This window comes from Castanea sativa, chromosome 9, assembly GCF_040712315.1.
Source record: "Castanea sativa cultivar Marrone di Chiusa Pesio chromosome 9, ASM4071231v1".
In the NCBI taxonomy this organism is placed as follows: Eukaryota; Viridiplantae; Streptophyta; class Magnoliopsida; order Fagales; family Fagaceae; genus Castanea; species Castanea sativa.
Genome location: NC_134021.1, coordinates 17,882,191 through 17,946,913, shown reverse-complemented (window position 1 = coordinate 17,946,913; position 64,723 = coordinate 17,882,191). Strand labels below are relative to the sequence as shown.

At 33.1% G+C, this 64,723-nt stretch overlaps 2 protein-coding genes and 1 non-coding gene across 3 annotated transcripts; 1 reads left to right on the top strand and 2 right to left on the bottom strand.

Annotated features, from left to right (window-relative positions):
• Nucleotides 1-22,181: 22,181 nt before the first annotated feature.
• On the bottom strand, nt 22,182-34,779 carry LOC142610360 (uncharacterized). Its single transcript, XM_075782163.1, has 6 exons — nt 34,586-34,779; nt 32,775-32,879; nt 31,797-31,939; nt 30,985-31,182; nt 23,089-23,148; nt 22,182-22,579 (listed from the first exon to the last, which is right to left on the bottom strand). The coding sequence occupies exons 2-6, from the start codon at nt 32,872-32,874 to the stop codon at nt 22,427-22,429; spliced, it is 654 nt and encodes a 217-aa protein (XP_075638278.1). The 5' UTR covers nt 32,875-32,879; nt 34,586-34,779; the 3' UTR covers nt 22,182-22,426.
• A 5,294-nt stretch (nt 34,780-40,073) lies between these two features.
• On the top strand, nt 40,074-40,157 carry TRNAL-UAA (transfer RNA leucine (anticodon UAA)). The gene has a single exon. It is a non-coding gene; the product is annotated as a tRNA-Leu (tRNA).
• A 674-nt stretch (nt 40,158-40,831) lies between these two features.
• LOC142611430 (WEB family protein At2g38370) lies at nt 40,832-43,995 on the bottom strand. Its single transcript, XM_075783547.1, has 2 exons — nt 43,659-43,995; nt 40,832-42,553 (listed from the first exon to the last, which is right to left on the bottom strand). Exons 1-2 carry the CDS (start codon nt 43,866-43,868, stop codon nt 41,063-41,065), a joined length of 1,701 nt encoding a protein of 566 aa, XP_075639662.1. The 5' UTR covers nt 43,869-43,995; the 3' UTR covers nt 40,832-41,062.
• Nucleotides 43,996-64,723: the final 20,728 nt, after the last annotated feature.

The following is a 64,723-nucleotide window of genomic DNA, read 5'->3' as shown; positions in this document are numbered from 1 at the left end:
CGGAACGGAACCCCAAAAGTCATGTCTGGGCAAAAAACCTTTCACCTTCTGGTGGTCATCATGACACGCAATGACGACCACAGAACCTGAGGGGCAGCTGATGGGACCAACGAACTCTCTTACTCAGACGACCTCATTAAATACCTTCGTCCACCTAGCCACAAAGTGGACGAGGGAAGGCAAGCCATTAATAAGAAGTTTCAATGCCTTGGACAGTTACCAATTAGTTGTCAAACCGTTGGTAGCTCATCAAAACTTACATTAATAAGCCCTAAGGCATTACAAAAGGAGTACTAAAGCCACAATTAAGGCCCCAACGGCTAGAAACTACGCAGCTATATATACACAATCATCAGAACCAGACAAGGTACATATACACATAACCAAAAATTTGCTAGTATAGTAACTCTGATATTCCGAGTTTTCTTACTTCCTAAAAATTTTCTATACGCTGACTTTATCATTGGAGACTATGTGCAGGCACCACACCGGTGACCACTTAAGGAAGGCTTTTCACCTCACTTGCATGTATAGCAACGAGGTCCCTACTTCATCTGGACGAACCTACATTACTGACGATTTTCGCATCATTAAAAGGTAAACTGCAAAGAAGAGAATAAAATAAGGAAAATGCTAAAACTATATAAACTTTGTTGTAATTAAAAAACTTAAAAACCAAGGTAGCAATAAATATATTTAGTGTCACACCATAATATTATAAAAATATAAATGATAATACCATCATATATTCTACTATAAAAGTTTACAAATTTACAGGTAAATGAATAAGCACAAAGTCTACAAACCTACGTGTCAATGAATAAGCACAATTGGTACATTATCAGCATCCTAATAAATAAATTAAAAAAAAAACCTAAGTATTTATTTTTTGTGGAGCAATGGTAGGAATGGTACAAATTTTACTATATAAATTTTACAAACGGTGTCAACTTTTAAACACAACACAAAAAATTAATTATTATTATTTTGATGCAACACTAATCATTTCTATTGTCACATACCAAGTCATGTAATTCAATGGAATTGCTAGCTCTCATTTATTAGAAGAACTCGGGTTTCAAATCATGTTTTTCCTACTGTAACTATCAAATTTAAAAACTAAAAAAAAATTATTGCCACTTAAGTTTGTAAGTTTTTCGTAGTAACGTGGATAGAACCTTTAGCATTTTCCTTTATTGTGTGTTTTAAAAGTTTACACATCAATTTGAAAAATCTCTATTGTTGGGTTGAGAATATAACCCTAGCATCTGTAGTGTAATTTATGATAGTTATAGCATCACTTGTTTTGTTTTTTATTTAAAATTTGACACATAAATTGTATCCGTAGTAAAATTTATAGTATCCCTAAATAACCTAATCAATATATATTCACTGGCTGAGGGAAAAAGGTCAGAATGGGTTAGAAATTTCATTATCATAAGAAATCCACGTGGTGGTACCGTTACCACACCTTATTTATAAACTGTATACCATTCATTTTTTTTATGACCATTGTCACCACATAAATATATACGTAGCTTTCTGAAGGATGTAGATAGCAAATCCTTCGTATATACCACAAAACCCAAAGAATAGTCTTTATCCATTGCAATCTGCATGTGCTGTGTGCAAGATAATATATGTGCCAACTAAAAGACGTACACGTTTATTTGTCCAACCAAAACTTGTGTGATATCCAAAATTGTGTGCCTCAAAATTGAATGAGGTGCATGTGTTCTAGTACTACCTACCAAAAATTATTGAATAAGGTGTTAATTGTTTTTGTATTTTTTCCCCTCTTTTTTTCTGGGCAAATTTATTTTCATATTCAATTGTATTTGTTTAAAATTTATTTTTGAAACGTATTCAACCAGAGGTGATCTTGTCATTTCAGCCACCACCAAGTATTTTGGGGTTAACGTACCATTCCATCCAAAGACTATCATTATCTAGGTCATACTCACTTATCATGATATTTGTCATGGTATGTGACATGGAAGAGGTGAATATGTTACAACAATATCTAGAAAGATCGAGTACCATTGATATATTATGTCATAGCTTGAATCAACAAGAGAATGCAGGTTGTTCCCATCAAACTTTGCTAATTAGTAAAATTCAAGAAAGTCGTAAATAAGGAAACGTCTCTTAGTAGAGGTAATGCTTTCATCCAGTGCTCTTCTGTACCGGATGATATGTACGAAACCGACATGTATTCATTTTAATACATATAATATTATGGCATTCTATTTAATAAATAGGAACACTGAAGGTAAGTCAAACCTCCTGCAATACGCCAAGAACTCTAAATAAGATAAGACTCTAATAATCCAATCAGATAGACATGTGTATGAGCCATATATTACATATTTGAAACTGTTTAGATTGTGGGGATCTACTTAGAAGTTGAGGAAGTAGAAGAAGTGGCAAACACCTAGCAATTAAAGATATCCATTGAAAATTAAATGAATCTCAAATGTGATCATATTGCTACCCTTCTTATGACTTGTACGTTAAATGATGCCACTATTTTCAACCTTCCTATACGTAAAGAAGTTGGGGTCTATTTAGTATTTACGCATGTTTTGTTGCTATAATTAATTTGAATGTTACATATGAACAGTATTTAAAGGCACCAATTATTAAGATCAATATTGATATGAAGGCACCAATTATTATGAAAAATATTATAATCCATCAATAATCTTGATAATATATTAGAAGACGTCAATTATCATGAAGAATATTTTAAGACACCGATACATGTTAGAAGCAAAAAGTACTATTAATAAATAAATAAATAAATATTCATCATAGATTGACTTATTTTTGGATTCAAGTACGAAGATTAAACATTTATAAAATAAAAATAAGCCATTATTAACATTTTTTATGCCAAATAATTCTAAACTGTAAGCACTTCTACAATATACTTTTGTCATTTTTCTCACTTCTAAAAAGTAAAAACACTTTCTCAGATTAGTTACCAAACATGTATAACAACTTCAAAACATAATTTAATTACTAAAAAGCTTTAAAAAAATTTCAATAACAACCCACCTCATAGCTCCCCAAGTTTTCTAGTGAACATATTACAAATATATCTATGTACTCAGATGACAAGCATGCTAGATTTCAGTGGCGGATTTTTTTAGGAGGGTCAATAAAAAGATAAATCTTAGATAAAAAATGAATCTTGTGGTCTATCATGTTTCTTTATTACAAATTTGTCCATAGTATTAGTAAGAAAATAAAATATAAACTATTAGTTCATTTGACATATAGTTTCATAATACAATGAATATATTAATTATTATTGCTAAGATGAAATCTTGGAAATCATCCATTATTTTCAAATACAATAAACATATTAATTATTATCACTAAGTGAACTTTAATTATTATTGTTCAGAATTCTTTTATCTATTAGTTTGTTTTAACTCTTTACAATTCTTGTATTTAACAATTCAACTCAATTTTGACAACTATTATTCTTTGTAATTGTATTAAGTGTGTTTGGGTCTTGATTATAAGCCAACTTATTACTTCATCTTCTTTTTTTTTTTTCTACTATTTGCGAATCTCATGTGAGTTCCTACTTAATTTATACTTTCAGTAAAAAATCAAGATAAACCGTTCCCAAATAAATACTAAGAAAATTTTGTTGTGTTAACATTTGCTTTTTTCTTTACTCAATCACTATTGGCTTGTCCCATGTGTTTGGTCCTCACTTAACAAATAACAAATTATAAGCAATTTAATTAGATTCAACACAACTAATTTTTATTTTCAAGGTTTTAGATTAGATTGGCTTGTTGTTGGGCTTTTTTTTTTGTTTAAAAATGACAAGATATTGGTAAGAGGATTATATTTAAGGTTATTTTAGTTGTGCTTAATTTAGGGTTAGAGTAATCAAAATTTTAATTGAAAGGGTCAAAACAAATAAAAATTTATATATATATATATATATATATATATATATATGGCCAAGTCGGGGGTTCATTTGAACCCCCTTGGCAATGGCTAGCGCCGCCCATGTGCTAGAATGATTAATTGTAAAAATTGAACTCAAACATTCGTGCTTTTTACAAACCCTTGATTAAAGGGCACGCCATATTTTCTATAAAAAAAAAATAAAATAAAATAACGTGCCTCCGTTTTGACAAAGAAGCAACTGAATGGTACACTGTGCACCAGAATTTTAATCCACATAGTCATATAGCAATTAAATATTAAATTTTAATTTAATAATTCTCAACATTGTGCCAAAACAAATATTGTTTGTTTCTTTATGTTAAACCTATTACTTCTTACTTCTTACTTTTACAATAGTAGTACCAGATAGGTAATAAAACTTAGTGACGAAATGGAACCTATTGTTTAGAGCATTTATATTGGGAATGACATATGTCATATGTAAGGAAAATTTAGAATAAGAGCCCAAAGCTCCTCACACATTCAAATTTGTAAAAACCAACTATTGCAAAAAAAAAAAAATTGCAATAATTGTGCTACAGTGCAATTCTAAAGGTAGAATTGCATTGTAGTTCAATTCTTAAATTGAAAAAAAAAACTAATATTTTATTCAATTACTTTATCAATTCCTCTCTCTCTCACCAGGTTTTTTGGTTTTGGGTTTTTGTTTTTATTTGGGTTTTGGGATATATTATTTTATTGTGTAGAAATATTATTTTGATGTATTGTATTGTAAAATAAAAGTTGGAATATTGAGAGTATTGTAAAATGGTATGTATAATTGATAAAACATATTTTTGGGATGGTAAAATAGGATGAGATATAATTTTGGAATGTGAAGCTTAGTTCCAGATTTCCAGTTGAGATTTTTAAAAGGTGTAGGTCTCTGCATAAAATAAAATAAAACTCAATAAAAAATTTTGGTGTACTTTGCTGAAATGATGGGTTTTGAAAATGGTGGTGTGAGCTTTAGGCGTAGAAACCAGTTAAATAAGGAGAGAAAAAAAAAAAAAAGGAAAATAATAACATTTAATGATTTTTTTTTAACTATTAGATCTTTTAAAAATCTATAGTATAAAAAATATGTAACTTTAAGCCTATCTTTTATATATATATATATATATATATATAATCGAGGAGGAATGAATGGATAATAATTTTTTACATGTATAAGTTTCTGTATTCCCATTTTTTTACTCATACTTTTTCAACAAGCAAATAGTGCAAAGTAGAGGAATTTCTTATCCAGCTGCAACACTACAAAAATCAATTTAATCGTGGACCAGGTTTAAACAAATGGTTGATCAAGGTTTTCCCACAACTGTTTGATGAAAAGTGTAAAGCAACGCATGGCCATTTGTTAACGTGTTGCGTCTGTGCCGTGTCTCGTGAACTAATTGCAACAAGCTAAATCGGTGTGAAAAAGCATAAAATATTTTTACCAGCTCCACCAAAAATTTTAACCACGTGAAATTTGTGACATGTATTGTTCTTTTTGAAAAGAACTAACGTTAACATAAAGGTAATACAATCTGTAAGAGAAATTTCAAGTAGAAGCTTCTTTGTGATTTTGACTTTGTTCTCATGCTTCTGGAATCTTCTTCATAATTTGCATGCGGATCCACTCATCACTCGTAATTAAATACGTCAAGAAGCTATAGTAACGAGTGCACAATTGCCACAGTATATTATGAACGTGAAGATTGTGCTGCGAGATATTAGTTTACTGTACATGTGTGTTCAATTACGCGTAATTGAATCATTGAAGTATTGAACACGTCAAGAATTAAGATATAGATTTCAAATATTGATCAAGATTCTGGGAATAAATAATGTCTGCACTTAGCTAACCCATTGACTCATGTTTAAGGTAAAACAATTAATATACTAATAGTCAAGGACGGAGCTAGGAATTTTATTGAGGGGGGCGAAGTATAAAAACATTTTTTTTTCTTGAAAATTCAAACTAGCATCCATTTAGTATAACAAATGGAAGATGTGAATAATTATTTTTTTTAATAAATTACGAAACAATTATATATCAAAAAGGAATATAGCATTATTTTAAATCTAAAAAATCATCATAACTAAAATAATTATTTCAAACCAAGAATGACAATTTTCAACCATAAATTTATAATTTGGAATAGCTTGAGCAAAGCATCAAACACCACTTCCTTGTACATAAAAAATCTCATTAGGAACTTTAGTAATTGTGTCTGTGTGCATCAACCATTGAACAATGTGTAGTGTGTCATGACTCATGACTCGCTTGGGTGTGGCATTTTTAATCTTACTATCTACTAATTGCTAGACATAACAGTAACCATTCCACTAAACAAAAAGACAAAACATCTTAACTGAATTAATTGTTCAATTGCAACAGAGCAACTCCCAAAACGCATTATACACCACTTTATAACTATTAAAAAAAAAATTCATTTCAAAGTCAAATAAAGTGAAGTAGTAATAATGCCGTTCAGAGAAAGATATTAGACAATAAGAAATTAAACGACACAAAAAGAAGTAGAGAGTAACACAACCAAAAAAAGGGTAAAAACTAGAGTCAGAGCAACTTAGCAGATAGGAGATTGGACACACAGTCTCACTAATGAAGTAGAAACGGCGGCAGTGTCATGAGTGGATCAAAGAGGGCAAAATCACACACACTCTCTCTTTGTTCGACTGGTATTTGTATTATCTTTTTTAGGAAATTTTTTCTTTAAAATTAATAGAGCTGAAATTGAACTGTTGATTTGAAGATCTGATTAATTTAGATCTAATAAAATTATTAAGGGCTTTTTTCTTGTTTATTTGGGCTTTACTTTTTATGTTGTTTGGGCTACTTTTTCTTGAATGTTGTTTGGGTTAATTTTTTTTGGTTAAAGAGGTCAAGGTTATATTTTCAGTGGGTAGAAGGGGGGGGGGGGGCAAGAACAATTTACTTAAGCCCAAATTCAAAAAACTCATAAAATATTATATACTTCTTTTTTGTTTTATAAATTCCAGGGGGGGCCATTGCCCCCCAAGGTCATCAAATAGCTCCGTCCCTGCTAATAGTAATGGAGCAAAACTTAGTTAAGGTATTACAAGTGTAACACATTAGGTTCCTTAATTAAATTCAAATATGTAATTGCATTAGATTGATTGTCGTGTAGATGACATTGTTTGCATTTAATTTGTCAATACAATTATATATTTGAATTTAATAAAAAACCTAATATTAGTGGCGTTTTAACTTTGTTGAATGCCACTATAGGTCATTTTTTAACTTTTTTAAATGATCTATAGTGGCGTTTCACACAAACGCCACTATAGACCCTTTGTCTTACACACACTTACAATGGCGTATGTGAAACGCTACTATAGCCCAATTATAAAAAAAAAAAAAAAAAAAAACTGAGGGACCCATTTAAACGCTGCTATAGGTCCAACACAAAATAAAAAATATATATCAGCACAAAAATTAGTGGTGCACGTATAACCATTCATTAACAATATTCCTTTATAAAGTGGCATACTCTTTTACAAAATGGCATATTCTATTATAAAGAAAAGTAAAATAATTCAAATAGTGGCATGAAAGGAATATGCCACTTTTGAATCATTTTGAAGGGAAGGGCTTGTGTAAATCGGACACGTTAAGATTTGAACACGTGTCTAAGAGTGGGCATATGTCCGCAATTCAACGTATTCAGTGATAACTTTCACTGGACACAAGCCACACCCTATTTTGAAAAGGTTGTATGTATAACCCTTCATCAGAGCCACAAAAACCAAAAAAAAAAAAAGAAGCTAAAGTTTGAATCTTGAAATGACACTCACATGGGTTGTCAGACACATTAACACATAAAAGTAAAAACACACAAAACTAAAATACAAAAGCAGCGTTTGGATACTGCGTTTCAGCATCCAGTGTCTGCCTTTTTTTTTTTTTTTTTTTTTTTTGCTGGACAGCGCCTCTTGCACTGTTCATTGTCTATGAACAGTGCCAAGCGCGTGAACAATAACTTTTTAATTATTTTTTTTATTATTTTCCGTTTTCAGTTTTCAGCAAAATAAGCCGAAATAAGCCGTATCCAAACGGACCCAAGAATGAAAAGAAGCCAAAAAGACATTTGAAGAAGTTAAAAAAAGAAAGACTAGTCTGGGTTGGGCAAGCCAAAGAAGAAGAGAAGAAGGTGGAGCCGTGGAGGAGAATAGCAACAGCAACATGGTGACCACAACTACAATGGAAACGCACAAAAGATGACCACAATTACAATGGATTTGTTCTTTTCTCTTCATCTCCATTTTGATTTTATTTCCCCTATTTTATTTGTGGTGGTGTTAATGTTAGTGGGTTTTGGATTTGAAGATGGTGTTGTAACTAGTTTATTTTGTTCAAATTTGTAAATGGTGTTACTGTTGTGAGATTTGTGAATGAAGAAAGAGTGCTATTGTGTTTGATGCCATTGGTTGTATAGTTGCAAGTAAGTATTTAAAAAAAAATAAAAAATTTAATGACTGTTTTGGTCTATTCCTTTTTTATAATAGTTTTGGTCTCTTCCTTGTTTGCTATCAACTTTGCTTTGTGGGTTTTTGAGATTTTTGATTAATTTTTGTGAATTCTTTGGCTTTTTATTATTGATAGGTATAGAGATCTCAAGTTTGATAATATCTTTGTTAATAGAACCAAGAAAGTAGTGAAAAATTCAAAATCTATTTGATGATTTCTTTTTGCAAGTTGGTCTATGGTGGCTGAATGTCTGGTGTATAGTGTTTGTATTTTGTTTTATTTATGTATTTTGTTTTGTTTTGTATCTTTTACTTTAATTAAATTAAAATTTTAATTTAATTACAATTTAATTCAATTAAAAAAAAACTTTTGATTACCAAAAATTAATTTTTGGTAATCAATTTTTTTTCCTTGGTGGTTTATGGCTATAGTGGCGTTTAAAGAACACGACTATAAGTCTGTCCTATAGTTTTAAAATGCTACTATAGCCTTTTTTTTAAAAATTGGTTTATAATGGCGTTTGTAAAGGCCACTATAGCAAACACTACTATAGCCCAAATGGGCTTATAAAGGCGTTTTTAGTACCTATAGTGGCATTTCACAAACGTCACTATAGGTCCAATTTTTTGTAGTGAATATATTGTACTCAAGGAATATTGTGCAATGTATGGGCTGATTGAATTCATATATTAGCAAAGAAAAGATTAAAAGAATTCACAAATATCATCAAAATTGAATAATAAATGATAAACATAAAAGCACAAATTACTTTTTAGTTATATGACGAAACGTAAAGATCAATTCTTAAAATCATGATAGATTGTTAAAATAATTTCAAATAAATTGTGATTTGTTATGAATTATTTTAAGTTTTACTAATAGAAATTTTATTGAAATAGTAATTTGAACTTCTTAGATATTTGATAATAGAGTTTAACCTAGGATAAGATTAGATTAATAATTTTAATGAATGAGAAAAAAAATTGATGTGAACTTGTGCAATTTTGCATTCTCTTTTTTAAGGAATCAGACACCGTGGCTGCTTCCAGTTCCTTGCTTGTTTCTATAGACGATTTGCAGGCATGAAGTGTGACACATATGTTTGTTGATTCCAGAAATTTCTCAGCATTGGCTAGGATCAAAGGTTCATATTCAAAAACCATCTTCTTGAACTGCTAAAGAATAAAGGAATTAGAAAACAAAATATGATTTAATGGCATAATAAGTTAAACTTTCCTCTCTGATCATATATATCAACTTTCAAAACATGTTACAATTAAATACTAAAACTAAGCAGAAATTAAGCCTGCTTAGAGCACTAACATTGGGGGTGTAAATACCCCCCAGTTGCTATTTTACAACTTAAGCCACCCAAAACCTACTCCTTCCGGGTTTGTAAACTTAAAAAAATTTGCAACCTATGAATAGTAAGGTTGCATATATGCAACCTTACTATTCATAGGTCATTAAAAAAAATTTAATATGTAGGTGTGTGTGAAGAGAAAAAGTGAGTGGAGAAAAAGAGAAAGAATAATACTTTTTATTATTTTATTGGATAATAAGTAAAAATAAAAACTGGGATGTAAGGTGAGTTATAAAATGAGTTAGTAAAATAAATAAAATAATGTTTGAAAATGTAAAATATATATATATATATATATTTTTTACATCTCTGAATGCTAATGCTCTTACTCTTGGTAGCATTTTTCTTTTTCCCCTTAATGACCTTTAAAAGGCCAACAGATAGCATCCTTGGGAAAATTCATCATAAGGTTGCCTATTCGGTTCTCATGTTTTTAAAAAAACTATTAAGGGTTGCATGTGCAAGGCACGTGCTGCCCCTTGAGTGAAAAATTTTAGATAATTTTTTTAAGTAGTATCAAATTATGTATTTAAATTTATAATAATTATTTAACATATGATTATCTATTTAGTATAATAATTTCTTAGAACCTTTTTTTTTTTTGAGAAATGATTACAACATGCTGCTAATTCCGCAGCTCGAACCTTTTCCCCGCTAGACCTCCAAGCACTTTGTACATGGGGAGGTGTCAACTTAAGCCACCCAAAACCTACTCCTTCCAAGTTTGTAAACTTAAAAAATTTGCAACCTATAAATAGTAAGGTTGCATATATGCAACCTTACTATTCATAGGTCATAAAAAAATTATTTTAATATGTAGGTGTGTGTGAAGAGAAAAAGTGAGTGGGGAAAAAGAGAGAGAATAATACTTTTTATTATTTTATTAAATAGTTTATATTATTTTATTGGATTATATGTAAAAATAAAAACTGGATGTAGGGTAAGTTATACAATGAGTTAGTAAAATAAATAAAATAATGTTTGAGAATGTAAAATAGATTTTTTTTTTTTTTTTTTTTTTTTTTTTTTTTTTACATCTCTGGATGCTAATGCTCTTACTCTTGGTAGCATTTTTTTCTTTTTCCACTTAATGACCTTTAAAAGGCCAACAGATAGCATCCTTGTGGAAAATTCATCATCAGGTTGCCTATTCGGTTCTCATGTATTTTAAAAAACTAGTAAGGGTTGCAGGTGCAAGGCACGTGCTGCCCCTTGAGTGAAAAATTTTAGATAATTTTTTTTTAAAGTAGTATCAAATTATGTATTTAAATTTATAATAATTATTTAACATATGATTATCTATTTAGTATAATAATTTCTTAGAACCTTTTTTTTATAGAAATAATTACAACATGCTGCTAACTCCGCAGCTGGAACCCTTTCCCCCCTAGACCCCCAAGCACTTTGTACATGGGGAGGTGTCAATTCGGCTACAAGGCCACTGGCTTCTTAGAACCTATTTACTAAAGATAGTATCTATTCACAAAAAAAATCTACTAAGAATGATAACAAATGTTGTCATCTTCCAATAATAAACAACTAAGTTTTGATAAACCATTGTCACGATATTTAAATTTTCGCAATAAATGATGACATATGCTACAATTGAAACTCTTCATCAAATTAAATACCTACAACCAAAATTAAATACCTACAACCATTTGCAATGAATATTTTGTTATTCATACTTTCTTCTTTATCATTTTATTTTATGAACCTAACTACAATGGTTAGCTTACTTAATTTTTAATGAGCACCTTTTTAAGAAAGAAAAAAAATAGTAAAAGACATATGTCATTAAAGTTTCTATTAGATAAAATTATAAATTTAGAAGATTTAAACCTCTAATAAATTAGTGTTCTCTAGATAACAAGTAGAATATCATAGATATCGCCATTTTTACTTTTTAAGAATGACTAACACATGAACTCAAATACATAAAGAAAATTTTTGGGACATTAAAACTTAGTGAAGCATTTTAGATATTGTGAGGGTCTCTTTTTGGACGATATCCAGGCCCAAGCTTAAGCAAGGACCTCGGGCTCTCTTGTTGTAGTTTAAAGAGACTGAACTTGGTTCACCGCAGCTAAATGGGTTGTTTACAAACCAAGTGGTGCACAGAGCAAGACTCCTGCAATACGTATACACTAGCAAGCAAGAATATATATATTGAACAGCAAGAAAACAGCAAAAGAAGACAATGTAAAAAAGAAACACAGAAATAATTGTTCGGGATCCTCAAATTAATAAGAAATACTCCATTAGTTTTCATAATTATGGATTACAATGTGCTCACTAAGATGTGATACAAGGTCCAAATAAGCTAAAAAAATTACAGACTTAGATAGCTATCTAAGCTTCTAAGACTTGCAAAATTTGAATCCTTTTGAATCCAAATATGTACTATAGTGGCTGTTTCTGGGATACCGGGAGATATTTCCCTACTTTCTTTGAGTTTTGATAGAGTTTTCTCAATGATTCTATATGATTTCACTGTTGCTGAATGCCCCCCTAGTGTTGGCTGTTTCCCCCTTTTTATAGTGTCATTCTAGGGTTCGGGATACCACTAATTTCCCTCCTTTTGACCCCCTAGGTACCAGAGCCCTTGCCATGCCAACCATTAGAATGGCCGGTTCTTTCCCTGTTTCTCATAGTTTTTCTCCTTTAGTGTTGCTTCCCTAAAAGTCACTTGCTGGATTTCCATTTTGGGGCGTCCTTGGAGAGCTGACCTTCCCTAAAAGTCAAGGTTTCTCTCCTTTTAGATTCAGTTTTTGGCTGTCCTCCTTTTTTGTTGTTTTTTCCTAAGTGAGTCAAATCTATCCCTGCCAAGTCAAAGGTTTTTTCGGCTACTTCCCCCTTATGGTTCTTTTTCCTGGGTTCCCCGAGGTACCTGCATTTTGTTCCAGAGTTGTTGTTATCCAAGCCTTCTGCTTCTTCGCTGCATCACTAGGTGCTTGAGAAGGACGTATCTGTCCTTCGTTCTTTATGTTTCTTGGTCCCCTTTTTGAGCTGTCCCAATCTTGTTCTGGTGGTGTTGCGTGTCCCGAGAATCCCGAGCTCTTATCAGTCTCTAGGGATCACGGCCCTGTTTTTCCCACTGGACTCTCTTCGATCTTCTCATCTTGGCAAGCTGGGCCTTTCCTTTCTTTCCTTTGTTTTATGGGCCCTAATGTCTGCTTCAATTCTTTGGTTTTACCATCTCTCCTTTTTCTCATTATTTTCCATGGGGTTGGCCCATTGTGCTATTTCTTTGAGCCTTGGTGTTGTGATTTTTTAGACCTCAATAGATATTGCACAATGAAATATTCTAGGAATCATAAGCTTTTGTTAGGATTTAAGTAAGAGAGTAACAGCAAGTACTATATGCTTGTGTACAAAATATAAAGGAAGAAATTATTCAACTTCAAGATGGGGAAGAAACTATTTCAAACATAAAGGGGGAAAGTACTTTTTTTCTATAATTTTTTTTGTTGGTAAAATTATGTGTTTTTTACTTTAAACAATGTGTTAAAAAAACCTACGAAAACTGTCGGTAAAACTATAAATTTTGACTCAACAAAATGGCTAAAATAAAAAAGTCAGGAACACAATAAATGTTATGATATTTTCTCAATACCTTTATTCTAGCTATGGTGGGCCCTGGTATGATATTTTATAATTTTATTTTAAAGTAATGCTACATCCACAGCATTTTCACAACAAATTCTAAATGGTAAATTGTTATTAATTTTTAATTGGGACAACTACTTTAAATTATGCATTAAAAAAAAATTGTGCCTGAAACAATGAATTTTTTCTCACCAAATTGGACTAAAAAAAAAAAAAAAAAGTCTAGGAACACAACAAAATGTCATAATATTTTAACAATACCTTTATTTCTAGCTGTGGTAAAGTTTCGGTTTGATATATTATTATTTATTTTATAGAAATTCCATCTCTATAATATTTCCATAACAAATTCTAAATGACAAGTTGTTACTGATTTTAAAATGGACGCATGACTAATATCACTTTTTTATCCATCAATAGTAGCTTACCATCTATGATTTGTTGTGAAATTAATGTGAAAGTGTTGTGTACTTAGCAAATTTTTATTTGATCTATAAGAAACTAAGATCTTAACAATTGTGAAAATATTGTGATAACAATAAGTGTTACAACATCTTCACAAAACATTTATTTTCAGTTGTGGTTGATCATAGGCTTATATTTTATTATTTTATTTCAACCTATAAAAAATTGACACCTCAATAATTGTGTTTTGTGAAATTTGTTGTGTCAGTATAACAATATATATATCAGTTCATATAAATATCAACAAAAAAAAAAAAAAAAGCACAACCTGATGACCCAAAAAAAAAAGAAAAAAAAAGGCTAATGAAGTGATGAACAATACCTATTGAATAAATCAAAAAGTACCATAGCTACTACAGTAACTTTTACATATTCATACAACAAGTGTTACAACATTTTCACAAAATATTTTTTTTCAGTTGTGGTTGGTTACAGTCTCATATTTTATTTTGACTTATAAGAAATTGGCACTTCAATAATTGTGAAAATATTGTGAAATTTATCGTGTCAGTATAACAATATCTTTATTTTTAGTTATGGTTAGTTCCGGTATGATATTTTATTTTGACTTATAAGGAATTAATATCTCAACAATTGTGAAAATATTGTGGCAATTTATTGTGTTAACTAACAACTATATATATATATAAAGAGTTGACTAGGTGATATTACCCCCAAAAAAAAAAAGACCATTGAATAGTGCGAATTGAACAAAAAAAAAAAAAAAATTGTAGCTACTACTATAGCTTTGCCCATTCACACTTTTATTATGAAAATGTTATAAAAAATATTGTGAATGTAACACTTTTTTTTTTTCACAATATCTTTATTTTTAGTTGTATTTAATTCTAGCATGATATTTATTTTGACCTATAAGAAACTAACACTTTAATAATTGTAAAAATATTATGACAATTTATTGTGTTAACTTTTATATATATAAAAGTGAACCGGACGATATTACCCGAAGGAAAAAAAAAAAAAAAAAAAGACGTAACGAAAACAGTGTTAAGAATGGAATAAACTAAATTACTGAAAAAAGACTGTTACTTTAGCGCATTGACGCTTTTTATATATAGATGAGAACCATTATTAAGACCCTCCACTGAGATTAAAAGGCCGTCAGAAACAAAATAATAATACATCAAATTTGTTTCTCAAAAAAAAAAAAATATCACATCAAATTTTGCGCATCTGGAGGTTTTATTGTGAATGGTGCCAAAAACAATAAAATGTCACATCTGACAATTATTAATCAATAGACAGCATCTGATGTTAATGGGAATTTAATCTAAGTGTACATGTGTGTGAAGCTTCTTCTTAGAAACTTGAACTTCAACTTTTACCCTCCACACCCACAAGTACTTATACTTGTAAAATGACCACCGTATTAAAGGTGCGCGGTGGTAAAAAATCACTTCTAATACAACATAATGGGGCAAGTATCTTTTTGAATTAATTTCTTTGATCCCAAAAAAGAAGTTAATTTCTTAAAATTGTTCTCACCTTTTTCACATAGTTCTCCATAGAATTACATGCCTTCAAAAGCAACTCAATGATCTTTAGCTGAAATGAAAGCAATTAATATAGATGGTAGTTGTCTATTCAGCAGTAGGCTTTATGGTATATCAGTGCTTCTTTTTTTTTTCTTTTTTTCTTTTTTTTCCTTTTTCTGTGTGCGCGCGCGCTTTGGGCTGTTGATATCCTTGAACATTGTAAGATTATCTCTCCATTGATCCAAACAACGATGGAATAGCAGTGAAATTTTACCAAAAAAGCATACAAAAACTACATTTTATTGACAATAAAAGTTATGACTCCACATAAGGTTCAACAAAAAAAAAAAAAAAAATTATTGAAATATCGCAATCACATAACACAAATTCCAACTGTAAACACATTAACACACCTTATTCAATAACAAAAAATCATTGAATAAGGTGTGTTAATTGTTTTTGTATTTTTTTCCCCTCTTTTTCTGGGCAAATTTTTTTTCGTACTTCATTAGATTTATCTTATTTTATTTTTCAAACGTATTCAACCAGAGTTGAACTTATCATTTCAGCCACCACCAAGTATTTTGGCGTTAAGGCACCATTCGATCCAAAGACTATTATTAGTTAGGTCATACTCACTTATCATGATATTGTCATGGCCATGTGACAAGGAAGAAGTGAATATGTTACAACAATATCTAGAAAGACCGAATTCCATTGATGTATATTAGTATGTCATAGCTTGAATCAACAAGAGAATAATGGAGGTTTTTCCAAAGCCCAAGCACTAAGGCAGGAGCACCAAATTCAAGAAAGTCGTTTAATCAAGGAAACGTCTCTCAGTAAGAGTAATGCTTTCATCCGAGTCTTTTAAACAAGTAAATATCTCTTCTATATTGGATGATATACAAGATTGACACGTGTTCATTTTATGATATAAAATATTTTCACATCTTATTTAATGAATAAGAGCACTGGAGGCAAGTCAAACTTTCTGTGATATGCTAAGAACTCTACATAAGGTAGGATTCCAATTAGATAAATGCATAAGGCAAAACTACAATTAGATAGATCCATGTATGAGACAATAGTCATAATCGGAGAAAATGGTCTTTTGCCCTTTTCGTGCAAAAAAATCAGCGTGTTGCCTCCTTTTCCAAACTAATTAGGAAAATATCTCTCTTTTGAAACCTAATTTTCTTAAAATTGAGTTTCAAAAAAAAATTTGGAGCTCTATAATGACGTTTTAAGGAGCCTATAGTGATATTTTAAGAACCTATAGTGACGTTTTGAAACTCAAGCTCCATGAACTCCAGTTCCATGCACGTTTTTTTTTTTTTTTTTACCTATAACTCGAGTTCACGGAGCTCTAATTCCAAAACGCCACTATAGAGCATAACTCGATTTTGAGAAAATCGAGTTTCAAAAAAGGGACATTTTCTTAATTAGTTTGGAAAAGAGGGCAATATGCTAATTTTTTTGCACGAAATGGGCAAAAGCCCATTTTCGCTAGTCATAATCAGCTAATAATTGTTTCCCCTATTCATTGATTTTTGTATTGAAACTGTTTAGTCTATGTAGAAGTTTTTTTTTTTTTTTTTTTGGGAAATACACATATATATTATATAGGAAAAGGGAATGAGATATACGTAGAAGTTGAGGAAGTAGAAGTGGCAAACAACTAACAATTAAAGATATCATTGAAAATGAGATGAATGTCAAATGTGATTGTATTGCTACCCTTCTTAGGACTCGTACGTTGATGCCACTACTTTCAACCTTTTAATACGTATAGAAGTTGGGCTCTATTACACATGCTTTGTTGATATATTTTGAAAGTTGCGTGTGAACAATATTTAAAGGCACCAATTATTAAGATCAACATTAATTTGAAGGCACTAATTATTATGAAAAATATTATCATCTATCAATTATGAAGAAGAATATTTTAGGACACCGATATATGTTATAAGCAAAAAATATTATTAATAAATAAGCATTCATCATTGATTGAGTTATTTTCGGATTCAAGTATGAAGATTAAACATTTATAAAATAAAAATAAGCCATTATTATCATTTTTTATGCCAAATAATTCTAAACTGTAAGCACTTCTACAATATTATTTTGTCGTTTTTCTCACTTCTAAAAAGTAAAAACACTTTCTCAGATTAGTTACCATACATGTAAAACAACTACAAAACATAATTTGGTTACTAAAAAGCTTTAAAAAAATTTCAATAACAATCCACATCACAGCTCCCCTAGTTTTCTAGTGAAACATATTAACAAATAAATCTATGTACTCAGATGACAAGCATGCTATAATGATTAAGTAAAAACTTCAACTCAAACAATCGTGCTTTTTACAAATTTGTCAAAACCAGATATTATAGTCTTTTAATTATGCATCCTATATATTTCCATACACGGAAAAGAAAATCGAGGAGGAATAAATGGGTAGTGCTTTTTACAAGTAAAATGTTTCTGTATTCCCATTTTTTTTTCCTCGTACTTTTTCAACAAGCGAATAGTGCAAAGTAGAGGAACTTCTATGAAAATCAATTTAATCTTGGACCAGGTTTAAACAAATTAATGGTTGGTCAAGGTTTACCCACAACTGTTTGATGAAAAGGGTAAAGCAACACATGGCCATTTGTTAACAAATGTTATATCTGTGCCACGTCCAGTGCACTGACGCAACGAGCAAAATCCGTATGAAAAAGCTTAAAGATATTTTTACCAACTCCGCCGAAATTATAACCACGTGAAATCTGTGACATATATTGTTCTTTTCAAAGGACTAACATAAAGGTAATGCAACTTGTAAGAGAAATTTCAAGTAGAAGCCATTCATTACGTAATGCAAGTTGGCATCTTTGTGATTGTGACTTTGTTCATACTTCTGGACCCTCTTCACAATTTGCAAGTGGATTCACTCATCACTCGTAATTGAATACGTCAAGAAGCTATAGTACGAGTGCACAATTGCGACAACATATTATGAACGTGAAGATTGTGCTACAAGAGTTAATTTACCGTGCGTTTGTATGCTACATATATGTGTGCGTTCAATTATGCGTAATTGAATCATTGAAGTATTGAACACGTTAAGAATTAATAAGATATAGATTTCAAGTTGATATTGATCAGGATTATGGGAATAAATAATGTCGGCAATCAGCTAATCCATTGACTTGTGTATAGGGTAAAACAATTCATATACTAATAGTAATAGAGCAAAACTTAGTTACGGTATTACAGGTGTAACACATTAGGTTCCTTAATTAAATTTAAAAACGTAATTGTATTGGATTTGATTTTTGTGTAGATGACATTGTGTGTGTTTAATTTGTCAATGCAATTATATATTTGAATTTAATAAAGAAACTAATGTATACTTAAGCAATATTGTACAATGTATGGGCTGATTGAATTCATATATTAGCAAAGAAAAGATTAAAAGAATTCACAAAATATCATCAAAATTGAATAATAAATAATAAACATAAAAGCAAAATTATTTTTTAGTTATATGAGGAAACGTATTGTGTAAGATCAATTCTTAACATATTGTTAAAATAATTTCAAATAAATTGTGATTTGTTATGAATTATTTTTAGTAATAGAATTTTTATTGAAATAGTAGTTTTAACTTCTTAGAAATTTAATAATAGAGTTTAACCTAGGATAAGATTAGCTTAATAATTTTAATGAAGGAGAAAAAAGATTGATGTGAACTAGTGCAATTTTGCATTCCCTCTCTTAAAGTAAATTTGCAACTAAAGAATTTGAAAATAGAGCATATTAATGTGAATGAGTACACAAAAAGATATTGAGATTGCAATTTGAGTAGGCAAAAATTCAAGTCTTTGAAAAGTAATGTAGTGCGCACATATTTATGCGCATCCTAATAAATACGGATGGCAATAAGTTGACTTTTCTCAAAATTAATCTTCTTTTGCAACTAATGAATTTGAGAATAGAACATTGTGTGGGCCTTTTTTGCAAGTGTTGGGTTAGGCCGTCTGTTGCTACACTAGGCCCAAAATTTTTTTTTGGGTTGAGGAATTGAGACTGGTCCGAAAGCAAACCTTCTTAGTTCGGCTTGTGCGCAAACAATGTCATTTGGTAATCAGATCTTTACAGCAGACAGAACTATCACGTTAACTACAACAGACAAATATAATAAAAATAATAATAGGGACTTAAGCAAAATAGTCAGTGGGCCTTAATGAAGGGTGACCGTTTTACACTATAGTATCGAAATAATAAATGTTAGATGGAGAGTCAGGAGTGTATTAAAGAAACAAATGTCAGTCTGCCGCGATAAGTTGTTCCACAGAGTTTACGTCAGGAAAGGGAACCACTCCCTCAACGTGACTAATTTCTCTGAGGAGGAAATTAGCTGCTTTGAAGGAATAGGCCTAAGTGACTTGGGTTGAATGAAGTTTCTCCCCTCTTATTACCAGAGGGCATGGATTGAAGGGGGAGAGGGAGATTAATCCATTTGGTGCATGTCAATCGCTCTATTCCCTCCGTCTCTTTCTTTTTCTCTGTTTCTTTTAACCTTTTCTTTTTCTTTCGTTTTTTACTCTCTTTTCTTATTCCCCTGTTTTTGGTGATTCTAGCCACTATGTTACAAAGGTTGCCGTCCTCCTAGTCGTGCACTGTAGGGCTTCTTATATAGGACTAGCTGAGCTTGGGTCTTTACCATTTTAGCCTTTAACAGTTTTTGTCTGGCATGGGTTTCTTTGCCGACCATCACTGACTGATCAGTTACCCAGCCAGTACCACTTCGCCTCAGTCAGATAAGGTTTTTTCTTTTTGTTTGCTCCTTTTGGCATGCTTACCTGCCATGGTGTGAATACTCTCCTTCCCTCTATTTCTCATGACATGCACCTAGTGGTTCTCACTCAACCTTGTCTCTTTTGGGTCATATGCCTTCCTAGCAGGACATTGCTTCCAAAAGGGCTTGAGCTAGAAACACAAAAATGAGTTTTTCCCCCTCCCCACCGCCAGACCATACCCCCTTACCTCTGACCCATGACCTTATCATTTCCTGTACTGGCTGGCTACAGGCTGGTGATGTCTGGGCCTTGCGTGTGTCTTGCCTCCATGCTTATTCAAATTTCGCCTGCTGCTCATCTGTCTGCTGTGGTCTGAACGTCAAACTGCCCAGTCTGCTGCTCATTTTTTGCTTCTTTTATCGTGGGTTGTTTCGCTTGACTCATCATTTATGGCTTGCATCTTCTAAGAGCTGGGCCATGCCTGTTCGTGGGTCGTTTCAAGCTTTTATTCCCAGCCCCCGTCACTTGCTTCCTGCCACACAATTCTGTTATGTCTGCCGTGAGGCCTACTTGACCAAAGCCTGCTGGGCCACTTTAGACCTTTTCTGTCTATTCTTTCTCTAAGGGCCCAATGATCTCACTGGGCCTTTTGCTACTTGTGGGCTTCCATTGTCCCACCAACTTCCACTTGGGCGTCCTCGGCCGGCTTACTCTTTTGGACGTCCTTGACCTTTTTTCAATTATATGTTTTCCATGGGTTTTTACTAACTTCTTTGGCTTTCTCGGCCCAAGTATTTCTCACCTTTCCCTTGGGGTTCATGGGTTTTCCACTGTCCCTTACTTTCTTTACTTGCACTACTTTGGGCCTGCTGTAGCAGCTGTGACCCATTCTCATTTTTTCCACATCCATACAGCCCATGGGTTTGTTGTTACTTTCTTTCAGGCCTTTCTAGGCTCACTTACTTCTTCAAGATCCATTTATTTACTTTTTTGACCCACTATTCGTTATTCTTGCCACTTGCTTAATGGCATTTCCACAATACTTTCTTTTGCCCACGACTTTGGGCCTTCCTCCCTACTAGACTCGCAAAAAAAAAAAAAATTTGAACATCTACAAACATATTGATGTCAATGAATCCATAGAGAGATATTGAGACTACAATTTGCATATGCAAAGATTCAGGCCATTAAAAAGTAATGTAGTGTACAAATGTTTACGCACATCCTAAATAGGGATGGCAATGAGTTGACTTTTCTCAAAGTAAATCTTCTTTTGCAATTAAAGGATCTGATAATAGAACATATTGATGTAAATGAATTAACAAAGAGATATTGAGACTATAATTTGCATATGCAAAGATTCGATCATTTGAAAAATGGTGTAGCATGCACGTGTTAGCGTGCATCTTAAATAGGGATGGCAATACGTTCACTTTAGTGGGTTTCACAACCAAACTAGACCCTCCCTAATACTGATAGTATAGTTTTGGAATTTTTAAATGGGCTTGAGTTTACATTTTTTAAACTGTTATGGGTTAGAAAAATGAGTTCGTTTTTATATTAAATTACTAAAATGCCTCTATCATTAATTTTAAAACACAAAAAATTAGGGTTTCTGTGATAAAGAATTCTCTCTCTCTCTCTCTCTCTCTCTCTCTCATGATATTGTGTAATTTAGTAGAAAAGTGCTTACTAATGTTTAAATCTTGTTAAAAATAGTATTTTGACTATTTTCAATGTTTAACTTTTGATCATCCGCCTGTTTGACCCTACTCATGGTAAGATAAACAAAATGGTTTAAGCCTTGCAAATATAAATAGGTCGAGTTTGCGATGGAACTGCTAAAATTTAATAGGGTTCGATGAGAATTTGATAGGTAAAATATTTTAAAAGTTTGGGTTTGACAAAAGCTTTACTATAACCATTTCTAATCCAATAACGGCATTTACAGCAACGTGTAGTGCTTTTAGAAATAGGAACCAAGAAACCAAAACCAAGACTATGCTGTTTATTATTGTTCAGTTGCAGTAAGGAACAGTACTCCTAGAAACTATGATATAGACATTGCAAGATGAAATAATCTTCATACAAGCATTTGAATTTTTGAGCACATATTGTACATGAAAAACACCATTTGTCCTTGTATTATTATACACACACATCTCAGAATGAAAGTATAAATAGCAAGTCTGTACTGCATTTTCATTCCACCAGATTTGTTATGCCCTAATTAAGAATCAGACACCATGACTGCTTCCAGTTCCTTGCTCGTTTCTATAGACGAATTGCAGGCATGAAGTGTGACACATATGTCTGTCGATTCCAGAAATTTCTCAGCATTGGCTAGGATCAGAGGTCCATATTCAAAAACCATCTTCTTGCACTGCCAAAGAACATAAATATTAGAAAAAAAAATATATGGTTTAATGAAATACTAAGTAAAACTTTCCTCTGATCATAAATATCAACTTTCAGAACACGTTTCAATTAAATACTAGAAACTATGCAGAAGCCTGCTCATACTCTTGGTAGTATTTTTCCTTTTCCACTTACTGACCTTTAGAAGGCCAACAGATAGCATGCTTGTGGAAAATTCATCATAATGTTGCCTATTTGGTTCTCATGTTTTTTGAAAAATGAGAACCATTATTAAGACCCTCCACAGAGATTAAAAGGCCATCAGAAACAAAATAATCATGCATTAAATTTATGCACACCAACTAGGTCATGTGATCATGGAGATTTTATTGTGAATGGTGCCAAGAACAATAGAATGTCATATCTGACAATTATTAATCCATAGACGGCATCTGCTATTATTGGAATCTCACTTCTGATACAACATAGTGGGGCAGTTACATTTTTGAATTAATTTCTTAAAACTGTTCTTACCTTTTTCACATAGTTCTCCATAGAATTACATGCCTTCAAAAGCAACTCAATGATCTCTAGCTGAAATGAAAGCAATATAAGATGTTAGTAGTATATTCAGCAGTAAGCTTAATGGTATGTCAGTGCTTGTGTGTTTTAGGCCTGGAGATATCCTTTAACATTGTAAGATATATCTCTCCATTGATCCAAACAACGATGGAATAGCAGTAAAATTGTACAAAAAGAGCATACAAAAACTACATTTTTTTGACAATAAAAGTCATGACTTTACATAAGCTTCTAGCCAGTTCAACAAAAAAAAAAACATAACTTTGTAGAAATATCACAATCACACAAACCAAATGCCAACAACTGTAAACACGTTAAAATTATAATATTTTAACACAAGCTGGTAGAAATATTGCAACTACATAACTAATTTAAAATTCTATTATCAAATTTACAATCTGGATATATATATATATATATTTGTAATGCACTTCGTTAAGTTAAGATTTTTCTTATAACATTAGTGTTGGCTTATTCCATGACAAAAAATATTATAATTGCATAAATTTACTTCATTATATTTTTGTGGGATTTATTTGTAATGGGTTTAGTAGTAAGTGGTGAAGATTTGATCAAGACAGCAGAAAGTCACATGAGAAACACATGTAGGAAGGTGAACAGTTAGGTCAAGTGTCTAGCTCAGTACAGCTTGTCCAGGAGGTTAACTCGTAACTTGGATTCGCGACTTGCACCAGTCGCGAGTGACCCACGAAGTTCCCCTGTTTTACTGAAAATTGTGACTTTTCGTATTTCCATCACTCGTACTATATATACCCTCATTACCCACAGAAATGGTAAGGAGCCTATTGAGAGAAAAACCCTAAGAGAGGTTTCAACAACACACTCACCTTATTAGAGAGAGAGATTTGTACTCATTGAGAGGAGATTTGTACCCAAACACAACCCACACCCATTTAGAGTGTTGAGAGTGTTTTTGGAGCTTGGGAAGCATTGGAAGATGCCAAGGATGGCGGATGCAATATGGAGCTTATCGCGGGATCTGGAAAGCTAGAAAAGACATGATTAGTTTTAACCTTGTTGGAGCAAGAAGCTTGGAGGGCTTAGGTGCATCGGGTAAATTAGGCTTGGAGGGTCTATTGCTATTCATGTATCCCGACTAATTTTCTAGTGGATTATATTACTGCTTGGAGGGCGGCGAAGAGATTTTTCGCCGAGTTCTTCGGTTTCCTCTTCGATAACACGTGCCGGTGTTATCCTTGTGTTTGCATTTCTCTTCCCTTACTCTTTAACCATTAATTGTTGTTGTGTTTGTGATTAATTATGTGTTAAAGTAGTTTGTCAAATTGGGTATTGCTTATATTTCATATTCTGCACATATATTGTTTGAATATAAGCTTGCTTTGGTTATTTTGAAATGTGGTATAAACATTACTAAGTGAGTTTTCAATTGGTATCAGAGCAGGTACACTTGTTTTGATTTAAATACCTAAGTGTGATCATTGACCCCTTGTGTTATTTGTCATGGATAGTGCTTTGTATGTTTCTATGCATGTTTTGGATGTTGATGAATGTAACATGCCACGTGTTTGTGAAAATGTCTATAAATGATAATCCTCATGATTGTGATGCTATGTTACATGAATCTTTGGGTGTTGTTGATATTCCTAACATCAAACTCTTGAAGAAAAAGGCTAAAAAGTTTCATAAGAATTTGAGCAAGTTATTTTTTGAAAATGATGATTTGATTGCTAAGCTTAATGAATCCAACAAATTGATTGAAAAGTATAACAAACTTGCTGAAAATTCTCCTAAAAAACTAAAGGAGTTTTGAGTGCTTGAATGTGGACTTGGATGCTAAACTTGTTTTGTCTAACAAACTCGTTGATAAGCTGAAATATGAAAATGAATATCTTAAGATGCATGTCAAGTATTTGATTGCTAAACCTATTGCTAAAAAAGATGAAAATATTTGTTGTAATCATGTTGTGGTGCCCAATTTTGTGTCTATTGTGTGTTCTACCTCAAAGGACAAATCGATGCACATTCCTCCACATAAAAGAAATTAAAAGGTGGAGGAAAGGCTATTAAGTCAAAGCCTCCATTTAGGCCTTAACCTAAAGTTTTGGATGGATCTAAATTTGCTTCAACTTGTCACCATTGTGGTGTGATTGGTCATATAAGACCTCAATGTCATAAGCTAAAAAGAGAATAAAACCATGTTGCTAGATCCCTTCCCAAAAAGCCTAGTGGACCTAAACACACTGTTTGTCACCATTGTGATGCTTTTGGTCATCTAAGACCTCATTACTCTAGGTTTCATGCTCTTAAAAGAATCAAAAGAAAAAAGAAACTTGAGCTTCTTGGAAGTTAAGCTAAAAATGGTAAACCAGTTTTGAGTGAAAATAGCATGTTGTTAAAGAAAGTGTTTAATGCTTTTAACTCCTTGTCTATGTGCATTTTCGGTTCTCATTCTTCCAACCCTCGTCTCACTTCTCATGGGACACTCATTCCAAACAATCATTTTGTTTGGATGAGGAAGGGTTCCTACGGTTGAGGTTTTTGCTCTTTTGATCTTTGATCTAATTCTTTCGATTTTTGTAGGACCCTTCATGCATTAAATGCTATATATTCATGCATTTGTGCATCTTGCATTTATTTGTATGCATTGCTTTAGTTTTTTATCTTACTTTTATGTTTTAGTTAAATCCAAAACCATATCAAAAGTGAAAAATTTAAAAAGTTTGATCGTATATGTTTGAGTACATATCAAACGTGTGTTTGGCCTAGTACCTTCGTACAAATGGCTTAGTGCATTTATGAACTTAGCTTATTATGTATGTACATCTATCTTTGTGGAAAAAATCTTGACATTTATGTGTGATTGTTATAAATCGATCTTCAAGATTATTATGAATTATTAGTCAATAGTCATGTTGGTTTTGATACATGCGTAGATTTGTGCATATATCTCCTCCCACTCATTTCTTTGCTTAAGAGCTCAACCAATGTCAAAATATCAAAAAGAGATATTGAGCTGAAAAAGTCGTCGCACAAACTAGTATTTGACTAGGAAAAATGGAAAGCTACGTGTATTGAAATGTATAGTGCCAAAAGCCAAAGGCTTGTTCATCAAATTGAAATATAAAAAATTTCAGGCATCGGTCTCAAAAAGATGTGTAAAAATAAAAAAAAGATCAAATGTTATGAATTATAAGAAGTCAAATGAAAAGATATGTAATCATTTTCTTATGGGAGGTCATATATGTTCATTTCTATAATTGATATAGACCATTTAACTTAGTACTAGCTGTGTATGACTTGATTGAATGATCATTGAAGCTTCACTCTAAACTAAGGACTATTCCATATTTGATATTCACACACAACACACATGTCTAATGTTCAATGAATATCTTATTCATTTGTTTGATTATACTTGATTAAATGTGTTGTATGTGTGCTCAACTACATGTTTGATCAAACTAAAAAAATATTTGATCATTTTGTATATATTTGGAAGTGATTTTTATCACTCTTTGTGTTCATGTTTAGTGCTTACTTTGTTTTTCATTGTTTTAAGCATGTTTTGTGTTGAAAAACAGGTGTCAGAATTTTTGGCTACTCGTTTTGGCTACTCTCGCGAGTAGCGAGTTTTGGCTACTTGTTTTGGCAACTCACTTGCGAGTCGCGAGTTTTGGCCACTCATTTTGGCGACTCATTCGCGAGTCATGGGTTCATCCAGAGGCATTCGCAACTCGCCCAGTCGCGAAACGCCCAGAAACAGCTTTTTAAAGGGCTTTTTGTGGGAAACCTGTTTTAAACCTCTCCAATTCTTTCTAAAACCCCTCTTTCAATATTTTTACATCAAAACCCAATTAATTTGAATGGTTTTTCATTCCATTAACATCTCTAAGGTAATTCTAAACTTTTTTCATTGATATTGATCCTTAAATTATGTTTTGAAAGCTTTTGTGCTTTTGGTTGGGATTTTCATCACAGGGGTTAGGAACACTTAATTTTTGTCAAATTTTTGTATAAGATTTGGTTCTCTTGATGATTTGCTTTGGATGTTGGCCCCTTGTAGCAAAAAGAACATGTATTAAGGGTGGATTTCATAATGTTCATGCATAGTTTTACATTGTTGTTCATAATGTGCACACTAAGTGTTTGAGAAAATGCCTAACTTATTTGGACTCTGATGAGTACCAAACTTTGGAGTTTTTCAAGTTTCCTCATTAGGAACATGTTTGATTCATTGATTGTGTATTTAACACACATTGCCCCACATGTGCATTTACCATGCTTTGGTCATACATTGCACATAGCCAACTCTTGCACACACCTTTGCTGCCCTTGTCATGCATTAGTCTATACCTTGTCTCTTCATCCTAGCATGTCATGTTTACCTTATACTTTGTAACATTTTGTTTTGTCTTTTATTTGAGTTTCATTTTTCATTCATCTTGCACCCTTCATGTATCAATATCCTTGTTCATATCTTCATATCTTTCCTTCATTCTCCTTGACCTCTTTGTCTATTCATGTAAAAAAGGAGGAGAGTATACTCTAGAGTAGTATACCGGAGAGTTTTCTCATTTCTATATGACTCTTGTGCACATTCTTAGAGGGAGAAATTTTATTTCTCGTGCACATTTGTAGGGGGGAGATTTTCCATAGGAGAGATGCATATACCAAGGGGGAGAAAACATTGTGTTAATAAGAAAACTCTATTTTGTTTGTTTTTCTTTATGGTGCTTTGAGTTATGTTTAGTATCTATACTTTGTTGTTCTCATTGCATCATGTTTGTGTGTTGGACATGCATTAATTCTTATACTATTATGCTTCATTGAATGCATGTTCGGATGATCATTTGCTTTACTATGTGATCATTGTAGTCATTTCTTTATGTCTATTTTGGTGTATGATCAAGTTGCTCATCTATTTCACATCATGTTTACTTGATCACTATTTATTTGTTACATTATACTTGTCATTTTGTTACTTGCTTTACCTTGAGAGTCTAATGTGTTTTGTGCAGGTTACAGGTATATATGTTCCAAGTTCATCACAGCTTCTAGATTTAGGCGTGGGTGAGTTTTGTCATGGTTTCCAAACTCATGTTTAAGTCTAGAGTCTCTCTTAGGGTGTTTTGTTACGGAATAGTCAAAGGGAGAGATTGTTAAGTTATATTTTTTCTCATAACATTAATGTTGGCTTATTCTATGAAAAAAAGTGTTGTAATTGCATAAATTTACTTCATTGTATTTTTGTGAGATTTATTTGTAATTGGTTTAGTATTAAATGGTGAAGATTTGATCAAGACAGCTAAAGGTCACATGAGAAGCACATGTAGGAAGGTGAACAGTCAGGCCAAGTATCCAACTCAATACAACCTATCTAGGAGGTTAACTCGCGACTTGGATTCGCGACTTGCACCAGTCGTGAGTGACCTGCGAAATTCCCCTGTTAAACTGAAAATTGTGACTTTTCGTATTCCCATCACTCATACTATATATACTCTCATTACTTACAGAAATGGTAAGGAGCCTATTAAGAGAAAAATCCTAAGAGAGGTTTCATCAACACACCCACCTTATTAGAGAGAGAGCTACTCATTCTTAAAGAGAAATCTTTGTAGTCTCTTCTCATTCCTTCTCCCTTTGTTATACCCATTGAGAGGAGATTTGTACCCAAATACAACTCACAACCACCTAGAGTGTTGAGAGTTTTTGGAGCTTGGAAAGCATTGGAAGATGCCAAGGATGACGGATGTAATATGGAGCTTATTGCGGGATCCAGAAAGTTAGAAAGACACGGTTAGGCTTAACCTTGTTGGAGCAAGAAGCTTGGAGGGCTTAGGTGCATCGGGTAGATTAGGCTTAGAGAGTTTATTGCTATTCATGTATCCCAACTAATTTTCTAGTGGATCATGTTACCGCTTGGAGAGCGGCAGAGAGGTTTTCGCCGAATTCTTCAGTTTCCTCTTCAATAACATGTGCAGGTGTTATCCTTGTGTTTGCATTTCTCTTCTCTTATTCTTTAACCATTAATTGCTACTGTGTTTGTGATTAATTATGTGTTAAAGTAGTTTGCCAAATTGAGTATTGCTTATATTTCATATTCCGCACATATATTGTTTGAATATAAGCTTGCTTTGATTATTTTGAAATTGGGAGTCTAAACATTCTCTAGTGCTTTACACACTAAGTGAGCTTTCACACTTTATCACTCCCAAACAAATTTTTATATAGATATTACCTCTCCAAAGTCAGCAAACTAAACAAAAATCGGAAATACCAACAGATTTTCTACACAGACAATCAAAAGCTGAAAATGTGATCTTTAAATAATCTGTGTGTAGCTACTCAGGCTATAAAACAAAATCTAATTGAAGTAGTGGCCACTGGTCTAAAAATATATCAATTTCTGGCTGTACGTTTAGTTTCTTCTTCTACTTTTGGATGGCGTTGATATTGGTGAAGTTGGCTTACAATTTAAAGAGGGTTTGTGATTGATTACTTAAAAGCTAAAATAAACAGTAAGCGTTGCCAGTTCGGAGTCGTTTCTCATTTGGTTGGGCCTTTATCCATGAAACAGCAATCAAACATGGGTGGGAAGATTGATTTACTCATCTAGTAAGTATTAGCAGTAGCTTTAATGTCATGTTTGGACATGGAAATTTTTAACAGAATTTACTAAAAACACAGAATTTTAAATTTTATGAGAGCCCCTTGTTTAGGTATAGCATAGAAAGAAATTTTAAAAATCAAGCAGGAATTGTAGATGGGATTTGAGGGCTCAAAATTCTGCCAATGAAGGCATTCTTCCCAAATTACCCCAAAATGTCACCTAGCAAAGGTAAAACACCTACACCTACACCTCTGCTCAACACCCCCAATTTGGTGTAGCTTGGACTTTCCTTTTGTTCTTCACCTAAAAAATCCCACGCCCATAAGTGAGATTCTCCAATGTAGTGAAAGGTATTGACTCAAAGGCAGATTAGAGAACATGATTAAGGCTTTGGATGACAAGGAGGCCTGTCTTACAATTCAGATTTTGAGATTTTGGGAAATCATTGATCCTGTGGTATCTAAGACTAAGAGTTCCATGAAATATCTACCATAGCTAGAGTTGGTAGTTGTAGCTATGGAGGAAAGGATTTGAGAGAGAGTGTAGAAGCTTCATACTATGCAACCAAGGGGAAAAAATGTTTTCCTTTTTGTTTTTTTAGTGCTTTTGGCATTCTATTTGAGGATACAACAGGATGACTGAGATTTAGAAGAAAGTATAGCAATGGGTAGTAGAAATCCTAACATCTGATTTAAACTGGATGATATGTTAATAACAGTTTTGCTTTGCCTGTTGATGATCTGTGCTATTGAAGTTCTTTTCTACATTGCCAGGTGAAGACAAACAACAATGCAAAACAACGCAGTTAAATGTTAATGTAGTTTTAAATTTATCTGTTTAGATAAACTGGATTTCCTTCTTTATACCAAACAACAAAACTAGTACTTACTGAAATTTTAAATTATGGAATTTACAATCCCATAATTTTATATTTTTCATTCAAATATCAATTACTTCTTCCAAACACAGCATAAATTAACCTGTTAACCTTTCATAACAGACAAGCAGATAACATCCACAAGAATTGACATTAACTAAGAGGTAGAGAGCACATTGATTTTCTTTCTTTCTTAACCCCCCCACCCCCCCCCCCCGGCCCCCTTATTTTTCTTTTCCTTTCCTTTTTGGTTGAAAATGTAAGAATATGGAAAATATGCCATAGGTCAGAAAAGGTAAACATTTGTTTCTACATTGCATAAATTACTTGATTTTTTTTTTTTTTGATTTTATGTTTAGCAAATGATGCAAGTACATACCTGTGTGTCAGGATCTTTCAACTTAATTAATACTTCTGAAACAGCATGGTGGCAAAGCCCACAGCTGTCTTCGTGAAGTTGAGAAGAAATCCTTGCAACTTGTTTACAGAGATCGACCTTTCGGCAAAACACATCAGGTTGTACATTGGAAACCTCTAAGAAGAAGAGAGGAGCGTAATAGTCCACCAAAGTGACGCACTGTGGAATACAAAAACAATAAAATAAAAAATTAGATTGAAGCATTTTTCTTTGAGGAGAAAATGAGAGGGGGAACAGACACCCTCAAAATTTTAAGATTAAACACAATATTTTACAAGCTTCTATACATTAAAAATCTCATGTCTTTAGAGAGCAGGTACTTATTCCACTACCATGTTTATCCTATCTTTATTTCTGCAATCAAGTAAACAGCACTTTACAATACTGCTACCAGTACTTGTCTACACTGCGTGGTACTTACAATATATACAATCTACAGCTATCCAACTGGTGCACATGAAGGCACATTGACCAATCAACCTAACTACATAGGATAGATTCAAAATAAATCAATGAGCGTGAGCACTTAATAACCATGGCAACTTGGCAATAAAAAAATTATTATTACTATGATGGCTGAGATAGCCATAACCCTTTTTTTTCCACCTCTTGCCTTTTGGAGTTCATGGAATAAGCTAAAAAAAATATAAGGAAAAGAAAGAAAGGCGGCTGAGATCATCAAAACTTTTTTCCCCATTCAGGGAAGAGGCTAACTGTTTTGAAACATAATTACATTTCATCTAATATAAATTTCAACAAAAAGATGTGACTACCTCCCGTTTGAAAGAGCCTACACTAGAGCAAGCCACACGAAGCAATTCAATAATCTCGGTCTGGGTCTTGTTTTCAGCAAGGTAATCAACTGCCTCGGAAGCAAACTCCTCGCACAATGTGCACAAATTGTCATTCCTGGAAACTGAACCAAAAAAACCACTCGGTCAATGTCATCCATTTTGTAACATTTTCATATCAAGAAAGACTATTCCCTTCTGCAATAAGATAAGATCGACGGGAACATTCATGTCAAATGACAAATTACTCTAGATCTTATTTTTAACATTTTTTTTTTTTTGGGAAAAATGCCATAGTTTGATGACCCTAGAAGTATTTACCTTTACATCCCAATTCCCAAAGCATCAAGTTTTACTAAATGTCAAAGAACATATATTTAGAACCGTCATTTTTGGGAGATACAATATCTTACTAGGCATTGCACTCCAGACAACCTACACTTCTCTAAAGGAGATTGATACCAAGTTCAACCCAACCTATTATTACCAGTATATCATGTCCTGAAATAAAGCTACTTGTTCTACTTAAACCTGGAAAGCCCTAGAGGTCAAAGGTAAAAGAGTGTAAGAATGTTTTTGTGTGTTTGTGTGTCTGTGTGCGCACGCATATTTTTGGCTAAAAGCTAAGTCAAAGTGCTACCAAAGGTATGGTTTACCATTGACAACATATTAGACACTTAGGGTAACAAATGTTATCCAATCAACTGACAGGGCTAAGCTGGACTTAAAGTGTTCTCTTGAACTAGTAGAAAGCAAATTATGGCATGCTGGACTTAAGCTATTTCTGCGGACTTCCAAAAAAGCCAACCCTTCTTTCAAAACAGGAATATTCAATAGAGTACATAAGGCATCAAATTTGCATCTTGAACTGTTACACAATGATAATTATGAACTATGAAGTTAAAAGAAGTAAATGGTCAACAACAAGAACAAAGTTAAAAATTCTGTTGAAATATTTACCTGATATTTTAGAGATCCTTACACTCTCCAGTTGCCTAGCATCAGAAGCCCAGCTAGCACCCAACAATAATACAAATAAGAGCCCAACTCTCATGTTCATGGTGCCTGAAATCACAACCATTCAACAAAAATTTTTATAACCAAATATTGCAAAATAATTGTTAGTGAATCATTTACAAAATACAATATATTATAATTGTCAAGAAGGATTTTACAATTTGTAATAAAATGAGAAACCAGTGTTAATATGTTTGTTGTCAGTAGATATTCCTAAGCCCTATGCAAAATACAGTAAAAGTAAGAGCTAAACAGTGAGCTTAAGATGCATACCAAGGGCTGGCATGTTGGACCTACACTTATATTGGAGTGAAGATGTAAATTAGATATTTCAATTAGTAATAAAACCCCTGTACTTCGAAATTCTTTTAAGTTTTGGCTCAGCCCAATAGGGTTACAGCTGAAACATTCTACTCACTAGCATTATATTAATTGTCAAATCTCCTTATCATTGGCAACCATTTCAAGGCACCCTGCAATTGTGATTGCGAGCACCTAGCCAACTGCTAAACATTATGTTATCACCAATCCTAGTATGATCGTGTCTACTGATACTAGCTTCTTTTAGCCCTATTGATGATCTTAAATTAGTAAACTAATAAATAAAACTTGACACTGTTCTTCATCAGCTTTTTCATTATCAACGCCAATATGCACATATCAGCCTGCAGCCACAAGCCCAAATAACCTGTGATTGGGGTAATTTATGCTTAACAAACTCTAAATACTTAAACTGCCATTACGGCGTTAGATCTTTGATTTGCAAATAACCCTAAACGAGCTTCTAACTGAACCGTCATAAATGTCTAGGCCTGCCAATGACATACAACCACTAAAAAATGGACAGCAAAAGGTTTTGCACTCCATTTGTTTCAACAGAAAACCCTTCATTTTTTTTTTTGGAAAAATGACTCATTTTTCCAAAAAATTGACTTGTTTTCCTATATGTTTGGTTGTGATCTGTAAAATGAACAATAAACCATTTGTATTTGGGAGTCTATTTGTAGTGGTTTTTCTGATCTTAACAAGCAGAAAACTTTTTCTGCTCTATCGAGCTTATTTTTCGTTTACTACCAAAAAAAAAAATCTTTTGACTTGCGTTTTCGGTTGTACCGAACACCAGAAAATGCGGAAGAATTTTTCTACTAAAACAAGCTGAGCATTAATCCTGTTATTTGACCCAAAAATACACACATGGTATATACCTACAAATAGAACCGGATTTCTACCCGTACAACATAGAGCAAATCTGCAAATTTAATAATAATAATACCAGGACATAGATGCAAATCAAAACATAAAAAAAACATAATATTAATCTAACAAAACTCTATTAATATGTATTCAAAGTTCAAAGTATGTATCTATCAACTTGAACAGACAAAAATCAAAAGTCAAAACCTTAATTACCAATCCTAAAAATCATATATAAGCGATACAATAACCACAAATTTTGACAAAGATAAGAAACAATTATAACAATAAAACCTGTATGATATAAATAAAAGGCACATGTAGAAGAAAAGCGAAAAGCAGTTAAAAAAACAAAAACAAATTAACATAAAGAGCAAATACTAAGGTAAAGAAAAACAACCTAAGAGACCCTTTTAGAAACCGAAAAAAAACAGAACTTGGAAAACGAAGTTACAAATCTGGGAATCTCAGGACAGAAGTTCTGTTATTTGTGTTTGTGAGGAGGAGCAAACAAAAATAGCAGATTGGGAATCGAAATAATAGGAGGAAAGATATTTTACCTTGGATTGGTTTGGAATACAAGGTTGCTTTAGAGACAGAGAAATACAGAGAGAGAGAGTATGGGAATTTCAGTTTCCTTGGGAGTTGGAATGCTTGCTGGGTTGGGCAATGCGTGGAATGGTCGTTCAGGGAGTTGGGTTGGGAACAATTTTTTGTGTTGGCATATATTGTCAACCAAAAAAATATAAGACATCTAGATGAGATTTTGTTAGTGTGTGAGAAGCTACATGTTTGGAGATTTGTGATTTTTGCACACTTGTCAGCATCAGAAAAAGACCAATTAAATGATCATATGATTCTTTTAGGATAATAATTCAATGTGATTGAATTTAATTATAAATAAGTTTTGTCCATTCCATCACGACACTCTTAAAAAATCTTATCCCAAATTTGGATTTCATCTATATTATTATTGATGGTATAACAAATAATAATAATAATAATAATGTGAGTTCCAGTTAGTTGAATAAGAGATCTGGGGTTCAATCTCAACCTATACCAAAAACTAATTGGTGTCTTAGTCTGATAATAAAGAGCATTATTAGGAGCAGATGCCATAGGTTGAAACTTTTTCAAAATAATAATAATAATAATAATAATAATAATAATAATAATGCATTAAAATTTGTTTTTTAGTGGGAGGATGGAAAAAAAAAACATTTAGTAACGTTGAAAAAAAAAAAGAAAGATGAGAAGCATCCCAGATGGGATGGGATGAGAAGCAATGTTTTCTCCCCCAACGTTTTCCTCTCAATTTGGGAGGAAAATATTTGTGAGCCCGGGAGGAAAATTTTCCTCTTAGTTTTCTATCCTTCCTTTGTTTTCTCTCCAAACGAACAGTGAAAAATGTCTATTTTCCTTCTTTTGTTTTCCATCCTCCATTTTCACTCCAATCGGACGGGTCCTTAAAGACATTATTATCAATTTTATTACAAAACTAGCATTCTTCCTTTGTGACACATTGCTTGAGGAAGATTCACATGTAAGTTCAAAATTTTTTAAATAATTAAAACTAAAATTTTAAATAATTAGTAACTATAAATTATAAAATAAATAAATAAATTTAAGTTTTGATTATTTAGAGTTTAGACTTTATTAATGTTGATCTATTTTTATATTTTCAATTCTCTTTGTACTTTGTGTTAATTTCTTAACATGAGATATAGAATAGGTTTGATTATTCCAATTTGGATTATGTTTAATCTATGGTTTAGCTAGCCCAAATAATAATAAACAAAGTTGTTCCTCATTACTGATTTTTTCCTAGTGATAGTCTAATTGACAAAATCAACACAATGACTAATTAAATACAATAACCAAAACCGAAAATCAGCAAAAGAATTCAAAATTTGAAAATATAAAAAAAAAATCAATAAAAACTTACATAAGAGAACCAATAAGTTAAATGTGTGTTTTTCTTTTTTATAGTAGGGGTGGCAATTCGTGTTTGCATGTCAAGTTTGTGTCGTGTCAACTTATGAATATCTGACTATATGGGTCAATACTAACCCAACATATTTATTAAACGGGTTAAGATTTCTCAATCCTAACATGATTCATTTATTAAACAGGTTAGTTGTATCGACCTATTTATTCGATTTTTTCAAAATGAAAAAACAAAAAAATAAATATTTTTAATATAGAATTAAAAACATACTAGTAACTACATCCCAAATAATTATTCAAAACTAAAACATATCTCAATATCATAAATAATCAATCACAATATGTCAAAGTAAACCACAACAATTAATAAATTTATACACCTAGGGTTTGAGAGATATATTTGTAAAATGTCATTTAATTAAACAAGTCAAATGAGTTCCATGAGTTGAATATTAACCAACCTATTTATTAAACGGGTCAATTGTGTCAACCTAAATATAACACAAACCCATTAAGCGTCAACTCATAACCTGTTAATTTCATGTTGTGTTATGTCAGGTTTGAGAATCGTGTCCAATTTTGCCACCTCTACTCTATAGTAAACTTCATTTGACATAATATCCTACAAGCAAATTCAAAAGTAAAGAACAATAAGTAAGACAAATTTCTTAGATTAAAACATAAGTGTAATTTGCATTTTGGGAAAAAAAAAATACAACAACATGGGATGTATTATGTGAGATTTAATTATAGGAATGACTTATTTGTTAAGAGATATTGTATAGAAAAGCCATGGTTGAATATATATAAGTTTTGAAAATTTTGATAATAGATTTTTAGTTAGAGTAAAATTTAAATTTCTAAAACTTAGATGAAAAAGCTTTATCTAAATTAAATTATTATTAAATCTTATCCCTTAGTCGAGAGCTTTGTTCTAATAAAATATTAATTTAATAAGATACAACTTGAGGGAAAAAAAACAAAAACAAAAAAGTGGGTTGTGTAGGATTTAAGTTTAGAAATTTATGATAATAGACTTTTAATTTGAATATAATTTAAATTTATTTTAAATTATTGTTAAATCTTATCCCTTAGTCAAAACATGAGTTTCTTTTTTCTTTTCTTTTTTTAGAAAGACAATGTGTGTTGTTGTGTGTGATTTAAGGTTAGTAATTTTTTATACTAAACTTTTAGTTCGAATAGAATATAAATTTGTTGAAATTTAAATGATAAAGTTTTATCTAAATTAAATAGTTGTCAAATATTATCCTTTTAATTAATGAAATATATCTTAACAAAAAATATAACTAATTTACTAATTAATGAGAGTAGTCACTTGGCATAATCATGATTTCTAAGCCTAACTTTTATTATATAGTATGTGATACTGGGGAAACTATTCCTCCTATTTAAATCCTCCAATTTCCTCTAATTTAATCCAAAAAAAAAATATAAGGCACATGACATTTTAAAAACTAGTCTTAAAAAAAAAAAAACCTACATAAACCGTATAAAATCAAAGAAATGCCACGTTTCTCAAATATGGATAACATTAGAAGGAATTGAACAATTAAAATGAGAAGGGATTTTATCCCCAAAAGGCTTAGGAAGTACCATAATAATGAATATGATTGGTGAGTGAATTTTTTATTTTGTATACAAAAGTTTGCGTATTAATTTGGAAAACTTCCATAATATAATTTGTAATACACTGTATGATCACTCAAATTATTTTTGTTTTTGTTTTAGATAGGTAAATAGTGGGGGGTAGAAGTGGGATTTGAATTACAAACTTAAAACATCATAAAAGACAGAAAGTACTATAATAATGAAAATTAGTCGCTAGTCCGTGCTATGTACAGGAACCTACCTATTTGTGAGGTAGACTAAAATAATTTTATAAAATCTTAAATTGATTAAGAAATTACATCATTATATGATTTGCGCTTATATGACTTCAATTTGTGTTACAATTTGATGAGGAACCATTGCTTAAATATGCAATGGCTTACAAAAATTTTGTCAAACAATTTTAGATACTGTGAAAAATAACTTAAAAATTTAGATATTAAAACTTCTGAAAAATAAAAAAATATTAAAGAATCAAACGATTCACAACTTAGAAATTATTGAAACAAAACAAAATATATATGACTATGAAATAGAAAAATATAAGAAAAAGATTGGGTTACATTCAAAAGAATAATCCATGGCTATATGTTTGCATCATATTATAAAATATTACGTTAGTGAAGTAGAGAGATAACAATAATTGTAAGGTCACAATTTGCACCCAAACCTAAAGGTAAGATTGGGATAGGCTCAAAAAGCCCAATATAATGAATTTGTAGATAGTGAACTTGAAATCTAGGTTTTAGTGATTTTAAATAACAAAGATGATGGGCTAGTTTATATACCAGAAATTGTCCTCAGACTCAAGCTGAGGATACTGGATCTTATATTTCACTCTTCTTAAAGACAGATTACAGTTATTGATCTTAATGTCTACAGTCTTTTTTCTCTTGTCTCCTTTTGATCCCCTTTCTTCGGGACCTCCCTCACTCTTATACATCCCCCCTCCCCTTATTCTCGCTCTCCACGTGTAGCTCTAGGCAGTTTCCTTGGATACCTGTCCCATCCGCACCTTCTTGTGGTTTTTAGATAATAGCTGTAAGGTTGACAATTACTGTGCAGATATCACTTCCTCTCTATCCCCTTGTGAAACATATTTTCATCCACAAGACCTTCCAAAATATCATCTAATCAACATAACGTATCATCTGATCTTCACTTCACGTAACTGATGAGATACCCCTTCTCGGACTACTTCTGCTAACTTATTTCACAATAATTTGCTCATGGGCTTTTAAGCTTGACATCCTGATTATCATCAATTTGTCCTCAGACTAGTAAGCATCCTCTAATCAAGCCCATGACCCAAAAACATGCCTTGAGCCTTTTATCCTCACAATAATAATAATAATAATAATAATAATAATAATAATAATAATAATAATAATAATAATAATAATCAATGTTTGAATTTGAGTTTGAGTTTAAGTTTAAGAGACTTGTTAGAGAGATAAAGTTTCACTCATTGTTAAGCTTGGATTAAACAAAAATAATTTTGTTTAAAAAAAATAATGAGTTTGAGTTTGAGTTTAAGTTGGATTTGTTAGAGAGATAGAGTTTCACTCCTTGTTAAGTTTGGATTAAACAAAAAATATTTTATTTAAATGAAATGATAATTTTATTTAAATATTGTGCTGACGTAGAAAATTGTGAGAGTTTTAGAGGCTTCGGTTTATATATATATATATATATTTAAATATTGTACTGACGTGAAAAATTATGAGAATTTTAGAAGTTTCGGTTATATATATATATATATATATATATATAGATGATTGGTAAATGAATTTCTACTTTTGTATGTAAAAGTTTGCGCATCAATTTGAAAAACTTCCATAATATAATTTGTAAAACCCTATATGATCACTCAAATAATTTTTGTTTATTTTTTATTTTTTATTTAGATAGATAAATAGTAAAGGTAGCAGTGAGATTCGAATTACAAACATAAAACATCATAAAAGATGTTATTACTGTCAGATTATAACTTAAATAGTTAAAACTTAAATCCCAATATCACTCAAATGATTGGTCATTTGATGGAGGTAGGTTAGACCTTAAAGTACAGGAGCTGAACCCAAATTTGGACGCATGGAGAAGCAAGCACGAAAATAAAATAGGATATTCCGACCAAAAAAGCATATATAAGTACCGCCTTTAAATTTCCTCAAAAAAAAAAAAAAAGTACCGCCTTAAAATTATTAAAAAAATAAATCCTCTCATGTAGTCTGCTTTTGAAGAAAAAGAAATCTGTCACATTGTGCTGTCTCTATTTGGTAGGCTTTTACTGATTGGTTTCATTATTTCATATTTCTCTCTATCTCGCATGTAAAGTGAAGGATGTGAAAGGAACAATAACCTTTTCCAATATAAGCAAATGCTAATTCAGCCAGAAAAAATATATTAACAAATGATAATCACTAAATCAAGGGGTCAACCTCTTTTTATTGTTTATTAGAAATCAAACCAGCAGGTTTGCCCGAGAGGTTAAGGGGGAAGACTTAAGATCTTCTGCATGTTAAATGCGCGTGGGTTCGAACCCCACAGCCTGCATTATTGTAAATCTGAATCTTTGGTTAGATAATAATTTGAGCAACCCTAACTACAAAATAATATTTCACAATATTTTTTATTTATAGTATCTGAGTTGACAATCTTTTATGGGTTGAGGAAGCAGTTCTCTATTAAAAACCATTAATCTATATTCAAGTTTAAGACATTTTTCAAAAAATGCAGTGGAATCAAAATAGGTTTCAGCTTTTTTATCCTTTATTTATAGTAATTGAGTTAACAATCTTTTACTGGTTGCGGAAGCAATTCTCTATTAAAAACCATTAATAATCTATATTCAGGTTTAAGACATTTTTCAAAGACTGCAGTGAAATCAAAATTGGTTTCAGCTTTTTTATCCAAAAAGAATAGATAAAAAGGTTTCGACTTCTGCTGCAATACACCCGCAGCTATTTGATTAGCATTACATGAGAAATAAGTCCAACTTGCACCAAACTAATCTATGCATCATATTGGCCTGCACATAAATATGGATTTGACCAGCCATTTCGAGGTTTCAGGCTTACATATAAACTAGTCAGCAACCACTACACTTGGGAAAGGGAAAAACTATCCAAGTGTATGACTAACTTATTTGCTGCAAGCTTACTTACCTTACTTTTTATCTCAACTTTAAGCAAATAGGCTTAGTCAAACACACAAACATAACCAGAAACTTTAAGAGAGGGAAAAGGATTTTAATCAAATATGATTAGGACCAGCCATAACGAGGGTTAAGGATTATATATAAATGACAATAAGCTTTACAACCAGCATAAGTAGAATGAATATCAAGGTACTAAAAGACATACAAACATAACCAAGAACTTCACCAGAGGGAAAAAGGAAGGCTAGGAACAAAGAAATAGAAGTCAGTGCTGGACTGTGATCTTCACGGCCTCACTGTGTTACTTCAAGTTTGGAGTTGGCTTCTTCTTTTTCTTACTTTGCTTAGTCATAAGTAGTGAGAACTTAGCAAATCCAAACTTCTTTCTCTTTGCAGAGAATTGCTTGTGATCACTTTCCCTCTCAGTCTTCCAAGAGGGTGGATCACTATATTGTTTACTAAGCATCTGACCCAGTGACACCTTTCGCTTCCCAGATCTTCTCTCTGCCAGCATTCCCGATTCAAACTCCTCTGGCATAAGTAGCTTCTGGCTTAATATCTGTCCTATTGATAAGGTTGGCTTCAAAACAGGCGTTATTCCATCACTAACCAGATTAAGTCCATTTACATCAAGTAGACGGGAGTCTCTTCGATGGTGAGGTGGGTAAGGGTTTTTAAACTTGGTAGAGTTTTGGACAGAACGCCTTTTCTGACCATGCTCAGATCTCCAGTTGCGAAGAGCCTCTTCAACTGCTAGCTTCCCCTTATTTGCAGCTTCCACTCTGTGGAGAGCTTCTTCCAGTGCCATCTTACTTGTTTTGACTTCCTCAGTAGCTTCCTCAACCCTTTTTAAAATGTCCATTTTTGATAAATTTGCTTCATCAACTTGAAGCATAGCCTCTATTACTCTCTTCTTAGAAAGTTCCTCAGCCTCTCGAGCTTTGGCGGTTAGAGAAGAGTACTCTTCAAATGAAAGAGTTACTCCATCAGCCTTTTGCAAGTTGTCTCTAGATGAGATTGCATGGTTTGATAGAGCCTTGATCTCTGCAAGAGCAACAGCTTCTGCCGCTCTAGCTGCTTCCTTCATTTTTCTGGCAGCAACCAACCTTATTTCGGCTGTTTTAATTTTCGTTTTTGTCTGTTCAATCTCAGAAATTGCTCTCAAAACTTCTGATTTTGCAGCTTCTCCCACCTTTTTGAATTGCTCTGCCTCAGAACTTAATCTTTGGAGCTCCTTTGAGATATCTAACGCATCATCAGAACCAACTTTAATTTCAGAATCTTTTGCCAACTGTAGCTTTAGTCTTGTTTGGTTTAGCTCCTCCTCAAGAGATGATATCTTTGAAGAATTTTGAGTTAACCTATCACGAGTTTTCTCAAGTGAGATTCTTTCCTTCTCTAATTTCATGTTATATGATTCAACAGAAACTCGAATGTCAGCAAGATCAGTAGTAGTCCTACCAAGGTTTAACTTAGCTTTTTTCAGTTCCATTAATATTAAACCTGGAGCTGAAGAAGGGCACAAGCTCAAACCTTCCACTGAATTCTGATTCTCGTGGTTTCCCTTTTTTACCAAAGGAATCATGTTCTTATCATCCATATTTGTATCAAGTGTCACACTAAATTCAGATGCTTCCTTTTGTAACTTTAATTTCAATTCTTCAACAATCATTTTGGTTGATTCCAGTTCTTTCAAGACATCCAGTGTTTCCCTCTCTTTCACAATCAGATCTTTCTCCAACTGTGCCGCCTGGTCCTCTAGTTTTGCCATATCAACCTCTTCCATGTCATTCTATCAATATAAAAACTTGTCAGAACATTATCCAGTATGATAAATCATACTGATGCAGAGAAATGAAGTACCATGCCTAGTATCAAGTTCAGCAGGTGCTAAATTTATACAGGATATATATATCCATCCCACCAATAGCAGACATGGGTAATTGAGCCCATTATGAATCATTTAACTAGCAATATTCAATGATAACTAAAATATAATTCATATAAATTTCAACCAAATGAATGTACAAGGGCAAAGGTTAGGTACAATTCCTTAGATATTGTATTTTAGATTCTCCAATTAAATTTAACTATGTCACTTATTGGCCAATGCAGCACAACTATGCAGCTTACTGGCCAATGCACTTGTGCATTTACGGTTTCCAGGGCCAGATGATTAAAATTAATTGGAAAACACAAGGTATGGTAACCAAATTTAGGCAATGTACAATTCATGTCTACTTTCTATGTAATGCATATTAGGTAGAGCAACCGATCAAGAACCACCCTGCAACCAACATCTAAGACAAGCTCTAAAAGCCCCATTGATGTTTCAAAAAGATAGTTAGACCCATTATAGCATGTTCAAAAATCATGTTTCACACAGTGGTGGATCACATTCCTCCTAAAAATTGCTGTGTGCTTTTTAAGTTTTAACACAAATGAATCAACTTTAGTCTGCCAGTGAATAATTCAACTCTCTCTAACACAAATATTACAGGCATATGATTCATCAAAGAGAACCCTTAAGGCCTTAAAACATAAGAAGGCCATCCAATGATTTGACATTAAAAGGCATGTAGTACACAGCACTCTATTCCTTAAATTACCCCTATCTTATGCATCATATGACTTGAATCTAAGCTCAGAACCAAAACCACACACCCTAAAGTGAAAAGAAAAACAAAAATCATAACATACAGGATAAAGCACACATTTTTAGACAAACTGTAGAAATGGATTGCTCTACTTTTAAGTGAAATTGAGAATATACTTATTCCCATTGCAAAAATCAACAACTTTTTGAAGAACAAAATAATACCCATTTACCCTCAAACAAAAACTGTAACAAAGATTCAAACTTTATCAAAAACCCAAGAGAGAAAACAAGAGAGGACCTCAGTTTCAGTAAGCTTGTAGCTGTGGGGTTTCCAGAAACCGAGTCCACCAAATCGAGTCACTGCCTCTTTCACCGACTCAAATGGAGCAGAAGTATCAACCTCAGCTCTAAAACCACCTTCCTTTGTGTCCATTTTCATATCTGAACCCGTTTCAACCGGGTCAGGCACTGCACTTGAACCATTACCTAGGGTTTGATTTTCAGCCATGGGAGTTTTTTTCAGACAAACAAAATGACAAAAGAGTTCGGAGCCAAACAGAGTTCAACGAATCATGAAAGAAGGGAATGCTTGTAGGCCGTGTTTTGTGGGTTAAAGAACAATGATGTTTGGTTGGTGGTATTCTTGGTACTATAAAAGAGAGTGAGTGAGAGAGAGAGAAAAAAAAAAAAAAAAAAAAAAAGCTAAAGAGATTAGTGTACGTTTGGTTTTTCTGGTTTGAAATTGATTTTACTTAAAAGACCTTGGTGAATAACCGATTTTACAGGCCTTGTTTGGGTGTAGAAGGAGAAAGTATACCATATAATATGCCCTTTTTAGGAAATTTGTTTTGGCCCTGGTGGGAAAAGACAAAAGAGAGAAGCCGATGAGTGAGTCTGAGTTTTGCATTGATATTTGAAATGTGTGGGACCATTTAAGGAGTGATTTTCTCAACGTCACTATACACTATACAGATAACGGGCTTCTTTGAGTTTTGTTCTTTTTTAATGCTAACTTTTTTTTTTTTTTTGGAGAAAATTTTAATGCTAACTTTTAAAACATCATGAAAGCGCGTCAGAACTCAGAACCACTGCATTTTTCTTTTGCCAAGGAGGAGGTCCATTTCTAGTGCAGAACGAAATCAATTTTCAATGGAAAAAATTGATAGTAGCGCGACTTATTTACATGGCAAATCATAGTAAAAGTGATGGGTCCATATAGATCCATAATTTTATTGCTTACGATTTGTTATGTGAGTAAGTTATGATAAAAGTTGTAGTTCTAATATTATTCATGATTCTTAGAATATAAAACATTGAACTGAACACCTTATAATGTTGGTTTTCGATGATTGTGTTTTTTATCATCAATCTAAGATATCAATTAATTTTTGATGTACGTAGAAATTAAACCTTAGATTTTTTATTTAACTTGACTAATACACCAATTTGTTTTTAGTGTAAGCGAAAATTAAACTCAACATCTCTTATTCAACTGCTATATTTTATTAATTGAAAATTGAAACTCACTTGTAAATTTGTAACAAGTGGTTTTTTTTTAAGTCACATATTGTGCTAGTATTGCCTTCACTAAATTGCGAGGGTGGATGCAGGACAAATACATAAATGAAATGGACATTTTCCATGTTAAATGACACTAAACTACAAAATTCTTGACCATTTATATATATATATAGAGAGAGAGAGAGAGAGAGAGAGAGAGAGAGAGAGAGAGAGAGAGAGATGCTTTGTAACTAATGGTAGCAATAGGTAACGCCACTACCACGATGAATACCATAGCACTTCCCTGATGGAATATGGGCAATTTGGACCGTTGGAAAGTAGTCTTATTCTTGACTAAATTACTTGAATGAATTCTCAAACGTTACTTGAATGAAAATCTTCAAATTTAGTTGATCTAGATTCCAAAATGGGTCCTTTTTTTTTTCCTGAGAAAGATTCCAAAATGAGACCTAAATGTGTGGAATTTTGAATCTTGTCAAGTTAATAGAAAAAAAAAACCCTAGTAATAGCTTGGTTACTAACAAAATATGTAGATCTCACATCCAATCTTAGCTTCATATGAAGTCAAATCCATTGGGATGTATATATTTGTGCTGCAGAATAGAATTGAAGAAATTGGTGTTAAGTAAAACCCTTATAACAGTTTGAAAGCGGTGACATTTAATCCTATCTCTATGAAGCAAATTAGTTAATTAAAATTTTAGAATTAACTGTTCCTGTGTGTTTGGAAGAATTTTTTTTTTCTTTTCAAATTACGATCTTATGATGTGTCAATTTTGTTGTGATTATTTCATACATAACCAAAAAAAAAAAAAAGGTTGTTAGTTGCTATTTCTAACCTTTGCAATTTTGACTGTACTACAAAGTTGTTAATTTATCTAAGTTTTCCATGAATAAGTTCCAAAATTTTATCTTGTTTATTCTCAAAGTTTGAATTTGAACTACAGAAAGCTTCACCCCGTTTTTTGTAAGAGGATTCAAGAAATTGACCTGCTTTTGTTTCACTCCATGTCCATTGACAGCAGTTTAGCTCCATAGCTGCTTCCTTTTTTTTTTCATTTTTGTAAGAGAAAGTGTTTGTTTGAGAAAGAAAGGAGATGGTAGCAATGGCTTTCTCCTTTTATCATGAGGTAACCGTTGCATTTGCATAGGAGTACAGTAAAAAGAAGGTCCATCCAGTAAAGTGTCATTACTACTAGTATTTTGAATTTTGATTCACTTTTGCATTGAAGAGTGAAGACAATGAATTTTGCTGGTTATATACTTACTTTTGAAAAACAATTAAGTTTGAAATATGAACTTAGTTCACTTTTGCTTGCATACTGATGCAAGAATTTTTTCCTACATTCTCAGATGTGCAAGCCTACAGATGAAACTTCACTTAAGCAGTGCGATAAAACCCCATGCTTTTATGATCCATGACATTTTAAACACTTTGTTCAATATCTACTAAAAACAACTGATGAATATATTTTGGTACTTATTACTTCAATTCCCTATTTTAAACATTATGGGTGGTGGAATTTTCATTTGAAAAGGGAGCCATCACCTGTTTGGATTGTTGATATGTCCGTCCTTAGGTTGAATTATTATTTTTGACTTGATCTCCTCAATGCACAAATGAAACACCATCCTCCCCTAAAGCGATCTCCTACGGCTAAGGAGGCTTCAACTGTTATGTTAAAGAGATTCTAATATATGGTGATTCTAGAAATATTCAGTCAGGCTCTTATTTATATTAGTTTCCATCTCATTCTCTCTTGCACTAAGGTCTCTGAGAACTAGGGTTTGGAGGATTTGACATTTCACCATTTAAGGCTTCAAGCTTCCTTGAGCCCATCAATTGTTCAGTCAAGTGATTAGGGTTCAATTCATGCAAAAAAGATTAATGCGTGTTTGGTACTCTAGAAAAGTCTTCGTCATTTCTATCTGAGATGAATCTCATTTGATATGATTTTCAATCATTAATCCCGATTTGGATCCCTCAAAACATAATATTCATTATTCCCTAATTATGTTTAAAACTTTTCTCTCTCTACCAGTGTCTGTCAGGTTTAAATTATCGCAGAGAGAAAATTATAAATTTTGTCCTTAAAAGCGTCCTATTTAAAACCAAAAAAAAAAAAAGTGGTGGGGGAGGTGTTTCAACTTTCAAGGACTCAGAACTCAGAAGTGGCAACTTCTCTATTTTTGGGCCATGATAGATTCTTTTGGGTCATGGCCCCTTATAGAAGCTGAAACTAAAGCCTTCTGATTCTCTGCCCTGCCCCCTTATTAATGGGGCAAAAATCATGCAAACCAAATTGGGCCAAATGTTAGGTACCATCTGTTAATATATATGCCCCACCTTTTTCGATTTTGGAGTTTGTGTTTGTGTTTTTGATAGAAAACAACACAGCTGGATCGCATAAACTTTTAGCACAGTACCTTGTTTGGGGCGGGTCATAAATTTTGTATAGCATTCGTTGCAGTCAACACGATGAACTTCTGAAATCACTTGAATCTTCCCATTCATACTTTCAATGAAAATGCCTACTCGTCAAGGTTCATTATTTGTGGGTTTCTTTTAATTAAATTGACTCTTGTTTATTTGGATATTCCCATCACAGCTCTATTTCTCAGACTCACCTTAAAATCTTTCTTTTTCACTTGCAACCAAGAACGAGAAAAAAAGGACACAAGGAAATTAATAATTTCTTTTTCAGTTGCAATCAAAAATATGAAAAAAATGGCACAATGATATTAATAAGATTAGAACAGCTCTTCGTCCTGTTTAGGCATGTGTGATGTGCCAGTGGTGTGTCATCTTTGTGATTCATAAATTTTGTATAGCATTTGTTGCAGTCATCATGATGAACTTCTGAAATCACATGAATATTCCCATTCATACTTTCAATGAAAATGCCTACTCGTCAAGGTTCATTATTTGTGGGTTTCTTCTAATTAAATTGGCCCTTGTTTATTTGGATATTCCCATCACAGCTCTATTTCTCAGACCCACCTTAAAATCTTTCTTTTTCACTTGCAACCAAGAACGAGAAAAAAATAACACAAGGAAATTAATAATTTCATTTTTAGTTGCAATCAAAAATATGAAAAAAACGACACAATGATATTAATAAGATTAGAACAGCTCTTCGTCCTGTTTAGGCATGTGTGATGTGCCAGTGGTGTGTCATCTTTGTGATTCATAAATTTTGTATAGCATTCGTTGCAGTCATCACGATGAACTTCTGAAATCACTTGAATATTCCCATTCATACTTTCAATGAAAATGCCTACTCGTCAAGGTTCATTATTTGTGGGTTTCTTCTAATTAAATTGGCCCTTGTTTATTTGGATATTCCCATCACAGCTCTATTTCTCAGACCCACCTTAAAATCTTTCTTTTTCACTTGCAACCAAGAACGAGAAAAAAACGACACAAGGAAATTAATAATTTCTTTTTCAGTTGCAATAAAAAATATGAAAAAAACGGCACAATGATATTAATAAGATTAGAACAGCTCTTCGTCCTGTTTAGGCATGTGTGATGTGCCAGTGGTGTGTCATCTTTGTGATTCATAAATTTTGTATGGCATTCGTTTCAGTCATCACGATGAACTTCTGAAATCACTTAAATATTCCCATTCATACTTTCAATGAAAATGCCTACTCGTCAAGGTTCATTATTTGTGGGTTTCTTCTAATTAAATTGGCCCTTGTTTATTTGGATATTCCCATCACAGCTCTATTTCTCAGACCCACCTTAAAATCTTTCTTTTTCACTTGCAACCAAGAACGAGAAAAAAACGACACAAGGAAATTAATAATTTCTTTTTCAATTGCAATAAAAAATATGAAAAAACGGCACAATGATATTAATAAGATTAGAACAGCTCTTCGTCCTGTTTAGGCATGTGTGATGTGCCAGTGGTGTGTCATCTTTGTGATTCATAAATTTTGTATAGCATTTGTTGCAGTCATCACGATGAACTTCTGAAATCACTTGAATATTCCCATTCATACTTTCAATGAAAATGCCTACTCGTCAAGGTTCATTATTTGTGGGTTTCTTCTAATTAAATTGGCCCTTGTTTATTTGGATATTCCCATCACAACTCTATTTCCCAGACCCACCTTAAAATCTTTCTTTTTCACTTGCAACCAAGAACGAGAAAAAAACGACACAAGGAAATTAAGAATTTCTTTTTCAATTGCAATCAAAAATATGAAAAAAATGGCACAATGATATTAATAAGATTAGAACAGCTCTTCGTCTTGCTTAGGCATGTGTGATGTGCCAGTGGTGTGTCATCTTTGTGATTCATAAATTTTGTATAGCATTCGTTGCAGTCATCATGATGAACTTCTGAAATCACTTGAATATTCCCATTCATACTTTCAATGAAAATGCCTACTCGTCAAGGTTTATTATTTGTGGGTTTCTTCTAATTAAATTGGCCCTTGTTTATTTGGATATTCCCATCACAGCTCTATTTCTCAGACCCACCTTAAAATCTTTCTTTTTCACTTGCAGCCAAGAACGAGAAAAAAACGACACGAGGAAATTAATAATTTCTTTTTCAATTGCAATCAAAAATATGAAAAAACCGGCACAATGATATTAATAAGATTAGAATAGCTCTTCGTCCTGTTTAGGCATGTGTGATGTGCCAGTGGTGTATCATCTTTGTGATTCATATATGTTATTTGATGATGTATGAGATTTGAACTTTGAATATCTCTGTTAAAAATATTCAAAAATATCAACCAATTGAGTTATAAATTCTAACCTTTGACTTGAATTTAGACACCCTCATACATGGACTAAAAGTACTAAAGAAACTTTTCTCTTGAAGGTTTATGTGTTAATAGATTGTTGATGAAGATACAAATAAGTAATGTTGAAATGTGAAGGATAAGAAAATTATCTTGGATAAAATCGGACTTAGGTGCGAAAAAATATAGATTCAAATCCTTTGTTGTTGGCGAAACCCTCTTATGGTTTGTTGAGTTAAGGGTTCTTACCTTAAAAGACAAAAAAGATTGTTGAGTTGTGTACCATTTCTGTTGGGCTATTTATAGATTCATGGGGCCTACAAAGATTTATGACCCAATTAATTTGATGTTGGGTCCATACTTCATAGATGCATATGTACCTCCTGTTTTTCGACTTCCACATGCAAGTGAATTAAACCCATTTCTTTTGTACTAGGCACTTCATCTTGGGTTGAAATTCTATTCTATTCTATTTATCCAAAAAACAGTTTATCAAAAGCATGCTCTCCGTTTTGAAGGGGTTTTTTTTTTTTTTCCGCGTAGAAGGAGATATTTGTGTTAGGATTAGTGCCCTTAAATCCTATTGTATGATGCTATGTATGATATTATGTATGACATTATGTAAGACATGATGTATGACTTAATATTGTGATTGATAAAGTTATTTTATTATTATCTAAAATAATGGTAACATGAATATGAGACATTATCATATAGTCCATGAGATGCATTGTATGTGATTTATGTGAAAAGTCACAGAAGATGTAAATCACAAGTTCTTTGTAAACTCATAATTTATAGTTTGTAGTCGGTGATGAAATTGGGCATTTCATCTGCGAAGACTATAACGTGTCAACTAAGATTATTTGTCTTGATCATGGAAGTAGAGACTTCTAGTTGATATGTTGATATGTTTTAAGAGTTAAGACATATTGAACGAGACCGCTGTGAGATTTATTATTCTCCTAACGACTGTCAAATGAATAATAAATCTCACGACTTCTATTTGCAGGAACTCTTAATCCTGAGAGAATAATGGACCTGATCATGAAGTGTAGGTTGCTTTGATATATCAGGAGTGAGATCTGAAGTGATGGCCAAAACCTCAGTATGTTGGGCAACCACATTTAGTGTTGATGGAACATATATTCTCAAGATGGAATTCATAATCTCTTGATGGAGATATAAAATATTCCCTTGAGATAAGTTTAATGGTTTCAGTTATTCAGAGAGTTAGGCCTAACCACTTTAGTAAGAAATTACTAAAGTATATATTTATGAAATTGGATTTCATAAATATATAATGAATAATTTTAAAGGATTAAACCGGGTACTCAATGATAAGATGTAGTAATTTACAAAGTAACAGTCTACATTTATGACTTTGTGTTACTACGAATATTTTATGAAGGGATTACGTGTATAATAAAGTCTTGGGATATAATTTATTAATAAGGCCTAGAGTGCAATTATATTTATATAGTGGTATTAAATATAATTAATGGTAACTTTGGACTTGTCAAGAGTTGACGGAAAAGCCCAAAGCCCATTGGAGCTTGTGTCTTATTGGTCCCTTTTGGTCCCACTCCAAACCACACACTAAAGCCCAATTGGAAAGGCCCAATAGGCCAGCCCGATTAGATAATCAGTTAGTTATAAAGGGAGAAACATACATAATTTTTTTTTAAAAAAAGAGATTAGAAAAGAAAAAGAAACGGTGTGTGAGAGAGTGTGAGACACACTTTCATTCTCCCTTTGAAAAACTGATTGAGAGACCACACATCTTAGGCATAAAGTGGAATTGGAGTGAAGATTAAAAGTGTTCCCACGTGATTCTAATCTTTGTTTTGAATTTCTCCACACCAAGGTACGCTATCTTGTTCTTAAATTCTAAAATTTACATTGTGCACGTTATCAATCATGAATGAAATAGATCCTTGTTTGTTGCTTCCGCTATGTGTTTTGTATGAGATACAAAACCAGAATTTTTCCTTCAATTTGATGGCCCACGGTTTCTTTCATTTATAATGGGAATTGCATCTACTTTCATTTAATGAGACAAAGCCTACTTCATGAATTGTCTTGGAGTACAATTTCTTGATGGCCCACCGTGACATATAATAAGACAATTTGATGGCTTTTGGTTTATCTACTAGTTATTGCCTTGCTTGCCTTGTACGTGACTTTGTCTTTTGGCATTCAATGCATGGCTTCTATCATATATGCATCTTTTGTCCTTTATGCCATGCAAAAATATAGAATCCGAATTCCACCATCTGAAAGTACCATTATTATATATATGTATATATATATAATATAACATAATAATCATATATTATATATTGTATTATATATATATAATATAATATAGTTTTGTAATATATGAGTTTTTATTACATTATATATATATTTATGTATGTTAATGCTAGTTTAATTAAATTTATTCCTAATGAGATTAGGATTATATTTTTTTCACGTGTCTAGCATTATTATCATTCTTAATCTTAAAAACATTTATTTTAAAATATCTAGTGGGAGAGAGATTCAAGGGTTGGATCTCACGGCCTCCATTGTTGGTTCATAGTAGTGTGAAATATATACTTTGTCTTTGCCTCGAGCTTAGCATTCCATGCGGAGAGTATTTATTTCATGGTCCTACAAGATTGAATTTCTTGGTTTATAGTGGTTTGATAAACACCTTGTCTTAGTTTCGAGCTTTGCATTCCATGCGGAGGGTGTTTTATCATGGTACTACAAAATAAGCCTGTTAAAGGGATGAAATGTGGTTACACATAATTCTAGACAATGGTATACACTAGACTAAGTATTATAGTATCCTCTAGGCTGAGTTCTTACTATTATTACTTAGAGGCTAAATGTAAAACGGCATATTATTAGTGTTTGATAAGAGTTATCATGATAGCACTAATAATGAGAATAGTTCTCAATCAATCATATTATTTTATGTTCACTCTATGCTGAGGGATATTGAATATGAGATTGGGTTGTCGTTGCATATATTATTTTATGGTTTTATTAAGGTTCCATATTATATGCTTATATGCTAAATTGATAATGTCCAGTTTACTTATTATATTTATGTTTGTTATTTTCAGATTTTATCATGGCATCATTTAGCCCACTTGTTTCTATTCTTAACCAAAACAAACTGACTGGATCCAACTATGTTGATTGGAAAAGAAATTTGGACATTGTTCTTACCGCCGAAGAGCACAAATATGTGCTTACTCAACCATGTCCTAACTTTCCTTCATTAGATGCTCCTCTTGAGGAAAAACAACGATATGATCGTTGGCAGAAATCTAATGAGATGGCCAAGTGCTACATTCTAGCATCTATCTAAAATGTTCTACAGCATCAAATGCAGGATGTAGAACTTGCTTCGGACATAATGCATAGTCCGAAGGAGATGTTTGGTGAGTAAGGCCGTTACGCAAGGCAAGAAACCATGAGGCAAATTTATAATACCAAAATGGCTGTAGGAAGTTCAGTGAGGGAGCATTGTCTTAGGATGATTGCTAATATGAACACATTAGAAGTTTTAGGTGCCGACATTGATGGAGAATCCCAAGTGGATATGATACTCCAGTCACTACCAGAATCATTCAAGGAATTCAGACTCAATTATAATATGAACAAAAAGATTTATTCTTTGTCTGAATTAATGAATGAGTTAGTGGCGGCGGAAGGCATCCTTGGTACTTCTAGTGTTGAAGCCAATGTGGGTGAGGCTTCTACTTCTCAACCTAAGTCGAAAGGCAAGGGTAAGAAGAAGAAGAAGGACTTCACTAAGAAAGATGGTAAACAAATTGCCTTAGGGGTTGCAAACAAAGGAAAGAAAACCAAAGGAAAGTGTTTCCATTGTGGTGAGAAAGGACATTGGAAGAGGAATTGTCCAACATTCAAGGCTGCCAAGAATAAAGGTATGAAAAGTTCATTTCTTCTTGAAATATGTTTGGTACAGAATCCTACAGATTCCTGGTGTGTGGATCCAAGTTGTACTAATCATATCTGTAATTATTTGCAGGGGTTCCAGAAGACCAGAAAGTTGAATGAGGGAGAACTTTTTCTTACTTTGGCTAATGGGATTAGGATTCCAGTTGTAGCTATTGGAGTGTTTAATTTATGCTTTAATTCTAGAGTTTTAATATTGGAAGACTGTTTGTATGTACCTAATGTTCGTAGGAATTTAATTTTTGCAACTTACTTAGGTAAACATGGATATTGTGTTATCCTCAAAGACAATGTTGTAATAAAGAAGGATAAAATGTTTATCTCGTTCGGCAATATTGTGGATGGTCTTTATATTTTGACTTCGATAAGCATGAATTATACAATTCTGAATTAGATAGTAACTCTCATGTGAAATCATTAAGAGAAAGTTTCCTTCTACTAGTGATGCATATCTATGGCACTTGCGTTTAGGTCATATTAATTCAAGTAGGATTCAAAGACTAATCAAAGATGGACTTTTACAGCCCATGGACTTTGATGGTTTTCCAGCTTTGCCAATCTTGTTTGGAAGGTAAGATGACCAAACGACCTTTTAATGCAAAGGGTAGAAGAGCCCAAGATTTGCTAGAACTAGTACATTCAGATGTATGTGGTCCTATATCAATCCAAGCAAGAGGTGGCTATGAGTATTTCATTACTTTTACTGATGATTACTCTAGATTTGGTTATGTGTACCTAATGAAACGGAAGTCCGAAGCCTTTGAAAAGTTCAAAGAGTTTAGGGCTGAAGTTGAGAATCAATTGGGTAAACACATAAAGGCCATTCGATCTGATCAAGGTGGCGAATACCTTCTTGGTGATTTCAAGGATTACTTGACCGAAAATGGGATTATATCCCAGTTGATCGCACCTGGAACTCCACAACAAAATGGTGTAGCAAAGAAGGAATAAGACTCTTTTAGATATGGTTAGGTCCATGTTGAGTTATTCGACTCTACCAATTTCCTTTTGGAGATATGCCTTAAATACTGCAATGTATCTTCTGAATTTAGTACCTTCGAAGTCTATTCCTAAAACGCCTGTAGAGTTGTGGAATGGGCGTAAGCCTAGTATGAGACATCTCCACATTTGGGGTTGTCCAGTACATGTGTCGAAAGGAAAGTCTGACAAGTTACAGTCTAAAACTGAAGTGGTATTTTTTGTAGGGTATCCAAAAGGAACAGTTAGAGGTTTATTCTATAGTCATAAGGATAATAAAGTGTTTGTTAGCACAAATGCCAAATTCTTGGAAAATGACTATATGAATAATTTTACTCCTAGAAGTAGAGTTGTCTTGGCTGAAATGAATGAGCCTATAGTTGAACAACCAATGGATGAAACTAGGGATGATGTGGCTGTATTAGATACACCACAAGATACTACTCATGAGATGTCTAGTACACAGGTGCCTCGTCGTAGTGGGAGAATTATTCGGCCTCCTATAAGATTCATAGGTTTGGGAGAAACTTATGAGGCTGTCTCAGAAGAGGTCGAATCGGATCCTTACACTTATGATGAAGCAATGAATGATATAGATGCACATCATTGGGTCTAAGCTATGAAATCTGAATTGGATTTTATGGATTCTAATCACGTATGGGATCTTGTAAAGGCGCCTAACGGTATTAAACCTATTGGTTGCAAATGGGTTTACAAGAGAAAGAGAGGGATAGATGGAAAGGTTGAAACCTTTAAAGCAAGACTAGTGGCGAAAGGGTATACACAAAAGGAAGGTATTGATTATGATGAAACTTTTTCGCCAGTAGCCATGCTTAAATCTATCAGAATTTTCTTATCCATTGCTGCTCATTATGATTGTGAGATTTGGCAAATGGATGTCAAGACTGCATTTCTTAATGGCAATCTTGAAGAAGAAATATACATGTTGCAACCAGAAGGTTTCATAGCAAAGAACCAAGAGCATATGGTATGCAAGTTGAATAGGTTCATTTATGGACTTAAACAAGCATCTAGGTCATGGAACATCAGATTTGATCAAGCAATCAAGTCATTTGGTTTTGAACAAAATCTTGATGAACCATGTGTGTACAAAAGACATCGAGACAAAGTAGTAATGTTCCTAGTGCTTTATGTTGATGATATTCTACTCATTGGGAATGATGTAGGGGTAATGTCATCGGTTAAAGTTTGGTTGTCAAACCAATTTGATATGAAGGACTTGGGTGAGGCTAACTTTATTCTAGGGATCAAGCTTTGGCGAGATCGCAAGAATAAGATGGTAGGCTTATCACAAGCTGGATATATAGATAAGGTTCTAGAACGGTTTAGCATGCAAAACTCCAAGAAAGGATTGCTTCCTTTTAGACATGGAGTTCCTCTCGTCCGATGACCAAAGGCCTAAGACTCAAGAGGAAGAAAATATGATGAGACAACTTCTTTATGCTTCGCAGTGGGAAGTGTCATGTATGCCATGCTTTGTACTATACCAGATATTTGTTATTCGGTTGGCATGGTCGGCGATATCAATCAAATCCAGGACCAAAACATTGGCAAGCCGTAAAGCATATTCTCAAGTATCTTAGGAGAACGAGAGATTATATGCTTGTTTACCATAGTGAGGATTTGATTCCCATTGGTTATACGTATTCGGACTTTCGGTCAGATCTAGATTTCGAAAATCCACTTCAGGATGTGTTTTCACCTTGGGAGGTGGAGCCATAAGTTGGAGGAGCGTTAAGCAATCTTGTATTGCGAACTCCACCATGGAAGTCGAGTACGTTGCTGCTTGTGAAGTAGCAAAGGAGGCTGTTTGGCTCAAGAAATTTCTTTCTGATCTTGGTGTTGTGAGAATGGAGCAAGTTTCCATCACATTGTTTTGTGACAATAGTGGAGTGGTTGCACAATCCAAAGATCCAAGGAATCACAAGAAAGGAAAGCACATTGAGAGGAAGTACCACATCATTCGAGACATTGTTGCTCGTGGAGATGTTGTGGCAGCAAAGATTGAAAGTGCAAATAATCTAGCAGATCCCTTTACCAAAGCCTTGCCTCAAAGGGCTTTCGAGTCACATTTAGAAGGAATGGGAGTTACATTAGTGCACAATAGTCTTTAGGACAAGTGGAAGATTGTTAAGATTAGTGCCCTTAAATCCTATTGTATGATGCTATGTATGATACCATGTATGACATTATGTATGACATGATGTATGACTTAATATTGTGATTGATAAAGTTATTTTATTATTATCTAAAATAATGGTAACATGAATATGAGACATTATCATATAGTCCATGAGATGCATTGTATGTGATTTATGTGAAAAGTCACAGAAGATGTAAATCACAAGTTCTTTGTAAACTCAGATTTTATAGTTCGTAGTCGGTGATGAAATTGGGCATTTCATCTGCGAAGACTATAACGTGTCAACTAAGATGATTTGTCTTGATCATGGAAGTGAAGAGTTCTAGTTGATATGTTGATATGTTTTAGGAGTTAAGACATATTGAACGGGGCCATTGTGAGATTTATTATTCTCCTAACGACTGTCAAATGAATAATAAATCTCACGACTTCTATTTGCATGCACTCTTAATCCTGAGAGAATAATGGACCTGATCATGAAGTGTAGGTTGCTTTGATATATCAGGAGTGAGATCTGAAGTGACGGTCAAAACCTCAGTATGTTGGGCAACCACATTTAGTGTTGATGGAACATATATTCTCAAGATGGAATTCATAATCTCTTGATGGAGATATAAAATATTCCCTTGAGATAAGTTTAATGGTTTCAGTTATTCAGAGAGTTAGGCCTAACCACTTTAGTAAGAAATTACTAAAGTATATATTTATGAAATTGGATTTCATAAATATATAATGAATAATTTTAAAGGATTAAACCGGGTACTCAATGATAAGATGTAGTAATTTACAAAGTAACAGTCTACATTTATGACTTTGTGTTACTACGAATATTTTATGAAGGAGTTACGTGTATAATAAAGTCTTGGGATATAATTTATTAATAAGGCCTAGAGTGCAATTATATTTATATAGTGGTATTAAATATAATTAATGGTAACTTTGGACTTGTCAAGAGTTGACGGAAAAGCCCAAAGCCCATTGGAGCTAGTGTCTTATTGGTCCCTTTTGGTCCCACTCCAAACCACACACTAAAGCCCAATTGGAAAGGCCCAATAGGCCACCGATTAGATAATCAGTTAGTTATAAAGGGAGAAACATACATAATTTTTTTTTTAAGAGAGATTAGAAAAGAAAAAGAAACGGTGTGTGAGAGAGTGTGAGACACACTTTCATTCTCCCTTTGAAAAACTGATTGAGAGACCACACATCTTGGGTATAAAGTGGAATTGGAGTGAAGATTAAAAGTGTTCCCAAGTGCTTCTAATCTTTGTTTTGAATTTCTCCACACCAAGGTACGCTATCTTGTTCTTAAATTCTAAAATTTACATTGTGCGTTATCAATCATGAATGAAATAGATCCTTGTTTGTTGCTTCATTATGTGTTTTGTATGAGATACAAAACCAGAATTTTTCCTTCAATTTGATGGCCCACGATTTCTTTCATTTATAATGGGAATTGCATCTACTTTCATTTAATGAGACAAAGCCTACTTCATGAATTGTCTTGGAGTACAATTTCTTGATGGCCCACCGTGACATATAATAAGACAATTTGATGGCTTTTGGTTTATATACTAGTTATTGCCTTGCTTGCCTTGTACGTGACTTTGTCTTTTGGCATTCAATGCATGGCTTCTATCATATATGCATCTTTTGTCCTTTATGCCATGCAAAAATATAGAATCCGAATTCCACCATCTGAAAGTACCATTATTATATATATGTATATATATATAATATAACATAATAATCATATATTATATATTGTATTATATATATATAATATAATATAGTTTTGTAATATATGAGTTTTTATTACATTATATATATATTTATGTATGTTAATGCTAGTTTAATTAAATTTATTCCTAATGAGATTAGGATTATATTTTTTTCACGTGTCTAGCATTATTATCATTCTTAATCTTAAAAACATTTATTTTAAAATATCTAGTGGGAGAGAGATTCAAGGGTTGGATCTCACGGCCTCCATTGTTGGTTCATAGTAGTGTGAAATATATACTTTGTCTTTGCCTCGAGCTTAGCATTCCATGCGGAGAGTATTTATTTCATGGTCCTACAAGATTGAATTTCTTGGTTTATAGTGGTTTGATAAACACCTTGTCTTAGTTTCGAGCTTTGCATTCCATGCGGAGGGTGTTTTATCATGGTACTACAAAATAAGCCTGTTAAAGGGATGAAATGTGGTTACACATAATTCTAGACAATGGTATACACTAGACTAAGTATTATAGTATCCTCTAGGCTGAGTTCTTACTATTATTACTTAGAGGCTAAATGTAAAACGGCATATTATTAGTGTTTGATAAGAGTTATCATGATAGCACTAATAATGAGAATAGTTCTCAATCAATCATATTATTTTATGTTCACTCTATGCTGAGGGATATTGAATATGAGATTGGGTTGTCGTTGCATATATTATTTTATGGTTTTATTAAGGTTCCATATTATATGCTTATATGCTAAATTGATAATGTCCAGTTTACTTATTATATTTATGTTTGTTATTTTCAGATTTTATCATGGCATCATTTAGCCCACTTGTTTCTATTCTTAACCAAAACAAACTGACTGGATCCAACTATGTTGATTGGAAAAGAAATTTGGACATTGTTCTTACTGCTGAAGAGCACAAATATGTGCTTACTCAACCATGTCCTAACTTTCCTTCATTAGATGCTCCTCTTGAGGAAAAACAACGATATGATCGTTGGCAGAAATCTAATGAGATGGCCAAGTGCTACATTCTAGCATCTATCTAAAATGTTCTACAGCATCAAATGCAGGATGTAGAACTTGCTTCGGACATAATGCATAGTCTGAAGGAGATGTTTGGTGAGTAAGGCCGTTCTGCAAGGCAAGAAACCATGAGGCAAATTTATAATACCAAAATGGCTGTAGGAAGTTCAGTGAGGGAGCATTGTCTTAGGATGATTGCTAATATGAACACATTAGAAGTTTTAGGTGCTGACATTGATGGAGAATCCCAAGTGGATATGATACTCCAAATCACTACAGAATCATTCAAGGAATTCAGACTCAATTATAATATGAACAAAAAGATTTATTCTTTGTCTGAATTAATGAATGAGTTAGTGGCGGCAGAAGGCATCCTTGGTACTTCTAGTGTTGAAGCCAATGTGGGTGAAGCTTCTACTTCTCACCCTAAATCGAAAGGCAATGGTAAGAAGAAGAAGAAGGACTTCACTAAGAAAGATGGTAAACAAATTGCCTTAGGGGTTGCCAACAAAGGAAAGAAAACCAAAGGAAAGTGTTTCCATTGTGGTGAGAAAGGACATTGGAAGAGGAATTGTCCAACATACAAGGCTGCCAAGAATAAAGGTATGAAAAGTTCATTTCTTCTTGAAATATGTTTGGTACAGAATCCAACAGATTCCTGGTGTGTGGATTCAAGTTGTACTAATCATATCTGCAATTCTTTACAGGGGTTCTAGGAGACCAGATAGTTGAATGAGGGAGAACTATTTCTTACTTTGGCTGATGGGAGCAAGATTCCGGTTGAAGCTGTTGGAGTGTTTAATTTGTGTTTTAAGTCTAGAGTTTTAATATTGGAAGACTGTTTGTATGTACCTAATGTTCGTAGGAATTTAATTTCTGCAACTTACTTAGGTAAACATGGATATTGTGTTATCCTGAAAGACAATGTTGTAATAAAGAAGGATAAAGTGTTTATCTGTTCTGGCAATATTGTGGATGGTCTTTATATTTTGACTCCTGATAAGCATGAATTATACAATTCTGAATTAGATAGTAACTCTCATGTGAAATCATTAAGAGAAAGTTTCCTTCTACTAGTGATGCATATCTATGGCACTTGCGTTTAGGTCATATTAATTCAAGTAGGATTCAAAGACTAATCAAAGATGGACTTTTACAGCCCATGGACTTTGATGGTTTTCCAGTTTGCCAATCTTGTTTGGAAGGTAAGATGACCAAACGACCTTTTAATGCAAAGGGTAGAAGAGCCCAAGATTTGCTAGAACTAGTACATTCAGATGTATGTGGTCCTATATCAATCCAAGCAAGAGGTGGCTATGAGTATTTCATTACTTTTACTGATGATTACTCTAGATTTGGTTATGTGTACCTAATGAAACGGAAGTCCGAAGCCTTTGAAAAGTTCAAAGAGTTTAGGGCTGAAGTTGAGAATCAATTGGGTAAACACATAAAGGCCATTCGATCTGATCAAGGTGGCGAATACCTTCTTGGTGATTTCAAGGATTACTTGACTGAAAATGGGATTATATCCCAGTTGACTGCACCTGGAACTCCACAACAAAATGGTGTAGCAGAAGTAATAAGACTCTTTTAGATATGGTTAGGTCCATGTTGAGTTATTCGACTCTACCAATTTCCTTTTGGAGATATGCCTTAAATACTGCAATGTATCTTCTGAATTTAGTACCTTCGAAGTCTATTCCTAAAACGCCTGTAGAGTTGTGGAATGGGCGTAAGCCTAGTATGAGACATCTCCACATTTGGGGTTGTCCAGTACATGTGTCGAAAGGAAAGTCTGACAAGTTACAGTCTAAAACAGAAGTGGTATTTTTTGTAGGGTATCCAAAAGGAACAGTTAGAGGTTTATTCTATAGTCATAAGGATAATAAAGTGTTTGTTAGCACAAATGCCAAATTCTTGGAAAATGACTATATGAATAATTTTACTCCTAGAAGTAGAGTTGTCTTGGCTGAAATGAATGAGCCTATAGTTGAACAACCAATGGATGAAACTAGGGATGATGTGGCTGTATTAGATACACCACAAGATACTACTCATGAGATGTCTAGTACACAGGTGCCTCGTCGTAGTGGGAGAATTGTTCGGCCTCCTATAAGATTCATAGGTTTGGGAGAAACTTATGAGGCTATCTCAGAAGAGGCTGAATCGGATCCTTACACTTATGATGAAGCAATGAATGATATAGATGCACATCATTGGGTCCAAGCTATGAAATCTGAATTGGATTCTATGGATTCTAATCACGTATGGGATCTTGTAAAGGCGCCTAACGGCATTAAACCTGTTGGTTGCAAATGGGTTTACAAGAGAAAGAGAGGGATAGATGGAAAGGTTGAAACCTTTAAAGCAAGACTAGTGGCGAAAGGGTATACACAAAAAGAAGGTATTGATTATGATGAAACTTTTTCGCCAGTAGCCATGCTTAAATCTATCAGAATTCTCTTATCCATTGCTGCTCATTATGATTGTGAGATTTGGCAAATGGATGTCAAGACTGCATTTCTTAATGGCAATCTTGAAGAAGAAATATACATGTTGCAACCAGAAGGTTTCATAGCAAAGAACCAAGAGCATATGGTATGCAAGTTGAATAGGTTCATTTATGGACTTAAACAAGCATCTAGGTCATGGAACATCAGATTTGATCAAGCAATCAAGTCATTTGGTTTTGAACAAAATCTTGATGAACCATGTGTGTACAAAAGACATCGAGACAAAGTAGTAATGTTCCTAGTGCTTTATGTTGATGATATTCTACTCATTGGGAATGATGTAGGGGTAATGTCATCGGTTAAAGTTTGGTTGTCAAACCAATTTGATATGAAGGACTTGGGTGAGGCTAACTTTATTCTAGGGATCAAGCTTTGGCGAGATCGCAAGAATAAGATGGTAGGCTTATCACAAGCTGGATATATAGATAAGGTTCTAGAACGGTTTAGCATGCAAAACTCCAAGAAAGGATTGCTTCCTTTTAGACATGGAGTTCCTCTGTCTGATGACCAAAGGCCTAAGACTCAAGAGGAAGAAAATATGATGAGACAACTTCCTTATGCTTCTGCAGTGGGAAGTCTCATGTATGCCATGCTTTGTACTAGACCAGATATTTGTTATTCAGTTGGCATGGTCAGCCGATATCAATCAAATCCAGGACCAAAACATTGGCAAGCTGTAAAGCATATTCTCAAGTATCTTAGGAGAACGAGAGATTATATGCTTGTTTACCATAGTGAGGATTTGATTCCCATTGGTTATACAGATTCAGACTTTCAGTCAGATCTAGATTTCAGAAAATCCACTTCAGGATGTGTTTTCACCTTGGGAGGTGGAGCCATAAGTTGGAGGAGCGTTAAGCAATCTTGTATTGCGAACTCCACCATGGAAGTCGAGTACGTTGCTGCTTGTGAAGCAGCAAAGGAGGCTGTTTGGCTCAAGAAATTCCTTTCTGATCTTGGTGTTGTGAGAATGGAGCAAGTTCCCATCACATTGTTTTGTGACAATAGTGGAGCAGTTGCACAATCCAAAGATCCAAGGAATCACAAGAAAGGAAAGCACATCGAGAGGAAGTACCACATCATTCGAGACATTGTTGCTCGTGGAGATGTTGTGGTAGCAAAGATTGAAAGTGCAAATAATCTAGCAGATCCCTTTACCAAAGCCTTGCCTCAAAGGACTTTCGAGTCACATTTGGAAGGAATGGGAGTTAGATTAGTGCACAATAGTCTTTAGGGCAAGTGGGAGATTGTTAGGATTAGTGCCCTTAAATCCTATTGTATGATGCTATGTATGATATTATGTATGACATTATGTAAGACATGATGTATGACTTAATATTGTGATTGATAAAGTTATTTTATTATTATCTAAAATAATGGTAACATGAATATGAGACATTATCATATAGTCCATGAGATGCATTGTATGTGATTTATGTGAAAAGTCACAGAAGATGTAAATCACAAGTTCTTTGTAAACTCAGATTTTATAGTTCGTAGTCGGTGATGAAATTGGGCATTTCATCTGCGAAGACTATAACGTGTCAACTAAGATGATTTGTCTTGATCATGGAAGTGAAGACTTCTAGTTGATATGTTGATATGTTTTAGGAGTTAAGACATATTGAACAGGACCGCTGTGAGATTTATTATTCTCCTAACGACTGTCAAATGAATAATAAATCTCACGACTTCTATTTGCATGCACTCTTAATCCTGAGAGAATAATGGACCTGATCATGAAGTGTAGGTTGCTTTGATATATCAGGAGTGAGATCTGAAGTGACGGTCAAAACCTCAGTATGTTGGGCAACCACATTTAGTGTTGATGGAACATATATTCTCAAGATGGAATTCATAATCTCTTGATGGAGATATAAAATATTCCCTTGAGATAAGTTTAATGGTTTCAGTTATTCAGAGAGTTAGGCCTAACCACTTTAGTAAGAAATTACTAAAGTATATATTTATGAAATTGGATTTCATAAATATATAATGAATAATTTTAAAGGATTAAACCGGGTACTCAATGATAAGATGTAGTAATTTACAAAGTAACAGTCTACATTTATGACTTTGTGTTACTACGAATATTTTATGAAGGAGTTACGTGTATAATAAAGTCTTGGGATATAATTTATTAATAAGGCCTAGAGTGCAATTATATTTATATAGTGGTATTAAATATAATTAATGGTAACTTTGGACTTGTCAAGAGTTGACGGAAAAGCCCAAAGCCCATTGGAGCTAGTGTCTTATTGGTCCCTTTTGTTCCCACTCCAAACCACACACTAAAGCCCAATTGGAAAGGCCCAATAGGCCAGCCCGATTAGATAATCAGTTAGTTATAAAGGGAGAAACATACATAATTTTTTTTAAAAAAAAGAGATTAGAAAAGAAAAAGAAACGGTGTGTGAGAGAGTGTGAGACACACTTTCATTCTCCCTTTGAAAAACTGATTGAGAGACCACACATCTTGGGTATAAAGTGGAATTGGAGTGAAGATTAAAAGTGTTCCCAAGTGCTTCTAATCTTTGTTTTGAATTTCTCCACACCAAGGTACGCTATCTTGTTCTTAAATTCTAAAATTTACATTGTGCACGTTATCAATCATGAATGAAATAGATCCTTGTTTGTTGCTTCCGCTATGTGTTTTGTATGAGATACAAAACCAGAATTTTTCCTTCA

Excerpts from the sequence above, each read along its gene's own strand:
- LOC142610360 (XM_075782163.1), bottom strand. The coding sequence starts at position 32,874 with ATGAACATGAGAGTTGGGCTCTTATTTGTATTATTGTTGGGTGCTAGC. Across the intron at positions 31,940-32,774 it reads AAGGATCTCTAAAATATCAG|TTTCCAGGAATGACAATTTG; the intron begins GTAAATATTTCA and ends TTTTTGGTTCAG. Across the intron at positions 31,183-31,796 it reads TAGGCTCTTTCAAACGGGAG|TGCGTCACTTTGGTGGACTA; the intron begins GTAGTCACATCT and ends TGTATTCCACAG.
- LOC142611430 (XM_075783547.1), bottom strand. The coding sequence starts at position 43,868 with ATGGCTGAAAATCAAACCCTAGGTAATGGTTCAAGTGCAGTGCCTGAC. Across the intron at positions 42,554-43,658 it reads ACAAGCTTACTGAAACTGAG|AATGACATGGAAGAGGTTGA; the intron begins GTCCTCTCTTGT and ends TTATATTGATAG.